Source organism: Alosa pseudoharengus, unplaced genomic scaffold (assembly GCF_046254945.1).
Source record: "Alosa pseudoharengus isolate Yale_2024_CS ecotype anadromous, Long Island Sound unplaced genomic scaffold, YU_APseudo_1.1 YU_APseudo_1.1_scf_12, whole genome shotgun sequence".
NCBI lineage: Eukaryota > Metazoa > Chordata > Actinopteri > Clupeiformes > Clupeidae > Alosa > Alosa pseudoharengus.
This window is the reverse complement of record NW_027468587.1, coordinates 7,186,224-7,258,312: the sequence shown is the minus strand read 5'-3', so window position 1 is coordinate 7,258,312 and position 72,089 is coordinate 7,186,224. Positions and strand designations below refer to the sequence as shown.

Genomic DNA, 72,089 nt, shown 5'->3' with positions numbered 1-72,089 from the left:
AGCAATGGTGGACACATTTACATACAAATACAGCTTATGAATTATGAATAATCATATGATCTTGCATTCGTGTTAGCTTAAAGCAGGGTCTCCAACAGGTAAGAATACCTGCAGCTCGTTTTGAGATAACACAGTCACTTAAACCTGTTAAAATTCCTGTCAAATAAAATGTAAATTTGATTCAAATATAAATTTACAGACATTCTGCCCCTTCTGATACAAAATTATTATTTACCAATTACACAAAAAAAGCTGTTCCCCAGGCTAGTTTGGTTAGTCAGTGATATAGGCTTGGCATGAGGTGGCATGAGATGGCTATCAAGCACACATAATACACCAGATCTGGCTATTAGGCTACTATTGAACAGGCCAGTTGAAGTAAAAAAATATAGGCTTATATATTTTGTTCTGCAAATTTAAATTTGTGTGTGTGTGTTGTGCGAGACTGTCAGTTGATAATACATTTCCACAGCAGTCTCCAAGCAGAGAAGGGAAAGAAGTTGAAAGGAACACATGAAGCATATTCAGCTGTTTTGAGTGGAGATCAGCCAAGCGAATATGCTACTACTAATTTTAAACATTAGTAGCCTTCATCCACGTTCATTTAGTCAAAGTGGCTCTCAGAGGGGAAAAGGTAGGCTACAACACCTAACCTAATGGCCTACGCATAGGCTGCTAATTATCAAGTAACAGATGACTAGGACTAGTAAGGCTAGCATTAAAAACAATGTAGGTCTTGATAGCCCTAAGCTAGGCCTATGTAGGCGTATCCTGTTGTCAAATTTGACCTTTGATAATGATTTTAACTAGGCTTACTTATCATTTGTGTATTAATGTTAAATAGACACTTGACATTAATGTCTAGACTGGAGTATTCGCCTTTTCTTCCATTTTAACTCCCACATAAACTAAGCTTATCACACTCACAATGATAAATATATTGACCCCCCCCCCCCCACACACACACACACACACACTCCCTCGCTTTCATGCTCTGTGGCCTCCAAAACTAAGCTAGACCCGGAGACATATAAATAAGTCAATGACTCCTTTGTATTGTTGTTAATGGAACAAAATTGCTCTTTGCTGTCATCTAGTGGAGTACTTTTTGAGAATGTGTCAGTGATGACAAGTTATAATTTCACTCAGTGAAAATGTAGGTCTAGGACCTTTGAAAAGAACATGATTGTCAAAAAACAGGGCCTATAAGTGTTCTAATGTTTCTGTAAAAATGGGCTTCCTGTGTATAACATAAATTAATGATAATTAGGCCCAAGGTGACAGAGACTGAACTAAGCATGATTAAGCATTAATGTTGGGTGCCGTGTATGGGTGCAGCAAATAGGAAATGAACAAAGTGCAGGATGTGTCCGTTTTATGATGGGACGTAATGCTGATGTTCCACCATTGATATATAAGCAAGCAAAGTCCTTTCTGCCTGGAAACGAGGGGATCGAAGGTGGACTTTGGCCTGACTGAACTACTACAGGAAGTAAAGCCTGAATTGAAGCACCTACATAGAGGTAAGAAGATGACTCTTTAAAACAATCAAATTCAATCTGAATAAACTTAATTCAATGTGATTTTACCTGTAACAGTATTAATAATTCAGAAATGTGTTAATTAGTATGTGATTTTATGGCAGAATAGTAGGCCTACTACTAAGAAAAATAACTGTATGTGTAGTATAACTATGACTAATACTAGCTTTGTGGATCCAGAACATTCTCCAGTCTATGAAATGTTAGTTTACTTGTTTTTCGATCAAGTATACAAATGAACTCATCTTACTTTTTGAACGTAGTCTGTTTTGAATATAATTGTATGTATCTGTTGTTCCACTTGTGGTAACTGATGCTACTAGTCCTCTAGGCTGGTAAATATGGCCACTGATAGCACCAACAACACCAACTACACCTACTCTCAGTACCCCCCAGCCCAGTATGGCAATTATGGAAATGGGAACACCTCTGTGGTCCCCCCAAAGATCACCCCAGGAGGCCATGATAACCAGGCGTATGACATGCCTCCAGAATATGGGCATTGGAACAATGATAGCAGAGGAAACATCTGTGTGGTCACCTTAGAAGGGCCTGAGAACCAGGCGCCACCACCAGACTATGATCAAGTATCAGAGGAAACCAACTGTTTTTCAGATGCGTCAATCAGAAGAGGTTTGTTTTGCATTTCATTAGTTTAAAAAAATACCTTCATGTCCTTCTTTTGCTAAGTGAATACCCTCTTGTCCTCCAGTTAAAGAGGCCTATCTAATGTCCAGTGCGATGCGATACAGTAAAAAAACAATACATGTTGAAAACAATGAATACATGTTGAAAACAATTAAATGTCCCTGAATTAGAAGAAATTATCAAATGATGCAATCTATTGGCAGGAGGTTAGGTAAAGTTTTGCCACTGTAAGTGTAGGCTACTGTATATGGATAATACTTCAGGTATTGTTTATCTTTAAGCAAAGCAAATAGCCATATTTGAGTATTTACTTGAAAGTCATTGCTTACGCTTAACCAAAATATTTAGTGGAGCCGTTGGCCGGTGATTAGGAATGTTTCCCATGTAGCAGCACAAAGTGATTATCAAAGCATTTGGTTCCTACTTTCACACTGATGGAAATGTTGCAGGTTTTGTGAGAAAGGTCTACTTCACTCTGACAATTCAGCTGTTGATCACTGTTGGAATAATCTGTGCTTTCCTGTACTGGTAAGTACAGGCCTAGTGTCTGGTACAACATTTCTGCTCCGTTAGTGCTTCAGTACTTCCTACAAATTCATGAACTACAGCATCATTCAAATTCATTATCTGTCTGTTCTGACTCTGAGGGAAATGTCAACTATTAACGTTATTCCATTTCTATTCAGGCATGATCTGAAGATATGGACACTGAAGACCAGCTGGTTCACTCTGGCCATGATGTAAGATTTCATGTAATATTTCATAAAAAGAAATGTGTGTGTGAGGATGCAGTGGATTAATTGATTGAACATTCTCTTTAATCAGGCCAGCAACTTTTGTTCTCATCATGGTGCTAGCTTGCTGTGGTGAAATTCGTCGAAAAGTACCCTTGAATTTCATATTCTTGGGCCTGTTTGTAAGTATGTGTGTGTGTGTGTGTGTGTGTGTGTGTGTGTGTGGCAATGAAACAAAAGTGTGATGTTGATGCATACAATGTGTGGTATGATGATATAAATATCCTGTCTTCATCTACTTGCATAGACAATTGTAGAGGGTCTCATGCTCGGATCAGTTACTGTGTAAGTATACTGTCTATGTTTCTTTAGATGCACTCATCTCAACATGGAAATGTTATCAACCCTTCTTGTCTTTCATAGGTTGCTAGTGATATTATGAATGGGATGATAACATTTCTATTTTATATGAACTTCATTTAGATTAGATTAGATTCAACATTATTGTCATTGTGCAAGTACAGAGTAAAGTTCATTTGATTATTTGATTGATAGATTGATGCAATGCACATGATTTCTAATTTCTAGGTATTACAGTGCTGAGGCTGTGCTTTGGGCTGCTGGAGCCACAGCATTTGTGTGCTTTACACTGACCCTGTTTGCTATGCAGACCAAAGTAGGTGCACCTTAATGTAGGCCTATTGTTTTCACTGGGTATGTCTGTTATTATGCAAACAAAACTAGAGATGTTTGCTTTCATTTTACATGCATGTTACATTTTTGCATGGCCAGATCATTAACCTTACAGTGAAAAGCTAAGCACTTGTCATAGCTCAAAGATCCTCAAATGTGACAAAATACCAATTTCGGCACCAGTTCAAATAATAAATCTTTTTGAGTGTGTTGTAGACAATTATATGCATATTTACTTGATGAGGTTTTCACTAATACATTTTTAGTAATCTGTACTCATCTAATATTAGTACATCAGAATGTATGGATATTAATTCAAATAAAGACATCACATGCAAAAAACATTGTTGCAATATATAAACTAATGGAACAAAACCATGCAGTTTTTTTTTCTTTGGTCAAAGCCACATAGTGCTCACTGGACATTCTAATCTCATATTAGTGGGATTTATCCCAAGCAAGATAGAAAGCTGTTTTTGATAAAGCCATGTGATACTGATTTTACAGCATTGTGTTCTTCATTGACTGCTTTGTTCTTAAGATCACTCAGAAAGTGATCCAAACAATATTCTTCTTCATAGTGCTATTGTGTGGACGCTAGAGCAGAACCTAAAGCTGATATTCATAGTAACTAGAGCAGAACTTAAAGCTGTTGTTTTTGTTGTTGTTGTTGTTGTTATAGTTGTCGTTCCCGGTGTGAACGGCTACTTACTCTTGTGATCCTCATTGACAGTGGGACTTTACTAGGTGCAGTGGCCTTCTGTGGGCTCTGGCTTGGTCACTGATCTCCTTTGGAATCCTATGTGCCATTTTCCGATCACAGGTACATGCCCCACACTCCCACCCCCCACACACCCCTCTTTCACTGGATGCAAAAATGTGAGCGTTTATTTCTTTGTAGTATTAATTCAGTTCTATTCTGTGTCTGTCAACAGTATCTCAACATTGTGTATGCTTGTCTGGGGACTACAGTCTTTTCTGCGGTAGGTATACTATATCTCCATACTGTAAAAAAGGTTATGCAACACCACTGGTCAACTGAGCTTTTAGAATTTCGGTGATATCAACATCAGACATGTATTCCTCCGTTTCCCTTGTCTGTCTGTATCTGTGTGCGTCTCTAGTACCTGGTGATGGATACCCAGCTGATGTTAGGTGGAAAACACAAATACAGCTTAGACCCAGAAGAGTACGTCTTTGCAGCTTTGAATCTTTATTTGGACATAGTCACACTGTTCCTGTTGCTACTTCAGTTGATTGGACTCTGCCGCTAGAGCAGGCCTCTGTAACGTATGCCTGCTCTTTCATACCTCCAAAGCACTGTTTTATGCACCATTTAAGTCAGTTTTGTGTTGCACTGTCATACAAAATATGCCATGTGTTTTTTGTATACAAACCATTCAATGTTAATGCTGTAACTGTATTAATTATACTTTGAAGTGTTTTTGTTCTTTCAGTACATCATCAATTATCTCTATGTTGATGTATGTATTTGTAGTCAGGCTAAGCTCTCTTTGTATGGCAGAGTTCACTATTCTTTCTCAGGTTATACATTGAAAGGAAGTGGCCATAATCAATACCTGTGTGAACGTGGCCATTTGAACATCATGTGGATGGAAATCAACACATGCATTGTCAGTTGGGTTTTGTTCAATACAGTCAGTTACAATACAATTACATCAATACAGAAATTAAGGAAATGAAACAAAAATCATGTCACATTCAGCTGCTGAAATCAATAATATATTTCAAACAGTATACCTTCACACATATTTTGTACTATTTTGCATTAAGAACAGGCTTTTGCATCCTTGTGTCATCTGTGCTATCTGTATGTGTCCAACAATACCCATGCATTTGTGTTCATGTATAATTAAATATCAGAATGCTGAATTATTCACCTGTGTTATGACATATGTATATGTGGAAGTATGTCTCCCCAAACATAGGATACATATTTCGCATTTATCCACCTTGTGAACTTATAGATTGTGGTTTCCTGATTCTGAGACATATGAAGTATGTGTGAAGTGTGAAGTATATTTAAGGTCCTTTATTTGCATGTGTTTTATGTTGAAGTGCATGTTATAACAAGTTTCTTTATGGGAGGGTAAGGAGGGTATGGGAGGATCAGTTTCATCAGTTTTGTACAGAACAACTACTAACAGAACAGGGTAATAAAATAACGGTGTTATGTAAACGTGACTTTTTGGGGCCAGTAGAAATAAGGAGGACCGGTGCAAATCAGATGTACTGGCTTGGCCAAAGGAACCAGTTGAAACCCTTGTGTTGGACCCCATACAAGAACATGATTACTTCAACTTTATGGAGGAATGGTTTTACACTACTGCCACCTGTTGGACAAGGCATGGAACAGACAGATTTTTTCATAAAAATAAAAAAAGATGCCTGCAGAGTGTTTCAAATGGGGAAAAATAAGTCTTAGGCAGGCAGATAAAATTTGAGTTAAAATGTTTTTTCTATGACAAAATCGTTTTTGGTTGTTTTTTTTTTTTTTTTGCTGGAGAGTACGGGTTTTCGAACGTGATTGGGCGGAAATCACTTAACCCAATCTGGCAACATGTTTGCTGAAACTTTGGTTTGTCCACAGAGGAGCTGGCTAACATGAGCAAACTCTTAGGTAATTAGCCTCAAAGATTACAGTCATCTATTGATACACCACAGACAAAGTAAGAGTGGGCTGTAGTTAGTGACACTGTCAGTTAGTGTTGCACGGTGCACCGATACTACAAAAGTATTGCAATACCCTGAAATTATGCTTAGTGCCTCCTAGTCCTCATACATGATGCTGCAACACAGTGAAAGTGGCAAAGCAAAAAAAATGTAATATGCCAATAAGTTGATTTGCTCACTTGCATCTCTCAAGTTTGTGTTGCTAACCTACCTAGGCTATGAAATTTAGTTATTTCAATTTAGTTAATTTAGTTAAATTTAGTCAATAGGTTGCATAGCCTATTTCAGTAATAGGCTATGCAACCTATTGGCAAACGTTTACATCTGGAGAGAGCTCTGTTAACTATCCTGCTAGTTCACGTCATGTCTGTCATTCGTGTTGTGCTCACCAAAATCATAAATGAACTTTGCGAGACACTTCTATGATTCCAGAAAGATTTTCTTCTACTTGTTAGTTTTTGAACATTTATTTTATCTGATGACATAGTAATGAATGGCATCCATATGATATCCATATGCACTATGGTGTAATAGTGTAAAAATCAATATGAAGAATTCAAATGACTAATTTCTTAGCTAGGCTAATTACGCAGCTCATAAAATACTATAAATTATTAACAAAATATATACACTTATATTGATTATAAAATATATTAAATAAAAATATGTGCAATAAGCCACCATTTTCTCTGTGTGTGTGTTTGTGTGTGGTAGGTCAAGCAGAAAGGATGGCCACTGGTTCAATATATAAAATCAAATCAAATCAAAATCAAATCAAAATGAAAATCTGAAACAAAAAAGGATCCGGCACAGATCCTGCACTCGTCTATTAGTTGAACTCTTTGGCAAAGTGAAACTAACTTCACCGTGGTGTCAGTCAATGACAAACAGTTATACACAGTTAGTTACTTTCACTATTGACTGACAATGGGTTACCATCGAAAATATGGCCTGGAAAAAGCAACACTTACCCCAATAATGTTCGAATGACTGAATAAACCACGTTTATCCTGCAGACGAGTTGCTTACATCTCGTGACAGTGCGTCTTCAGCTGTGCTTCATATTTGCCAAATGATTGTGAGATGTAATTCGTAATATCTTTATTCTATGTTTCCTCTTTGTAATCGTGCAATTTGTAATGTTTTGCATTGATGTGCACTGGTGCACGTTCGTGGATGAAAGAAGCATGGTGCGTTGGGCACCTGCCCATATCACTGTTGATAGTGCGCCCTTAAAATAACATAATAAATAACTCGCCATGGACTTCTGACCAGGTTTCTCTTAGTCAGTGGCGTAATGCGTTTTAGATAGCGTTTTAGACAAAAAAAAGAGACGAGCAAAATAAGAATAAACTTTGCGCTGGGAAAATAACCCGTTTTCCACCATGCGCCAGGTCGGAAAATAGGGCCCAGTGTCTTTCTCCTCTTCCATTGATTCATCAGTCCTTATTCATGACAATTCTTGCTGTGTGAGGTCAGGAGTTTGGAATGCTTATGGGCATATGAGTTAATAAACCAATTTACACCATCAAAAACATTTTGCAAAAACTTCTCAAATTGAATGACTACCTCCTAAAACAGATTAAGTATAAGAATAACAGCCTGAATAGTTGTCTATGTCTCTGCCTATAAGTCTCTGAGTATACACAAACTCACCCGTGTCACATAGAAATGGGGATGTGGATCACCATCCTGACACCACACACTGCTCCCCAGTCTGTGGGCATCGAGTGGGCAGGGCTATGGGCTGGACCTCGGGGGTGAAGCGTGCCGGCCAGGCCAACCTCACCAGCGCCAGGTCATTTACGGGACTCCTCTTGCGACGACGGCGGCAGGGCTCGTGGTTAATCCATCGGCCACAGAGACCCTCTGCTCTGTGTCTGACTGTGTCTGACTGTCCATTCAGGTCATCAGGTCTCACAGTTAATGGTGTATGTCAGAGTGAAAACCAAGCCACAAGGTCGAGAGAATTGTCCGTAGACCTGCAAGACAGGGTTGTGTGAAAACACAGATCTGGGGAAGGGTACACAAAAATGTCTGCAGCTTTGGAAGTGCCCAAGAGCACGGTAGCCTCCATCATTCTCAAATGGAAAAGTTTGGCACAACCAACAGTCTTCCTAGATCTGGCCGCTCAGCCTAACTAAGTAATCCGTGACGAAGGGCCTTGGTCAGACAGGTAACCAAGGACCCAATGGTTCCTTTGAGAAGATGAGAGAAGCGTAAAGAAGGACAAAACAGACTGAATTATTTGGCCACAATTCCCAATGGAAGAAACCAGGCACTGAGCTGGTTGTGAGTTTGAGTAACTGAGTTTGTCCTTCTTTTTGTCCGCACACAGACACACACACTCACATGCATGCACACACACAGACATAAACACACCCACACACAATGACACACACATACACACACACTCTCTCTCTCTCTCACACACACACACACAAGCACACGCATACACACACACACACACACACACACACACACAAAAGCAAACACACACAATCATTTACATACGCAAAAGTTGCAAGAGTAGGGGATGGAGTAGGAGATGGAGATAAATATACAAGTGTGATTTATTTTTGCGGAGAGAACATGCAGGACTGAGCAGCGGTCATATTTTGAACCGCTATGCTGTACATCTAGTTTACAGTTTTTTTCAACTGCTTACACACTAAATCTTTGCTTGTCACACAATTTTCTAAATATGTCTTCCAAACATCATAACCCCACACCAAATCTGCAAAACCATACACTAATTCTCAATGTTTGACTCAGTTTTCAATTTACTAAAACACATTTTGCAAAACACCACACACAATGTTATACTTAACACAAAAATCTAACAGGAAGTAACTTGATTTCATTTTTCAAACACAACCCATCAAAAGGCCACACTAAATCACCAGTGCTTCACTCTCTCTCTTCACATGTGTAAACACCATCCAATCATTGCCTTGCCTGCTCCTAGAGGATTTACGGTTGAAATGTTCAGAACCAATGCAGATACTTTGAAAGGAATGTTCTACAAAAAGTCGACTTTATGTACAGTAAAACTTGTCTTTTTTACTATATTTTTGTGTCTCCCCAAGTTACCATTAGCTCAATATTTTTTTTATAGACCTATGAATACATACACAACCCCCCCCCCACCCCCCACCCCCCCCCCCCACACACACACACACAAACACATTCTTAGGCAAACACAGACTTAGGCAAAATCAGCTTTTTCAGAACTCCGAACAACTATGTACAACTGGTGGTCATTGTATTTTGCTTTGCTTTGTTCTTGTTGGCTGTAAAATACTGTATTCACAACAGCAAATTATTTGGGAAAAATCACTATTTTTGGTTTCAATATTGCTTGCATTTTTACTGTGTATTTCAACTTCTCTCTGTAGATACCGTAACTTTCACTCTTGTATGCAAATACATAAATCCTATGAAAGAGCATTAGGTTTTGAGCAACAGTGTGTACATAATGTATCCAAAATGTCATATTATGACAAATGTGTTTATAATGTGAGGCGAATGTTTGATTTAAAGATGTGTTTATGACATTTTGAATGTTGTGTGTCATTTTGCTGGAGATTTGAGGCATTTTGCATTTTGTGTGAGCAATTGTTGGTTTTGTGTGTGGAGTTTTGAAAAATAGACACAGAGTTTTGAAAACGTGTGCAAACAGTTGTAAAAAACTGTGATGACAAGTAGACCCAAGGTGACAAAGACTAATCTGAGCACGAAGTGATCGTTTTATGATGGGATGTAATACAATGATGCCACCATTTATATAAGCAAACAAAGTCCTTTCTGCCTATAAACTAGGGGATCACTGCATTTAGTTGTCTCTGCACTTGTACTCTGCACAATGACAATAAAGTTGAATCTAACCTCATCTATGGTAATCTAATAAAATGTGGAATTTGGCCTGACTGAACTACTACAGGAAGTAAAGCCTGAAGAGAAGCAACTAAGGTAATTAGATGACTTTTTAAAACAATGAAATTACAGTTTTTCTCGATTGCTTTGACCTGCTTAACGAAACTGGGATCCACTTGGTCTTCATGAACACCTTCTTTGCACAGCAGAAGTCATCTCTTGGGAATGTGTTCACACATTTTCATTGGGTTCACACATTTCTCACACCCTTTTAAAAAACAGTTACAGTTTTTCTCGATTGCTTTGACCTGCTTAAGGAAACTGGGATCCACTTGGTCTTCATGACCACTTTCTTTGCACAGCAGAAGTCATCTCTTGCGAATGTGTTCACACATTTTCATTGGGTTCACACAGTTCTCACACCCTTTTGCAAAACAGTAAACACAGGCGTCATTCAAAAGCCCCAAACTCTATTGGTTTTCCCATGCTAAACAAAAGGAAAACATCTTTTCACAGGTGGTAGAGATTCCTTGCATAAGTCTGAATCTCTGTTACACCTGTGTGAAACTCCTTTGCACAATTCTTCAATCAGCAATCATTCATTATACATAAGGGATGTCTGTTCTGTGTTGCTATTTGCAAGTATGGATCTAATGCACATTTAGACAAAGTACTGTATTGCCTATTTGGTGAAGAAACAGTACAAAATGTGTTTACTGCAGGTCTATTTCGATGAAAAATGACAAGTTGTAGTTCAATGAAACTTATCTTACTAGGTGTTTGCTGTATGTCTACATGTCAATGACAGTTACATCTTGGGAGGAATGAATAAATGATTTTTTTATTCAGTACATTTTTTCTTTTCACAGTTGTTTTCTGATACCAGAAAAATGAGAAATCAATGGAACAGACATAGCAAAAATGCTGATTTTGAGAACTAGATTTTGCATTTTGTTGTCCAGTGTGTAATGATTGATTAAAGAGTGTTTTTGAATTGGCAACAAGTTGTACTGTTTGAAGGCAAGATTTGCTTTTGCTGCATGTTTTAAGTGTTTTGAGAGACTAACGGCCTTTTGCAAGCAAAATGTGTCATTTGTTCATTGCTTTTGTTCAGACATGGGTGTTAACTGTTTTGAAAACGTGATGTCAGAGTTGACACAGGCATCAAAACGATCGAGAAAAACTTAAAATAAAAAAATAAAAATTAATCACGAAACTACAATTAAATTACGGTTCCTGGACACTGAAGGAGAACAGCAGTTCATAGCTCTAGCAAACTCTATAAATTCAGATATTTTCAATCATTCTATTGACCAAATGGTAAAGGCCTTCAATAGTGAACTAGGTGTCCTGCTTGACAGAGTGGCTCCTTTAAAAACTAAAAAAAGGCCCTGTAGCAAATTGACACCTTGGATGAACGAAAATGTCCATGGCCTAAAAAGAACCTGTAGGAAAGCTGAGAAAACATGGAGGGAAACTAAGCTACCGGTTCACCGTGCCATTCTAAAAGAAAAAAATATCAAACTATAATAACTGTTCGTAGTAAGAGAATGATCCACTTCTCTAAGGTAATCGCTGAAAACAATGGAAACTCTAGGATGTTGTTCTCCACCATTGATAGGCTAAACCCTTTGACACACTCAGTCAGGCAAGATGAGAAGAATTTGCAGGCTTCTCCAAAAACAAAGTCACTTATATAAGGGTGGCCATTGGTAACACAGGTAATAAGTTTGATAGAGCACCCAAAAACAGCCCTCCCAAAATTTAGATTTTTTACAGTAACACTATTATGCAATCATTCTGAGCTCAGCAAAATTGTAACTCAAACCAGCTCCTCAACATGTGCTCTGGATCAGTACCGACTAGATTCCTCAAGAACGTATATGATAGTTTGGCTCCCTTTATTCTCAAGATAATAAATACCTCATTACAAACAAGTATATTTCTGACTGCTTTTAAAACCGCTGTTGTGAAACCTTTACTTAATAAAGTAAAATCTAGACCATACTATCCTGAGTAATTACAGGCCTTTATCAAACCTACCCTTCCTGAGCAAAGTACCTGGTAATTAGATTAGATCAGATTAGATTAGATTAGATTCAACTGTATTGTCATTATGCAGAATACAAGTACAAAGACAACTAAATGCCGTTTGCGTCTAACCAGAAGTGCAAAAAAGCTGAAAAGTACAATGTGATATACAAAGTATAAACAGGTGGTGCATAGACAGTACAAGATATATAGTGCAGTTTAGATACAGTTAGTTTACAGTAATATAAATTAAGTATGCATATGTGCAGTGTATTAGCAGTAACCCTATAAGAGCAGAATAAATATGGCTGTATGAACAATGAACAATAGTATGAACAATGTATGAACGAAGTATGAACAACATACATTGACTTAATACCTTCCTCAATGAAAACAGTATTCTAGAAAAATTCCAATCAGGTTTTAGATCAAATCACAGCACGGAAGCGGCTCTAGTAAAAATAGTTAATGATCTCAGACTTGCTATTGACTTACAGTAAACAAAGTCTCAATCCTTATTCTTCTAGATTTGATTGCAGCATTGGACACCATTGATCATAACAATTCACTGCCTTGATGGGGTGCACAAGCTCTACAAATAGACAGGTAAGTTATTGTGTACCCATTCAAGTGTATACTTTTACATTGAGTACCCATGTACAGTTCTGTATTTGCCCCTTTACTGCCCATTTCTAAAACCCATCGAAGAATTATTTGCAGTGGGCCAATGAATAGTATATGACCACCAACCATACATGCCTCTTTTGCAAGCAATGGAAGGCAGAGAGATTGAGGTGGGGTCAGTTCAAGGGTGCATATGGCACAGAAGGTGATATTTTCGATGTTGCCGAGACTGAGAGGACATACAGCATTCAATTGATAAGTGTGATTCTATTTGTCCTTATTTCTGTAAGAATGTTTTTTTTTTTTTACTTTTGTTGCAAAAAATGTCAGTTGATTACTGTAGAAATTCTACTTTTGAGTTTCACAGAAGACTGAGAAAATGACAATAAAAATAAAAACACAAAGACTGCAGTGTTTTATATAGAACACGTCAGTGTGTTGCTATTGATTTGAGAGTAATTCAAATTGTGCCTGTGTGTATGGTTTTGTTGCAATAATTACATTTTTAGAAAGGATTGTTGAGTTTTGATTGCAGTGTTTCATTTTGGCATAGATGTGAGTTGTTTATCTCCACGTGCTATGTCTTATTTGGCTGTGTGTAGAGTTTTGACATAACATAGCAAAAAGTGTGTAAGCAGTAGGCAAAAATTATAATCAGTGGATGAACAACAATTTTGTAAAAATAAATGACGATAAAACAGAGGTACTTTTGGTTGGACCAAAATGATGATAAAACAGAAGTACTTTTGGTTGGACCAAAAAACAAAGCGAGACACCGTTCTTAGTTACATTTGGAGAACCTGGCACGCCAGGTCAAAATGTAAGGTCAAAAGTCAAAAGTAACAAGCCTAAGTGTCATCTTACATACAGAGTTAAGCTTCAAGCCCCATATTAGTAAAGCTACCAAGACAGCTCATGTCCCCCTGAGTAGCATTGCAAGTGTGGTCTTTTGTTTAACTCAACAAGATGCAGGTTAGACTAATGCATTGCACTTTCTACCGTTCTCCCAAAAAAGCATATGAAGAAATTGGAATTCATACAGAACTCTGCTGCTAGACTTTTAACTAAGACCAAGAGAGAGAGCACATCAGCCCTGTGTTAGCTGAACTGCACTGGCTCCCTGTTTCCTATAGAATTTATTTTAAGGTTCAATTAATTAAAGTTTAAGTATAGTATAAGTATAAGTATATATACTCTTTTGATCCTGTGAGGGAAATTTGGTCTCTGCATTTATCCCAATCCGTGAATTAGTGAAACACACACAGCACACAGTGTACACACAGTGAGGTGAAGCACACACTAATCCCGGCGCAGTGAGCTGCCTGCTACAACAGCGGCGCTGTGTAGGCCACGGCTGCCCACTTACAAAGCTCAAAATGGCATACCACCTTCATATATCTCAGGGCTTTTAATATCTTATTATCAACCACAAAGGAACCTTATATCTTCCAATGTTAATCTTTTAATTGTGACGGAAGTGCTCCACAAGCAAAGCGGAATAGCTGCTTTTATCCATTATGCAACACCCTGCCTCTGTATATCAAACAGGCGAATTTTGTAAACATCTTCAGAAAAAGACCTGAAAACATATCTGAGAGCTTTTAGTTAACTCACTTTTATCTCTATTATGACCGCCGCTAGTGTAGATAGGGGTCATTTAGGAGTAGTCAGGAGTTTTTTTTTTTTCTGGATTTTTCTTTTCTTCAGTAATTTTGTCAACACTTCCCGGGACACTGAAAGACGAAACTTTGTAGCCCCACAAAAATGACACGGAACCATTGATTTGGACCGCCGAAAGGAGGGTAGGCCAGACACAGTTTTCTGAGAATATCTTAAGAACCGTAGGGCCTAGGAGGACCACATTTTTCTGTATGTTGGTCTCAAGAGGCCATCTCAACCCATCCCATAACCACTCATTTGATATATAGTGCCACCTAGTTAAAAATGAGGTGTTGTAATCGCGGGTACCTCTGGCTAACATGGTCAATTGCACAAAATTGGAGGTGTAGAATCGTTTTGACACCCTCTGAATGCATGCCAAGTTTCGTGGAAATCCGTTCATGGGGGGCCATACAATAAATTCATTTATGTGTACATTTAGTGACTGTACACCAATCGGTCTGTAGATGGCCGGACACAGTTTTCTGTGAATATCTCCAGAACCGTAGGGCCTGTTGGTCTCCATGGGCCATGTCAACCCATCCCATATCATTTGATGCATAGTGCCACCTAGTTAAAAATAAAAAAGCAAAAACTAGGCGTTGTAATCGCAGGTATCTTTGGCTAACATGTAACACAAAATATGATACCCTCTGAATGCATGGCAGGTTTCATGGAATTCTGTACATGGGGGACCATACAATAAATGAATATATGTGTATATTTAGTGACTGTATACTACGGACGTACAAACACGCACTCATTCACACACACAAACACACACATGAAGATACATGCACACAAATGCAGGCACACACACACACACACACACACACACACACACACACACACACAGATAAACACACACAAGCACACATTACAGTAATAATAATAATAATAATAATAATAATAAATATAACCGCAAGCGGTGATTTACGGGGTCCGAGCAAAACGAACATGATAGCATAGCTTTTTAGTTTTACATATGCTTTGATTGTTTGGGCACAATTGTTCAAAAGAAACGTGATCGGATTTCGGTTATCGGATTTCAGTTACCGGATTTCAGCTATCGGATTGGATCAAATCTTGAAAATGGGTTGTTCAAAGGGAAACAAGGATCCTGAAATTGGATTAGATCACATAATCTATTCTTGGTTTTGATCTGGATAAAACCTTCACTTTGTGTCGTTCAAAACTTTTGAGTTGGATTGGAATAAATTTGATGCATAAAATTAGGATTACCCTGTGCTGTAACATTATAGTGTGCTAACCTCCACAACCCAACAGTATTCTAACAATACTTGATTCTACAGGACTATTTATTTGTTGTGGATAAGATGAAGGGTTTGATAATGGAAGGCAGTGTTTCCCACAGAATTGAATTGTATTTGTGGTGGTGGGTTCTGTGTCGGAGTCAATAAGATAAACAGCATATAATTATACAGTTATACTTGCCTTGCACTACAAGTCCATATTGACAAGTAGCTGTAATGCTGTAATGTTATAGTGTGCTAACCTCCACAACCCAACAGTATTATAATGCTTCAGGTGGGATTTGAACTCTCAACATAAGGATGACCAGTACAAGGCATTATCCCACTAAGCCACTGTCAATCCTACATCTTTGCCAGAAGACATTCACATGGTGAAAATGTGTATTGGTAAACACACAAGAAAAACTCCAAGTATACATTTGACAATAAAATGAAGGGCTTTCCTGAAAGAGAACACCTGAAAACGTTTGGAAATTCTGGGACAATTAGACATTTGTAGAGAAGAACAGTAATGGATGAAATATAAATATGATAGACTTAATGATGAACGAAAAATAGTAAAAAAGAAGTTCCCCTATATGTCTTCGAGTGTGTCGGCATTCTGATTCTTGGCAACTAATGAGTGTGAATGTTGATTGCCTGATGTCATTCAGGTGCTGTTCAATGGTGTGACTCTTCAATAACCAATAGCATGTGCATCTTGAGCCTAAAGCTCTAGCAGGATTCGAACTCTCAACCTAACAAACACCAGCACTAGGCATTATCCCTCTGAGCCACTAACAATCCGACATAATAGGCAGTCACATTCACATGGTGAAAATGTGTGTTGGTAAACACACAAGAAAAACTCCAAGTATACATTTGACAATAAAATGAAGGGCTTTGCTGAAAGAGTACACCTGAAAACTTTTGGATATTCTGGGGCAATTAGACATTTATAGAGAAGAACAGTAATGGATGAAATATAAATATGATAGACTTAATGATGAAGGAAAAATAGTAAACAAAGAAGTTCCCCTATATGTCATAGAGTGTGTCGGCATTCTGATTCTTGGCAACTAATGAGTGTGAATGTTAATTGCCTGATGTCATTCAGGTGCTGTTCAATGGTGTCAATCTTCAATAACCAATAGCATGTGCATCTTGAGCTTCAAGCTCTAGCAGGATTCGAACTCTCAACCTAACAAACACCAGCAGTGTGTAATGAGTGTGAATGTTAATTGCCTGATGTCATTCAGGTGCTGTTCAATGGTGTGACTCAGAAGGCTCAATGGTATGGAGTGATGACACGGAGATGGCAGGTTTCGGTGCAACACAAGTTAACTTTATTTGAGTTTCAATTCATCTGTTCTTTTGTTCTTTACTTGTATGTGTGCTGCATCAAAGAGGAAACAAACAGAAAATGGAGTAATCAGTGAAATGGGGTAAATCAGTACAGATCCCAACTCACAAACAAACCAATTGACATTTGAACAATAAACTGAAATCATATGGCTATTTAAGGTACAACTAAACAATACTTGACATCCCAAGTCAACCAACATCACCTAATCATCTCTCACATGGGACTCCAACACACCAAACCAACAAACAAAGACCTTAACTTTACACATGATGGCAGAGCTACTCTACAAACTGATAAACATCACAAAAGTCATAGTGAGGGTGATTAAAGTGATGACTTACGTTAACTTAAAGACGCACACAGAGCAGGACACACTGGAGTGCTGGGTTGAGATGAACAAAAGAGCGAACTGAGGGCGAGCAAACAATTTATCCTGGTCTGAGCCCCTGCTCCGGAGCTACAGGGTTTCCCAGCAGGTAAACTTTGGAAAGATTTGCAAAGATTTGGAAAAGATTTTTGAAAGACTACAGTCTCAGACCCTCTCACATCTAAAGACAAGTAGTAGAGTTTTAAGTCACAGACTATGATTTTGCAATGACTAGGGATCTTGCAGGGTCACTATTTACAAGACTGCAACACGATTCCTTTAAATTATTACCCATTGTGCAATAGATAAACAGGAACTGAAAATTATAGCCTACTAAACTCAAAGTCGTATTTTCGTGTTTCTGCAGCATTGTTTCATGCGTGACATCCTTAACCGATATAGAGTTGTTCTGTCAAGTGGAAGAGCCGACTAAATATGTATAAGAAATGACAAATATTATAAGAATAACAAATAATTATAGGCTACAGCTTATAATTATACAGTAATACTTGCCTTGCACTACAAGTCCATATTGACAAGTAGCTGTAATGTTATAGTGTGTTAACCTCCACAACCCAACAGCATTCTATTGTAGTATGCTAACATCCACAACCCACTAATGCTTCAAGTGGGATTTGAACTCTCAACCTAAGGATCACCAGTACAAGGCATTATCCCACTGAGCCACTGTCAATCCTACATGTTGGCCAGTCACATTTACATGGTGAAAATGTGTATTGGTAAACACACAAGAAAAACTCCAAGCATGGAGGGGCGATTAGACATTTGTAGAGATGAACACTAATAGATTAAATATAAATATGATAGACTTAATGATGAAGGAAAAATAGTAAACAAAGAAGTTCCCCTGAATGTCATAGAGTGTCTCGGCATTCTGATTCTTGGCAACTGATGAGTGTGAATGTTGATTGCCTGATGTCATTCAGGTGCTGTTCAATGGTGTGAATCTTCAATAACCAATAGTATTCGAGCTAGAGCCTAAAGCACTACCGGGGATTCGAACCCTCAACCTAACAAACACCAGCACTAGGCATTATCCCACTGAGCCACTGACAATCCTACATATTGGGTAGTCACATTCACATGGTGAAAATGTGTGTTGGTAAACACACAAGAAAAACTCCAAGTATATATTTGACAATAAAATGAAGGGCTTTCCTGAAAAAGTACACCTGAAAACTTTTGGATATTCTGGGGCAATTAGACATTTATAGAGAAGAACAGTAATGGATGAAATATAAATATGATAGACTTAATGATGAAGGAAAAATAGTAAACAAAGAAGTTCCCCTATATGTCATAGAGTGTGTCGGCATTCTGATTCTTGGCAACTAATGAGTGTGAATGTTAATTGTCTGATGTCATTCAGGTGCTGTTCAATAGTGTGAATCTTCAATAACCAATAGCATGTGCATCTTGAGCCTAAAGCTCTAGCAGGATTCGAACTCTCAACCTAACAAACACCAGCACTAGGCATTATCCCACTCTGCCACTGACAATCATACACATTCAGCAGTCACATTCAAATGGTGAAAATGTGTGTTGGTAAACACACAAGAAAAACTCCAAGTATACATTTGACAATAAAATGAAGGGCTTTCCTGAAAGAGTACACCTGAAAACTTTTGGATATTCTGGGGCAATTAGACATTTATAGAGAAGAACAGTAATGGATGAAATATAAATATGATAGACTTAATGATGAAGGAAAAATAGTAAACAAAGAAGTTCACCCTATATGTCAGAGTGTGTCGGCATTCTGATTCTTGGCAACTAATGAGTGTGAATGTTAATTGTCTGATGTCATTCAGGTGCTGTTCAATAGTGTGAACCTTCAATAACCAATAGCATGTGCATCTTGAGCCTAAAGCTCTAGCAGGATTCGAACTCTCAACCTAACAAACACCAGAACTAGGCATTATCCCACTCAGCCACTGACAATCATACACATTGAGCAGTCACATTCAAATGGTGAAAATGTGTGTTGGCAAACACACAACATCAAGAAAATTCCTAGCATACATTTGACAATAGAATTAAGGGCTTTATAAAAAAGAGTACATATCTGAAAATGTGCACTGTTAATGGTATCCACCTAATGATGGTTGTATGGTTGTTATCCAAGAAAAAAAAATTACTCATATAGGAATATAGGTGATATAGGAGAAATGGGCTGAGTGGTCGAACTTTATTGGCCTATATCTCTGAAATGGAACAACGTATCCAAATTCTTTTGATAACTTTTGTGAGGCTTTGTCTAAACATTGTCTGTGAGAATTTTGGTGAAGATTTGATAATTTTTGAAGCCTGTGAAACTTTTTATGATGTTTGGCTTTTCTCTGAAATTGTGGCAAAAGTAAACATTTTTAGAGCATAAGACCAGGGTGAAAAAGATGCATCTGAATGTAGAGATTAATATGATGAAAGAATTTTGAGTCTAGGTGAATCTGGTAAGGAGAAATACGCGTTTTTGACAAGAGCGCCACCTTTGGGTGCAGTACCCCAAATTTGGGTTATGGGTAGTGGGGGGTACTGGTAACAATACTTGAAAATGTCAAGTTTCTAGGACTTACGGTTTATAGGAATATAGGTGATCTAGGAAAAAAGGCCTAAGTGGTCTAACTTTATTGGCCTATATCTCTGAAATGGAACAAAATATCAAAATTCTGAGCGATAACTTTTGTGAGGCTTGGTCTAAACATTGTCTGTGAGAATTTTGGTGAAGATTCGATTATTTTTGAAGAGTGTGAAACTTTTTATAATGTTTGGCTTTTCCATGAAATTGTGGAAAAAGTAAACATTTGTAGACCATAAGACCAGGGCCAAAAAGATGCATCTGAGTTTAGAGATTAATATTCTGAAAGAATTTTGAGTCTAGGTGAATCTGGTAAGGAGAAATAAGCATAATTAACTTTTTTTTTCAATAGCGCCACCTTTGAGTTTTGGAGTTACGGTTTAGGCTGCAGTATGACTTTTACAGAATTTTGGCCAAAAAATGAACGGTACAGAAACAATAGGGTTCCTGCAGCTACGCTGCTCGGACCCCTAACTAGATGTACCACAAAGCGGTACAAAATATGACCGCTGCCCCGTCCAGCACATTTTTTCCACAAAAATAAGTCATGTTTGTCAAATTGTGTTCATTTCCCACTTTGTTCCTTTTTTGTGTTTGTAATTGAGTGTGTGAAGAGTGTGTGGTTGTTTTTGTGTATATGTGTGCTTCTGTGTGTGTTTATTGAGTGTGTGTGTGTGTGTGTGTGTGTGTGTGTGTTTGTGTATGTGTATGTGTGTGCCTGCATGTAAGTTAGTTTTGTTTGTGTGTGTTTTGTGTTTGTGTGTGTGTGTGTGTGTGTGTGTGTGTTTGTGTATGTAGGTGTGTTTGTGTATGTTTGTGTGCATGTGTAGTGTGCTATTCAACTACTTTACCAATAACCTAGCCCATCTGTTACAATAATGCATACAGAACTGGTTCCTTCCTTCAAAATACTGTAGGGGACTAGTGAATCACTATCATGTAACAATGTTAACAAACATCAAATGTAAAGTATATACATATATATATATATATACAGTATATATATAAAAGGGGTAGGGTGGGGTGAGAAGGGTTAATGTAACAACAACATATTACAGTTATAGCACTTTTCTTGACACTCAAAGTGCTTCACAGGAGAGGCGGAATCTCACTAAGCACCACCAATGTGTAGCACCCATCTCAGTGATGCACAACAGCCATTATGTGCCAGAATGTTCACCACACACTTGTTTCTGGTGGTGAGTGAAGGAGTGAATGAACCAATTACACACTGGGAGGATGATTACAAGGCCAAATTGAATGAACCAGGTTGGGAATTTAGCCAGAAAATCAGGGAACCACCTACTCTTTGCGATAAGTGCCATGGTATCTTTAACAACCATGGTGAGTCAGGACCTCAATAATTTAACATTCATGCAAAGGAAAACATCTCCTGCAGTACAGTGTCCCTGTCACTGCAATAGGGCATTGGGATTGATATTTGTCAAATATCTTCCAGCAGGAACCTACTCTTCCAAGGAGGTATCTTATCCAAGTACTAACTAAGCCTGCTTAGCCTCAGTAATTCAGCAAAGTCAGGGTATCTGCTGGTCTGGCTGCTGGCTAAAAACAAAAGGGGAAAGGCATATATGATTCCAACTGTCTCACTGAACTGCATTATGCACACTCAATTCTCACTGGTATCTGCTAGACAACAAGTACCAAAATATGATTAGTTCATAGATTTCACATGTAAAATACATTTTATACAACCCCACCCCCATCTTGCCTGTTCATAATTCTGAGAAATTCTTGAATTGTGTGCATGTGTGCAGGTACGTGTTTATGTTTATGTGTGTGTGTGTGCGTGCATGTGCTTGTGTGTGTACCTGTGTGTGCGCCTGTGTGTGTGCATGTGCATGCATGTATACATATGTCTACTGTGTGTGTATGTGTCATACGTATGATTACTGTGAATGTATGTGTGTGCGTGTGTATCGGTTTATGCACATGTGTGCATATGGAATATGGAAACATATGCAAAACATTGGTCATCCTAGGCCCTACGGTTCTCAAGATATTCACAGAAAACTCTGCTGGTGTAGAGTCACTAAATGTACACATAAATTAATTTATTGTATGGCCCCCCATGAACGAAAGTCATGCATTCAGAGGTTGCCACAATGATCCTACACTTTTAGTTTCGTGCAGTTTTGACCATGTCAGCCAGAGATATTGTGATTACAACTCCTAATTTTTGCTTTTTCATTTTTACAGTTTTTTACAACATTTTCAAAACTCTGTGTCTATTTTTCAAAACTCGACACACAAAACCCACAACTGCTCACACAAAATGCAAAATGCCTCAAATCTCCAGCAAAATGACACACAACAATCAAAATGGCATAAACACATCTTTAAATCAAACATTCGCCTCACATTACAAACACTTTTTTCATAATATGACATTTTGGATACAACATGTACACACTGTTGCTCAAAACATAACGCTCTTCCTTCTTTCATAGTTGTTGAAACCAAAAAATAGTGATTTTTCCCAAATAATTTGCTGTTGTGAATACAGTATTTTACAGCCAACAAGAACAAAGCAAAACAAAATACAATGACCACCAGATGTACATGGAGTTCTGAAAAAGCTGATTTTGCCTATGGAAATGACTTTTGCTTTTTCCAAAGAAAAGTGTGTGTGTGTATGTGTATATGTGTGTGTGTGTGTGTGTGTGTGTGTGTGTGTGTGGGGGGGGGGGTTGTGTATGTACTCATAGGTCTATAGAGAAATGTATTGAGCTAATGGTACATATTTAAGTCGACTTTTTGTAGAACATTCCTTTCAAAGTATCCGAAAGGAGGGTAGGCCAGACACAGTTTTCTGAGAATATCTTAAGAACCGTAGGGCCTAGGAGGACCACATTTTTCTGTATGTTGGTCTCAAGAGGCCATCTCAACCCATCCCATAACCACTCATTTGATATATAGTGCCACCTAGTTAAAAATGAGGTGTTGTAATCGCGGGTACCTCTGGCTAACATGGTCAATTGCACAAAATTGGAGGTGTAGAATCGTTTTGACACCCTCTGAATGCATGCCAAGTTTCGTGGAAATCCGTTCATGGGGGGCCATACAATAAATTCATTTATGTGTACATTTAGTGACTGTACACCAATCGGTCTGTAGATGGCCGGACACAGTTTTCTGTGAATATCTCCAGAACCGTAGGGCCTGTTGGTCTCCATGGGCCATGTCAACCCATCCCATATCATTGATACAAACATCAAATGTAAAGTATATACATATATATATATATATATATATATATATATATATACAGTATATATATAAAAGGGGTAGGGTGGGGTGAGAAGGGTTAATGTAACAACAACATATTACAGTTATAGCACTTTTCTTGACACTCAAAGTGCTTCACAGGAGAGGCGGAATCTCACTAAGCACCACCAATGTGTAGCACCCATCTCAGTGATGCACAACAGCCATTATGTGCCAGAATGTTCACCACACACTTGTTTCTGGTGGTGAGTGAAGGAGTGAATGAACCAATTACACACTGGGAGGATGATTACAAGGCCAAATTGAATGAACCAGGTTGGGAATTTAGCCAGAAAATCAGGGAACCACCTACTCTTTGCGATAAGTGCCATGGTATCTTTAACAACCATGGTGAGTCAGGACCTCAATAATTTAACATTCATGCAAAGGAAAACATCTCCTGCAGTACAGTGTCCCTGTCACTGCAATAGGGCATTGGGATTGATATTTGTCAAATATCTTCCAGCAGGAACCTACTCTTCCAAGGAGGTATCTTATCCAAGTACTAACTAAGCCTGCTTAGCCTCAGTAATTCAGCAAAGTCAGGGTATCTGCTGGTCTGGCTGCTGGCTAAAAACAAAAGGGGAAAGGCATATATGATTCCAACTGTCTCACTGAACTGCATTATGCACACTCAATTCTCACTGGTATCTGCTAGACAACAAGTACCAAAATATGATTAGTTCATAGATTTCACATGTAAAATACATTTTATACAACCCCACCCCCATCTTGCCTGTTCATAATTCTGAGAAATTCTTGAATTGTGTGCATGTGTGCAGGTACGTGTTTATGTTTATGTGTGTGTGTGTGCGTGCATGTGCTTGTGTGTGTACCTGTGTGTGCGCCTGTGTGTGTGCATGTGCATGCATGTATACATATGTCTACTGTGTGTGTATGTGTCATACGTATGATTACTGTGAATGTATGTGTGTGCGTGTGTATCTGTTTATGCACATGTGTGCATATGGAATGGGTTAACATGGCAAACATACGCAAAAATTGGTCATCCTAGGCCCTACGGTTCTCAAGATATTCACAGAAAACTCTGTTAGTGTATAGTCACTAAATGTACACATAAATTAATTTATTGTATGGCCCCCCATGAACGAAAGTCATGCATTCAGAGGTTGCCACAATGATCCTACACTTTTAGTTTCGTGCAGTTTTGACCATGTCAGCCAGAGATATTGTGATTACAACTCCTAATTTTTGCTTTTTCATTTTTACAGTTTTTTACAACATTTTCAAAACTCTGTGTCTATTTTTCAAAACTCGACACACAAAACCCACAACTGCTCACACAAAATGCAAAATGCCTCAAATCTCCAGCAAAATGACACACAACAATCAAAATGGCATAAACACATCTTTAAATCAAACATTCGCCTCACATTACAAACACTTTTTTCATAATATGACATTTTGGATACAACATGTACACACTGTTGCTCAAAACATAACGCTCTTCCTTCTTTCATAGTTGTTGAAACCAAAAAATAGTGATTTTTCCCAAATAATTTGCTGTTGTGAATACAGTATTTTACAGCCAACAAGAACAAAGCAAAACAAAATACAATGACCACCAGATGTACATGGAGTTCTGAAAAAGCTGATTTTGCCTATGGAAATGACTTTTGCTTTTTCCAAAGAAAAGTGTGTGTGTGTATGTGTATATGTGTGTGTGTGTGTGTGTGTGTGTGTGTGTGTGTGTGGGGGGGGGGGTTGTGTATGTACTCATAGGTCTATAGAGAAATGTATTGAGCTAATGGTACATATTTAAGTCGACTTTTTGTAGAACATTCCTTTCAAAGTATCTGCATTGGTTCTGAAATCATCTATGGCCAGATTGAAAGGGTCCATACATATAGAGTATATCTATTTATAGGCCTATACTAAGGCAATGACTGGATGGTGTTCCGTAAAGTAATGAGTGTTTACACATGTGAAGAGAGAGAGTGAAGCACTGGTGATTTAGCGTGGCATTTTGATGGGTTGTGTTTGAAAAATGAAATCAAGTTACTTCCTATTCGATTTAGAAGTAGAAAATTGTGTGTGGTGTTTTGCAAAATGTGTTTTAGTCAATTGAGAACTGAGTCAAACACTGTGAATTAGTGTACTTTTTTGCAGATTTGGTGTGGGGTTATGATGTTTGGAAGACATGTTTAGAAAATTGTGTGACAAGCAAAGATTTAGTGTGTAAGCATTTGAAAAAAACTGTAACTAGGTGGTGCTATACATGAAATGAATGGTCATGGGATGGGTTGACATGGCCCATTAAGACCAACATACAAAAAAGGTGGTCCTCCTAGGCCCTACATTTCTCGAGATATTTACAGAAAACTGTGAAAACTGTAAAAACTGTGGGGCTACAAGCCCACCACATTTCGTGCTCCCCGGTCTTTCAGTGTCCCAGGAATCCTTGACGGAAAATTACACATGCAGGGAAAAAAAACGGAAGAAAAAACTCTAACTAGACCTATATGACAGGTATATTATGACTGCCGCGGATAGCTTCCCTGTGTGGCGGTCATAATAATACTAGCTGTGTGGATCCAGAACATTCTCCAGTCTATGAAATGTTTACTTGTTTTTTGATTAAGTATACAAATGAACTCATCTTACATTTTGAATGTATCGGTAGTCTGTTTTGAATATAATTGTATTTATCTGTTGTTCCACCTGCGTTAACTGATGCTACTAGTCCTTTACTTGGCAGGTAAATATGGCCACTGATAGCACACATAGTGGGTGGAATCCCCTAGCCAACAACACCAACTACAACAACTTTAAGTACCCCCGAGCCCAGTGTGGCAATTATGGAAAAGGGAACAATGATAGCAGAGGGAACATCTCCGTGATCACCCCAAGGATCACCCGAGGAAGCCCTGAGAACCAGGCGTATGCCATGCCACCAACAGACTATGGAAAAGCGAACAATGATAGCAGAGGGAACATCCATGTTATCACCCCAAGGATCACCCTAGGAAAGCCTGAGAACCAGGCGTATGCCATGCCACCAACAGACTATGGAAAAGCGAACAATGATAGCAGAGGGAACATCCCTGTTATCACCCCAAGGATCACCCTAGGAAAGCCTGAGAACCAGGCGTATGCCATGCCACCAACAGACTATGGAAAAGCGAACAATGATAGCAGAGGAAACATCCCTGTTATCACCCCAAGGATCACCCTAGGAAAGCCTGAGAACCAGGCGTATGCCATGCCTCCACCAGACTATGGAAAAGGCAACATCTCCATGATCACCCCAAGGATCACCCTAGGAAAGCCTGAGAACCAGGCGTATGCCATGCCACCAACAGACTATGGAAAAGCGAACAATGATAGCAGAGGAAACATCCCTGTTATCACCCCAAGGATCACCCTAGGAAAGCCTGAGAACCAGGCGTATGCCATGCCTCCACCAGACTATGGAAAAGGCAACATCTCCATGATCACCCCAAGGATCACCCTAGGAAAGCCTGAGAACCAGGCGTATGCCATGCCTCCACCAGACTATGGAAAAGGCAACATCTCCATGATCACCACAAGGATCACCCTAGGAAAGCCTGAGGCCGATACTATGCCACCACCAGACTATACTCATGGATTAGAGGAAATCCTAGAGGAAAACTGTTTTTCAGATGCGTCAATCAGAAGAGGTTTGTTTTGCATTTCATTAGTTTTAAAAAACTACCTTCATGTCCTTATTTTTGCTAAGTGAATACCCTCTTGTCCTCCAGTTAAAGACGCCTATCTAATGTCCAGTGCGATGTGATACAGTAAAAAACTCTGTACATGGATAATACTTCACATCTTAAAGGTGCCATGTGTAAGAATTGAGGTAAAAATATCCAAAAATGAGCTACACACATCAAAAGAATGAGAAGAAATAAGGGCGATGATGTCATTAAAAAAACCTGAATTAGCATGCTAAATTACTAGCCACAGCCTGACAGGTGTCATAATACCAGTTTCGGCCATGGGAGGCGGTATGCGGGCAACATAACTGCCAGCCAAACTGCAATACACATGTCTCGGTTGTTACTCTAGGGTAGACCAACTCACTTTCTGGAGGTACACTGCCCCCATCTTTTATGGAATGTGGAGTATGAATTGATTTTTTGGTGGGCATTACACATGGCACCTTTATTAAAGCAAAGCAAATAGCCATATTTGAGTATTTACTTGAAAGTTGTTGTTTACGCTTAACCAAAATGTTTGATAATGGAGCCGTTGGCCGTGATTGGGAATATTTCCCATGTAGCAGCACAAAGTGATTATCAAGCATTTGGTTCCTGCTTTCACACTGATGGAAATGTTGCAGGTTTTGTGAGAAAGGTCTACTTCACTCTGACAATTCAGCTGTTGATCACTGTTGGAATAATCTGTGCTTTCCTGTACTGGTAAGTACAGGCCTAGCGTCTGATACAATATTTCTGCTCCTTTAGTGCTTCAGCATACTACCTGCAAATTCATGAATTACAGCATCATTAAAATACATTATTATGACCACTGCTAGTGTAGCAGACACACACACACGCACATGCACACACTCATTTACATGCACAAACGTTGCAAGAGTAGGGGATGGAGTAGGAGATGAAGACAAATTGACAAGCGTGAGAATGTGCAGGACTGAGCAGCGGTCATATTTTGTACTGCTTTACTCTACATCTAGTTGTTTTATTTGTTAGTTTGTATTGTTAGAATTTGTTCTCTATTATTGTGTTAAATGTTTCAAATGTAAAGCACTTTGTACCGTTTTGTGGTACATCTAGTTTAATGAAAAGTAGGCCCAAGGTGACAAAGACTAAACTGAGCACGAAGCAGCCTATCAAAGTTTAGCCTATTGGAAAGGGTTTTTTGCATTTGTTGATGGCCTCCAAGCATGCCTGCAGGTGTACGGTGGTACGCACTACTCAACAATTTCCCCTGTGTGTGAATTCACACCAAGTTGGCCTACCATAATTTCCAAACTCTGCATAGTACCTCATTAAAGCAACACCAAAGAGTTTTTAGTACCTTAAAATAATGTTTCCAAAATCATTTCATCAACTCGTAACAGGGTGAACGGCACTTTCTGCATTCGCTTCGCGGCCCTATATCGGCTATAACCGCACTATGTAAGTTTGCCGGATCGGGTAGCGGATCTGTAGTTCGATGGAATGAGACATGAGAAACTACAAATTTGACTTGCATCTGATGTCGCAATACATCGTACTTTCATAAAATCATGCAACATATTCTACCTTGTCTGTGGACATTGTTTTGCACTGTGACATATTTGCAAAGCCGGTGCTGGATAAACAAATAGTGCGTGCAACAGAGGAAACGTTTTTTGGTGTTGCTTTAACGGCACGACAGCCGGCTATTTAAACACCTTATTAAAATCAACTTAATGCAGAACCATGCGCACACACTTTTGTTTGCGCAGGACAGAGAATGGCGGCGCACGCACGCAGCATTACCAGCACACAATGTTTTAAGCGACGTCACTAACTAAAGACTTCAAGGGGTGAGATGGGTGTGCGTACCATAACATTAAAGGGACACCAGGCAACTTTTTTATGTTAACTATTCATCTTCGTAAGTTGATAAATGGTTAAATGACTCATTACAGGGCGAATGAAGACTCTCTCGCCCGCCCCTACTGCCTGTAGGAAAAATATCCCGCTTGCAAGTTCAGTGTATCGTACCCACCGACCTTCAGTCTCACAGACATCGCGAGAAGCAGGATCAGTTTACATCCTGCATCCACAGCACAGAGGCAGGCTAACGAAACGCTAGCGATTGTTGCAGACGAGTGTATAATGGCAGAGCCAGCGAAGAAGCAGCGAAAACCCTTGACGGAAGATGCAAAGAAAAGGAAAAGAGCTTCAGATCGAGTGAGGGCTCGCACACGTATCGACACGTACAGACGCTAGGGGGAGTTTCGTAGAGAAAAACCATCAGGCTTGTCTGGTGTCCCTTTAATTTCTGCAGGCGCCCCTGATGGCCTCTATGAGTGGCTTCATTTACTCACTTGATCTATCTCTGACTCTGTGTTAATGTTGGGTGCAGTGTATGGGTGCAGCAGAGCGGAGGTCATATTTTGTACCGCTATGCGGTACATCTAGTTTGTCTGTTCTGACGGAAATGTCAACTATAAACATTTTTCCTATTTTTCCTTTTCTATTCAGGAATGATCTAAAGATATGGACACTGAAGACCTACTGGTTCACTCTGGCCACAGGGTAAGATTTCATGTAATATTTCATAAAAAGAAATGTGTCAGAATGCAGTGGATTACTGTAACTGAACATTCCCTTTAATCAGGTCAGCAACTTTAGTCATCATTATGGTGCTAGGATTCTGTGGTGACATTCGTCGAAAAGTACCCTTGAATTACGTACTCTTGGGCCTGTTTGTAAGTATGTGTGTGTTTATGTGTGTGTATGTGTTTGAGTGTGTGTGTGTGTGTGTGTGTGTGTGTGTGTGTCAATTAAGCGAATTAAGTTGATGCATACAAATATGTGAAATATCCTGTCTTCATCTACTTGCATAGACAATTGTAGAAGGTCTCATGCTTGGTTCAGTTACCGTGTAAGTATACTGTCTATGTTTCTTTAGATCCATTCATCTCAACATGGAAATGTTATCAACCCTTCTTGTCTTTCATAGGTTGCTAGTGATATTATGAATGGGATGATAACATTTCTATTTTATATGAACTTCATTTGATTAATAGATTGATGCAATGCACACGATTTCTAATTTCTAGTTTTTTCAGTGCTGAGCCTGTGCTTTGGGCTGTTGGAGCGACTGCATTTGTGTGCTTTACACTGACCCTGTTTACTCTGCAGACCAAAGTAGGTGCATCTCAATGTAGGCCTATTGTTTTCAATCGGTACATCTGTTATTACTATACAGACCACACTAACAAGAGATGTTTGCTTTCATTTTACATGTATGTTACATTTTTGTATGGTAAGATCATTAACCTTACATTTTTCAGTGAAAAGCTAAGCACTTGTCATAGCTAAGAGATCCTCAAATGTGTCAATTACCGTAATGTGATATTTACTTGATGAGATATTCTTCTCTCATTAGGTGTTCACTAATCAACTTTTACCAGTCAAGAGTTTCCTCTAATTTTAGTACAGCAAAATGTATGGACAAATACAAATAAAGACATCACATGCAAAAAAACACTGTTGCAGTAGGCTAATATATAATACATTCTTACATTCTGAGTATCACAACAAGATAGAGATCTGCTTTTGATAAAGCCATGTGATATGATTTCACAGCATTGCGTTTCTTTTTGACAGCTTTTTATCATTCTTAAAACCGCTCGGACATGATCCCAACAATAATATTATCGTTCCTCAGGGTGTTGTTGTCCCAGGTAAAAAAGTAGTATACTTTAGTGTGTTAGAAATATGATTAAAGTACATGAAGTGTAAAGCAAGTATGCTTACACTTTTTGTACTTTATGTAAAGTATGTTTAATGTGTACTTTTAGAAAGTATACTTCAAAGTAGATGTTATTAAGTTCAACTTAAGTGTACTAAAATTAAATATACTTATTGTGCAATATTCAAAGTGTTTTTGTAATGTACTTTTTAAAAGTGTACTTTGTTATTAGTGTATTTTAAATGGTAAAGAAGTTTATTTAGTTTAAGTGTATTAAATTGCTAATACTTAAGAGTTGTAATATAGTGTACTTATGGAAAGTATATTTTTTGGTAGGCCTAATACATTGTTTGTATAGTTTCATAGTCATCTCACCTTTAATAAAATACTAATGTGTGTAGCTTTTAGGCCTGATATGTCAGCCGCATGGATGGCAATGTGCAATAACCTAGCCTAGACACACTGATCAGTTTTGGTCATCAAATAATATTTTTTCTTTTGTTGATTTTGTGTCTTAGCAAGGTAGTAGCCTATACGTTTGTGATGTAGTAGAGGTTGTGAGAGGATGAATGTGGCATTTTGTTAAATTTATAGGCAACACAGTTAAATGTATAGGCAGTCCAGTTGACCAATAACATGGTTGTTTGAATTTGAAATGGAGTGGGCGGATCTGTGCAGCTTTCGAGCAAAACGTGGTGTGAGCAAACATTAACGTTATTTTATACAGTCTATGCTTGTAACTTTATTTGCAAGACAGATGGACTGTAGAGACCAGAAAATGCATACGTTTACGGTTCGTATAAGGTTACAGGTTTGTCCAAATTAAAGATAAATTCTAGTCATGCCACAGACATTGGTCCTACAGAGCCAGAAGGACTCGTCATATGAGATAACAAGGGCTGAAGCCAGTTGGATCTAAAGTGCCAAGTTATTCGTTATCAGGTGAGTCCCAAAGCATATTGTTAAATTATTCTGATGTAGCATACTCTTTATGACCTTCGGTAGTCTTTGGAGAAGTTAAATTGATGGCTTAGCAATCTTTCAAGAGTTTGTTTTTATCCTTCCTAGTACAAGCTAGCAATGCCAGATCACGTTAGCTAATTTAGCTAACGTTAACGTCATAAACGTCGACCAGATCCCTATCAAGAAGAAAACTACATTAGCCTGCTTTGTGTTTGTGGGATTATTGACAAGCGTTGGCTAGCACTAACGTTAGACTAACTATGATGGAAGAAAGTGTGTTCTTTATTAAGCAACGTTTGCCTAAAGTTCACCAATGTTCTTTAATATTATAGTGTAGGCTAACTCACAGAAAGGAGGATGGTGCTAGGCTAGTCACACTTCACATTCATTAGGCATGCTAATGACATTGTAGCTGTTTTTTTCTTTAATTGTGGAGACATCTACAGGACAAATTACATGCATTTTATGAAGTAGAACGTTTTTTTCCACCATTGATATTAGAGGGGGAATTAAACCTGGTGTTCTGCTAAGTTAGTGCTATGAAGCTTAGGCTACATGATTGATATTATGCCTTGGTTTATGCGATAGATTTAGATTTTTTTTAATTATTTGTGTTTGACAGAGCAATTAAGTTCATTTCATGGTAGTGTTTGTAATTTACCTAGTTTTAATCTTAGTTAATCTAATCTTAGTTAAAAAAAAAAAAAACTATGTTTTTACAGGTGTTCCTGGACAGTTTTGAAACTGAGATGTCTGAACGCCTCAAATAATCAGCAGTAAAAGGTAAATATTCTTCATCCAGGACCTTGTCCCATTACTCTTAAAGCATAACTCAAGCCAAAATGCAACCTAGGGTCTTTTTGTGAATGTACCTGAGTCAAACTTTCGTTTGAAAGCATAATTAAGTCAGAAGCGCCACCATTAAGCTTGACTGTATTGTCGTTTCTGGGTCAAATGCCATTTTGAATGGGAGTCGTAGGGGCAGAACTATTTTGATACATGATGATTTTGATTCATGCATCAAAATAATAGGCTATTGCCCCTACGACTCCCATTTAAAATGCCATTTGACCCGAAAACGATAATACGGTTGTATTGGAAACAAAGGAATCTAAGGTAATCAAATGCAGAAAACAGGGTGGTTGCACTCATATCGGTGCCAAGGTGCACAACGCTTTAAGGAAAGACTACCTGGCCAGGTCTACCCATACCAGGATGGCAAACAGATGGTGTCAATAAAAACAGATGGTGTCAATACCAATTTGACCCATAAAAAGTAAATGGCAAATAGGTACAGATAATCTGTATTAATCTCATCATTGCCTATGGATTTCTGTGTAAAATATTGTTTATGTTGTAAAATGTTGTCCATCTTCTTTCTGTTCACAGACAACAGAGACAAATTCTCTAATACCAAGGTCAATGCATTTGACTGCTGTCCAGCCCCGGGTTGCCACCGAAAACTTTATGCATCTTGGACTGGAAGATGGTGTGCTAGTAAGGAAGCTAGCTACCACAGCCTTTGCCACCACATCTCAGTGTTGGGAGGGAAGTTCACTCACTGCACAACTCTACCAGCTGTACCTTTCCTCCTCAGCCATGATCCGTAACCACCATGGTTTTCTTTCTGGGCCAGAAGACTTTGCAAACAAATAAGCAATAAATGATCATGCATTACAAATTTAGCCATGTTAGACTGTTAAGTTGTTGGCTTGTAGGCTGGGTGTCCAGTAAACAATTTCAAGCTTAGAGGGCAAATTCTCTCACCTAGGAGGGTAAACAACTTTTGTTTTTCATGAAATCTGCATTTTGAATTGATGGTCTACCAATGAGGCTGTAGAGTATCGCGACACAATAGTGGCAAAAAGCACTTGCGCGATAAAACATGCATTCGGGTGTATTATATTATATATTATTTCACACACGTAGATATTAAATGTGTGCGTACAAATTCTCTCTGCACTCAGAGGAAACTGCTCCCCAAGCATGGAAGAAAATGCTGCGAGTGAGGAGGAATCTGACCAGCGCTCCAAACAGCCACTCGAAAAATCTATGCATGTGAAATAATATAATACGCCCAAATGCATGTTTTATCGCGTTACCACATCCAACTTGAAAAGATATGCTCAAGAGATCCATAACTTTCAGAAAAATGTTTTACTTTTGTTATGGATGAATATTATGTTTTGTTTTCATTCATGTCAATAAAATGTTTTTATCATAATCAAAGTGTAAATTGTCATGTAACAGAATAGGTAGGAGAGTACTAATAGTACCATTTTAAATCACACTAATATTATACTTAAATTGTATGCCTTTATAATGCTTAAAGTATCTTAAGACTACTTTTATTAACATAACTGCAAACTTTCAAGGCACTTATTGTAGTCAGGAAGTACATTTGAAGTTAATTTCAAATATTACAGAAGCATGCCAAATTAATAGAAATGAGGATGATAAGAGTGTATTCAAATTATACTACTACACTATTATTAGTTATACTGTAATGCCTTTTAAGTACATTTCCAATACACTTGGGATGTTACAAAATTGTACTGCGACTGTGTTTCGAATGCTCATAAAATCTCTTTTTGTATAATGTACTTAAGAACACTTAAAGTTTGAAAAAAGTTGTTCCATTTTAGCACACTAATTACACTCAAAGTATAGTCAAGTTGGTATTAAGCTGAACTTAATACATAATTCAATACACTTAATTACACTTGGATTTGACGAAAAAAGTACAAACGGTACTTAGTACACTTTCAAAAAGTATACTTTTAATAGTTTTTTTTTTTACCTGGGGTAGTATGTGGCGTAGATGCTGTTATCAGTGGTTTGTTATTATAGTGGTCGTTCCTGGTGTGAATAGCTCTTTACCCTTGTCTTGTGATCCTCATTGACAGTGGAAGTTCGCTGGGTGCAATGGTTTTCTGTGGGTTCTGTTTTGGTCACTGATCTCCTTTGGAATCCTATGTGCCATTTTACGATCACAGGTACATGCACAACCCCCCCCCCCCCTCCCCCCTTCTTTTACTGGATGCAAAAAGGTGTGCGTTTATTTCTTTGTAGTACTAATTCAGTTCTATTCTTTTTCTGTCAACAGTATGTCAACATTGTGTATGCTTGGCTGGGGACTGCACTCTTTTCTGTGGTAGGTACTACTGTAAAAAAGGTTATGCAACACCACTGGTAAACTGAGCATCCAATATCGGTGATATCAACATCAGACATCATCATCTGTTTCCCTTGTCTGTCTGTGTGTGCTTCTAGTACCTGGTGGTGGATACCCAGTTGATTCTAGGTGGAAACCACAAACACAGCGTTGACCCAGAAGAGTACATCTTTGCAGCTTTGACTCTTTATTTGGACATAGTCCTAATATTCCTGTATATACTTCAGTTGTTTGGACAAAGTGAAAGTTAGAGCAGTGGTTTGGGCAAAGTTAGAGCAGGCCTCTGGTTTATGTATGTATGTATACCTGCTCTTTCATATCCCCAAAGCACTGTTTTATGCACCATTTTATTCAGTGTTGAAAATAAATAATGTATTTTTATGTCAAGGGTTTGTAAACCATTCAATAATAATGCTGGAATTATACTTTCAATGTTTTTTTGTTCTTTCAGTAAAATCACCAATTATCTCTGTTTATGTAACAGTAAGCATATACTGTATTTGCAGTGTCAGGCTAAGCTCTCTTTGAGCACCTGGCAGTCAGAATTCAAAATGTATGGCAGAGTTAAGTTCAGTGGTTTTTCTCAGGTTATACATTATAAGGAATTGGCCATAATCAATACCTGTGTGAACGTGGCCATTTGAAAATCATGTGGAAGGAAATCCACACATGTTTTGCTAGTTGGGTTTTGGAAATACAAATGTAATCAATACCAAAATTAAGGACAGGAAACGGTTAAGATAAAACAAAAGTTTAGCTAACTTCAGCTGTCACCTTCAGCTGCTGAAATCAAAAAAATATTTCAGTATTTTGTACTATTTTGTGTTAGCCTGACGAGCCAGACCCACATTAAAATGTAGGGTCTGGGCACTCACCGTTCGCAGTGCTCAGTCCGAGGGGCGGGATAATCAGTTGTCTTTCAAATTCCCTCTGCACGCAATAGGACAGCGGCAGCGCTATGAGTCCCATGCGTTTCCCACCAGCGGAGCTAGTTGGCTAGCTCAAACGTTTGCCAACTTAATAAAAGCTTAACTCATGTCACACTGTTCGCCAACAGCAACATCCATCTTATTTGTTTTCAAGTAGCAGGGAATTCAAACCAAACCGTTGCAACTCTGCCATCAATCATTATGTTAAGCCCACCTAATGACTCTATACACGATTTCATTGGCCTGATTAAGTTTCGATTTCTGGAGCTCACAAGCCAACGGAGAGTTGCTAGACTAGCCCTGGCAGCAAATGTAATTTGCTAGATTTCTAGGCTAATTTTGTGTTAGGGAAGAACAGACTGTTGACTCCTTGTGTCAGGTGCTAAGTGTCCAACAATACCCATGCATTTGTGTTTATGTATAATTAAATGACAGAATGCTGAACTATTCGGTAACACTTGACAGTGTCGACATAGGAGTCACATAACACTGGCATAACTATGACATGACACTGTCATAAACTTTATAAACATGTCATAAACGTTTATGACTTCTGTCATTAAGTGTCATTTGTTTTTTGTCATGACAAGGACATGGATTTTCTGTTTATGTCAAGTTGTCATGACAAAGACATCCTCTGGTAATGTCATCCTGTTTAATGTCAAGTTGTCTTAATATTGAGACTCCATCCAAATTTAATGTCAAGTTGTCAAGACAAATACATCTCCTGGTAATGTCATCCTGGTTAATGTAAAGTTGTCATTACAAAGACATCCCAAACATATTTAATGTCAACTTGTCATGACCAAGACAACTTCTGGTAATGTCACTTTGATTAATGTCAAGTTGTCATAATCAAGACAACCCGAACAATGTGACTTGTCATGATAAAAACCGAATGACACTTAATGACAGAAGTTTATGACATGTTTATAACATTTATGACATGTTTATGACAATCTTATGTCATAGTTATGACAGTGTCATGTCATTTCACTCTTTTGTTGACACTGTCAAGTAAAGTGTTACCAACTCTTCATCTGTGTTATGACCTAAGTATATGTGGAAGTGACTCATACAGGACATATATTTCACATTTCACCAGTTGGTGAACTTATAGATCATGGTATGTGTGAAGAATGTTTAAGGTTCTTTGTTTGCATGTATCTTATATTGAAGTTCATGTTATAACAAGTTACTTTATGGGTGGGTTAGGGCATGAGGACATATACAGATGTGGTGAAAGTCATGATTCAGCCATGAATCATGTGGCCATGACCATTGGTCATAAATAATTATATTTCACTCAGTGTAGTTGATTTTTGTTATCAGTAAATGTCATGTGTGTTGTATTGGGGGTTTTCCCACGTCTTAGTGATATAGTATAAGGATGTTATCAGACCACTTGACACCTTGTCATATCAGTGTGAACACTGTTTAATAACAAGATGCAATAAATTAAGTTCAAGTTTAGACCCCCCCCCCCCCACTGGTGCAATGTAGCCTAATACAGTGGCTCCAAAAATAGGCTTACTGTATTATTTTGTTTTCCAATAAACAGCATCATTTCTTGATTTTATTTATGGAAGCTACATGGCAGGGTTCAACATAAGCACTGGCCCAGGGCAAGTAAAGCAGCAAGTTTTTTGGCCAGTTACTGACATGTTCAGGTCAGTGTCATTTTTTCAGCCCATCGCATATGCCCAGTTCACCTGTAATGCGGTTTTATGTAAAGGTGACTTTTTGGGGTCAGTGGAAATACAGAGAGGTTTCTGCAAATCAGATGCACAGAGCCAGGAGTGGAGGAAACTCTTCTGCTGGACCCTGTACATGGACTACCCTGGAAATCCAGAGTTCTCGCGGGAGCACAATTTGAATTTGCTCAGCGAGTCACTCTGGCAATGAGTAATGATGCTCATTACTTATGTCCCTTGTATCGTGGGGTACCAAATCACATCGGTGTATCTGATATAGGCGGGCCAGAGGCGATCTAAATAGATGACGACAACGCTGCAACCAGTCAGTAAACATTGGTCGTAGTGTTATCTAATTACGTCGAAATGCATGCTTCATGCATGCTTGGTGCCGCCCCTCGAGTTGGGCCATTACATTAATCATGGCCAGACCCTTAATCTTTCTAGATTCCCAGGGTCTGGATTTTGTCAGGCTATACATGGACATGATTGCTTCAACTTTATGGAGGAATGATTTGACACTACTGCCACCTGTTGGACAAGGCATGGAACAGACAGCTTTTTTCATAAAAATATAAAAGATGCCTGCAGAGTGTTTGAAATTAGAACGTCATGAAACAGTCAGCCTCCTGCTTAGCTAGGTACGTAACTATCCTCAAAAGATTATTGTCATTCTTGATACACCACAGACAAAGTAAGAATGGGCTGTAAATAATTCACACTGTCGGTATTCCTCCATTTATTTGAAAGCTTTACAGCAGATATACAGTCAATAGGGACAATAGGGTTGAATGGCTTCAAATGACCATTTGTGGCAGCAATGCCCTGCCATTTTAGAATGTTTGGTTGGACATGCAAATCCTGCTGGCAAGAAATCCAAACTTTTCAAAGTTATTCAAAATGTGTCTGCCTTCATTCCAGTGGGGAAATAAATGATGAGGAATAGGATGCGAGAATAAGAGAAAGAGCAAAGGACGAGAAAAGACATATTTCTACATGCTCCCTGAATGAAAAAAGACACATTTCTACATGCTCCCTGAACGAGATCAGGTCAGATATGTCAGAGATGGAATTGTCAGTATGTCAAAAGCTTATGATGTCATACAGTTGGACCCCAACCTGTGGGATCCCAGAAGGTTGTATGAGTACTAGATGTGGAGGGCCTGGGATCCCCTGTGGGTTCAGGAGAACCAGGCATAGTTGTTGTTGTTGTTGTTGTGGTAAAGTAGGTGCTCATGACTTTATCAATCCAGCTTCTGTAATGGCACACTCTGGAGTAGGTCTCAGGGCTTCCAGAGCATCCCTCCATCCCCCAGCCATTCACACCCTGTAGTACGCCACCACACACCAGAACGCTCCCCTCATCTCTCTGAGAAAGAAAGAAAGAAAGAAAGAAAGAAGGAGCAAGTGAGAGACCCTCTCGTGGCCCTCCACCTGATGGCAGGTGAAGCTGGGCATAGAGCCTTGCGGTCCACAACTCATCCTCATTTTTCACATTTGACACACTCCACACACAACCTTGTGCTTTCATACATTCTTCCATCTTTAGACATGTTTCTTTCTTTATATTTTCACACACACACACACACACACACACACACACCACACACACACACACACACACACACACACACACACTAACACACACACACTAACACACACACACACACACACACACACACACACACACACACACTCTTACCAGGCAGTTGCCCTTTGTAGTGTGCTGGTATCCGGCACAGAACATGTGGGGAATTGGCGAGTACAGCCTATGCTCTCGCTGGCAGGACACATCACTCAGAACAGGCTGCATCAGGCACTGCTGCTTTCTAGACGAGGTACCTGCTGTGGAAAAATAGACATGCAGGTACATAAGTGAGTGTCTAATTCTGGGCTCTGTGAAGAGAATCTCAAGTATGTGTATGGTCTGGCATGAGCCAGGACTCTCTGCTCTGAGTCCTTAAGGGCTGGTCACCCTAGAGTGGAGAGATCTGGACAGAATACAGTATTCATACCCTGGAAATACAGAATTCTCACGAGAGCACAATGGAATTGTCTCTGCGAGACACTCTGGCAAAGAGCAATGATGCACGTTACTTTTTCCCCTTTGCATTCCGGGGAATCAGCTAAACTGATAAAGAGAGCGCTGCAACGTTGGAGGACAGTACACATTGGTCGTAGTGTTATCCGATTGCGTCGAAGTCCGAAATCATTCAGAGTAAACACGGTCTAGTGTTACTAGTGTTATCCAATTGCGTGCAGTGAGATTTTTAAATGCATGCTTGTTGCCACCCCTCGAGTTGGGCCATTACATTGTTCGTGGCCAGAACCTTAATCTTTCTAGATTACCAGGGTCTGGATTTTCCAGGCTACAGTATTCATACATCAAGCAAAAAATGCATTTACGGTTATCTAACAGTCTCTTAACACAGTGTCTTTCTCCTCTTCCATTGATTCACCAGTCCTTATTCATGACAATTCTTGCTGTGTGAGGTCATGTGTTTGGAATGCTTATGGACATATGAGTTACAGTAATAAATCAATTTACCCCATCAAAAACATTTTGCCGTCACTTCTCCAATTGAATCGAATTGAGTCTAACAGCCTGAATAAAGTGGTATCTCTCTGCCTCTATGTCTCTGAGTGTGCACAAACTCACCCGTGTCACATTGAAATGGGGTTGTGGATCCCCATCCTGACGCCACACACTGCTCCCCAGTCTGTGGGCATCGAGTGGGCAGGGCTATGGGCTGGACCTGGGGGGTGAAGCGTGCCGGCCAGGCCAACCTCACCAGCGCCAGGTCATTTACGGGACTCCTCCTGCTTCGGCGGAAGTCTGAATAGGGGCTGTGGTTAATCCATTCGGCCACAGGTATCCTCTGCTCTGTGTCTGACTGTCCACTCAGGTCATCTACCCCGAGTCGAGCGACCAGTTTCTCAGAACTGTGGACACGACAAAGGATGATGGACACAGCAACAAGAACAGAGGATAAGGCTCAGAGAAATAGAGAGAAAGTGATTGTCCACCAGGCTGTGTAAAAGTATGTTTATGTTCACTTGGCAGGACCCTGATATCAAAAGACAGTCAAATAAATTATACATATAAATAATATATAAATATAAAATCATAATAATAGACTAATAGTATTCTAACATCGAATCTGTGGCCCAGTAATGCTTCACAGGGTATGCACTGTGCCACAGGCATCTGATAAATGAATGAATGCAAGTAAATCTGAGGATGGAGGCTAGTTTGACTCTACCCTCGGAAGCTGTTTCACTTACTCGGCAGAGCGGGAGTAGGTGGTCAGCACCCACCACTCATTGAGGAGAGCTCCACTCTGCCAGTGTCCGAAGGAGACCAGCCACGGTCTGGCAAAGGGACTGCAGTCCCCACCCAGACTCACACCTGTGGAAATCAGAGGACATTCATTAGTGTTGTCAAAAAGTCAAGATGTGATACACAATATTATATTTACTCAGCATCAGCTATAGAAAAAAAATGACTTGATTCATCAAGGATCAATAAAATTTGATTTATTCTAGATATACTCAACTTTTAATCACTCTTTGACTGATGAATAAGTCATCTTACCCACAAAACTCAAAGCAGACACCAACAGCAAGAGGAGTCTCATGTTTCTCTGTGTACCCAGCCTGGCTTTGGCTTTTATACGCAGTCGAGAGTAATCGCATGCCAGAAGAGAGCCATTACTCAATGTGTTTTATATGCAGTCGAGAGTAATCGCATGCCAGAAGAGAGCTATTACTCAATGTGTTTTATACGCAGTCGAGAGTAATCGCATGCCAGAAGAGAGCTATTACTCAATGTGTTTCCCGACATTTGTTCTTTTGTGTTGAAATTGTGTTCTGTGTTCTTATCATTTCTTGGATTTAGCAGTTGGAAAATACTTTGTCAGACTTCACACCCTTCATGTCAATTAGCATGGCATATAATGTTGTCATGTAATGTAACAAATGGAGTAACAAAAGCCTACATGTCAAAAGTGGAAGTGGAAATAGTTTCAAGTCAATTGTTTCACTGCCCTCAGTGTTGATGGGAAAAGTAAAATCACTTATCAGACATACATATGTGTGATAAACAGCTAACTTTGTCTCAAGCGAATTGCAGAGGTTTTATTGCATTCAGTATAAGCGTAGTCATTATGTGGCTCAAGAATCTGTTTTATTGTTACATAACTAACCAAATAGTTCCAGCAAATGTATGAATCGAAGAGAACAGTGACATTGTTCCCCGTATGCAAGATAGCCAAATATAAAAGATAAGATAATGTGTTATTGAGCTTTCATGTTTCAGTTACATCTAACAGTGCCAACTGCTTTTCCGAACCAATGAAATACCATTGATAAAACAGATTTCAACCACTTTTTGAAAAAATGAACTTCTAGCAGAAAATTTGAGGAAAAGTTGGTTTAGTAAAAGTTGGCTATTTCTCATAGCTTTGGGGTGCAAATTACATTTAGTTTACCAAACATAATTTTACATTTTACCCTGCTGTTTCACATAATATCTAGTCCAGGCATCTGTAGGACACTACAGGTGAAAAGGGTAACATTTTAAACGAATAGATATCACTAAACTTCTGTAGTCGATTGCTCCCTTTAAGACCATATCTTTATCTTTACTGTTCATTATGGTCAGTTTGTAAACATGTTTTCTTTCTTCTGCTGTGTTTCTGACCTTCTTTTAGGATTCTTTTTCAAAGCCATCCATTCTGTGAAAAGTTTATCAACCTTCTTTATATATTGTAGCGATCACACCCGCAGACAGGAATCACCTTTGGCCAGGACGGCCATTTATTGGAACAGGGATCAAAGCATAATACAGACAACTACATAGGTCAACACAGGGGTAGTCTCAGCCACACATGTAACGTTTACCACACACATCAACACAGGGATAACACATGAGGTACAACCAAAGAGACTAACACGCTAACAAATACACAACATGGTAAACGCCAATACAACTATTATAACCGACATTACACATTATAGCATTCACTCGCACTGCATTCTGGGAGACACTCATTCAACATCAGACATGTACATCCACTGACGCTACATAACCCCCTTCCAAGCCATTGACGTCCCCGGCAATGACAGCTCAGCTCACCGCTTGCGGCTGCGTCGGTGTCAGTCCCAGTGGTTAGTCCAAGTGAACCGAAAAGCTTCTGGCTGCAAATGAAGAGTCCAAGGCGGCCGGAGCTTCTCTGTAGACATAGGATCCCCAGGCTGTCGGTGGCCCGCTCCTGGCCTGTCGCGACAGCTCCACGGCCACCGCCACCACCTGCCCTCAACTCCGACCCCCAGGCGATCAGTCCTCGAGTCCCGCAGAAAGGCCCGGCACTCTCCAACGATAACCCCTCCCGACTGGAAGGGCTCTCGGCTGCCTCTGCCACGTTACAAGCACCAGAACTGGCCAGTCGCGGGTTGTGGTGTCGCTTGGGCCCTCGGTCTCCCCGCAGTGCAGCTCCGCCACCTTAAACAACAAACAAAGTCCCACTGCAGCCGTACCCCCGGATACGCTGGAACCCCTGGACGTTCGGTAGTAGCCTTCTGGCTACTGTGACAGCTCGTGGCTGTTGCCACCTGTCCACAGTGTGCCGATCTCCAGGCGGTCAGCAGTCCACGTCGAGGTCCCTCCTCGCGCTGCCCTCTCGTAGAACTCTTGTCGGCTGTCTCTCGAGCACAACGATGCTCCACTGTGGCGGAGAATGGAGACCCCGACCCTTCCAGCAGGCACGGGACACACACAGGAACTCACACACAGGACACACACGGGACACACACGGGACACACACAGGACACACACACACAAGACGTGAAAAACATTGCACAGACTTGTGTCAACTGGAACGTGTGCACTTTAAATCTCAAACAGTCCACAAAATGGTAGCTCCCACGGCTCTACAGGTCGACGCTGCCCTCTTGGCCACCAGCTGGAGCACCGCAAGCCCCCAAACTAGCAGCCACGACTCCACCACACTCTCGACCGGCAGCTGACACTCTGGAAGTTCCTCCACTGTTCTAGTAGCGGCTAACCTAACTGTCTCCTTCTGCTTTCTTTGCAAATATAAGTATAAGTATATTTACTCTTTTGATCCCGTGAGGGAAATTTGGTCTCTGCATTTATCCCAATCCGTGAATTAGTGAAACACACTCAGCACACAGTGAATACACAGTGAGGTGAAGCACACACTAATCCCGGCACAGTGAGCTGCCTGCAACAACAGCGGCGCTCGGGGAGTAGTGAGGGGTTAGGTGCCTTGCTCAAGGGCTCTTCAGCCGTGCCTACTTGTTTGGGGTTCAAACCGGCAACCATCCGGTCACAAGTCCGAAGCGCTAACCAGTAGGCCACGGCTGCCCCTAATGACAATGGAGAAAGTAGCTAAGGACCTGCTGTTTAGAAGGCAGCTTTGCTCCTGTAATACTATCCTGAGTGGTTATCAAATACAACGTTCTTCGATTTGATGCCATCTCACACAGGAATGACCACTGAATACTCGGTGAACAGTTGTCTGAATCAGTTTGCAATACTGTTCAATGTGCTCAACTTCAGCAGTATACTTCAACTTCTTCTTTCTTGAGAAAGCTTAACAGTTTTGTAGATCAGGTTTATAGGCTAAGTATACTTGCATTTACAAGGAATTTGGTCTTTGCATTTATCCCATCCGTGAATTAGTGAACACAGAGAGCACACAGTGAGGTGAAGCATACACTAACCCGGAGCAGTGAGCTGCCTTGCTACAGCGGCGCTCGGGGAGCAGTGAGGGGTTAGGTGCCTTGCTCAAGGGCTCTTCCGCCGTGGATGTGGGCATGGGAAAGCGGTGCTCAACCACTTCCCCCGCCCACATTTTTCCTACTGGTCGGGGATCGTACCGGCAACCCTTCAGTTCCAAGCCTGATTTCCTAACCAGTAGGCCACGGCTGCCCCTATTTGCCGTATGATTTTATATGTGGCCGGGAGTTAATGTACACAAGGGGAGATTAGAGGTACACAGTGTGTTTCCTGACATTTCTTCTTACGTGTTGACATTGAATTCCTTGTTTCTCGTAATTTCTCAGATGTGTTATTAATTGGAAAAGACTTAGGGTGCGTTTGTAAATTGCCACACCCTTCTATGTCAATTTGGATGTCATACAATGTGCACTCCAATAACAAATTGGGTTTCAAATGTTGATTTCTTTTATTGATAGGGTTAGGACGCACTTGGCGTTAATAGTAATTTGCAAGCAATGCAAGTAAATTTGCAATGTTACATAAATGTTATAAGCACACACACACACACATACACACACACACACACACACACACACACACACACACACACACACACACACACACACACACACTCTGAGTGTGGAGGAAAGTGTGAGGGCTATTACACATTTCCCAAGAGCTCTCATTGGCAACTTATTTTATGTTACCACTAGAAGGGCAGTCAGATTGCATGTTGTAAATGTTGTAAACCAACAGCATGAAAAACATAACCTCTTTGTAGAGTTGATAATACAGTCATTGACACAGTCAGTTAAATAACAAGTGCCAACATTACGTAAACCTTGCTCAAGGGCACTTCAGCCGTTCCTACTGGTCGAGGTTCGAAGCGGCAACCCTCCGGTTACAAGTCCGAAGCGCTAACCAGTAGGCCACAGCTGCCCATAAACAAATACAAGAGCTTGAGAGGAGCTTGAGCCACAAAGGAGCTTATTGTACAAACTACAATGACAGTCGGAGAATGTGGACCTCTACTTGAATACGAATATTCTATCTCGCAATGTTAATAAAAGTGAAACTAAATTTGTGGATCCCTTGATTAGTATCCGCTCCAAGCTGTAAAGGGGTACTCCTCAGCCTATACCCTTCCATCAGGTTTCATGAAAACCAGACAGGTAGTTTTCCATTATCCTGCTGACAGACAGACCAACAAGACTGAAAACACAACCTCATTTGCAGAGTAAATAAAGCAGTAATAAAAGCAGTGTGTTAAAACATTTAGGTGACTGTGAGGACATTACAGTGGACAAAGGTAGCAGTGGTTACTTATTACAGAATAGATTACAGCATATGATCTGGACAAGGATCTGTATAAATACCTGAATCTCTCGGTCACTTCAGATGGTCAGTCGGGAGCTAGTGAAAGCATGGCAGCATCCCCACTCTGTGTCTCTGTGCTGTTGCTGCTGCAGATTCAGCTGCTCATCGTGGGAGAAGCTCAATCCCTGGAGCCTCCAGCCCTCAGCTGCCCAGCCCTCGCTGGCATACCTGGCACCCCTGGGCACAACGGCCTCCCTGGCAGAGACGGAAGAGATGGGAAAGATGGCAGAGAGGGAGCTCCTGGACCTAATGGGGACAAAGGAGATCTTGGTGTGTGTGTGTGTGTGTGTGTGTGTGTGTGTGTGTGTGTGCGCATGTGTTTTTTGTGTGTTTTTCTCCAGGTACCTTCCTATGTATTCATGTATAAACCCCAAACACATGCTTGTCTTCTTTACAGGAGTGGGAGTGCAGGGCCCTCCAGGAGAAAGGGGTCCAGCTGGTCCAGTGGGTCCACCTGGCCCAAAGGGGGACAGAGGGGATCCAGGAGCATCAGGTAATGCAGGGGAATGGTGGACACTTGGAGAGAATAACTGCAGAGATCAACTTACAATACAGTATGTCTGTCAAAGTGGTACAAATGAAAGTGGCAGAAATGATCAGTAAAATAACTGATTTGTACATTTGTACAATTTCTCTTGTGAATTCAGGGACATTGGCAAATGACAGCTTGCTCATATCAGAGATCCTGGCTCTCAGAGGAAGACTTTCTCTACTAGAAAAAGGTGAGGTTGCAAACTATTGTTTAAAACATTGTATACAATGTCGTGACTGTTGTGTACACTTTCTTTGAAGGGAGGTTTGGTAGTGCAATGTGTGGTAGTGCAATGTGCTGATGGCATATTTATCTCATCTCTTAAAGCCTCAAGATTCCGCACTTTCCGAAAGGTTGGGCTGAAGTACTATGTGACTGATGGGCTTCTGGCCACTTTTGATGAGGGCCTGAAGTTCTGCTCAGATGCTGGAGCCACACTTGTGCTGCCAAGAACAGAAGAGGAAAACCAAGCGCTAGCCAATGTGCATGCAGTTTATCCGTCCACTCACCCATTCATTGGAGCAACAGACAGGAAGCACGAGGGACAATTTTCAGACTTAAATGACAAACTGTTAACTTTCACTAAGTGGGACAGTGGTCAGCCAGGTAACGGTAATGGCAATGAAGATTGTGTTGTTACTTATTTGTCAAGCATGTGGCATGATGTCAACTGTGACTCTGATTATCTAATTGTATGTGAAATTACAAACTGAAGAGAAACATTACAACATTACAAAATGTTTTCTCCTTACGAAAATGAAATTCTTTCCAATAATGGCAAAAACATTAAAATAATGTGAGTATCCTAATTTTCAAGTTCAATATGGGAACATCCATCAACATTTTAAAATATTTTCATCCTTTATAGTGGAGAAATGTGGACAACTCCAGCTTCAGAAAGTAAAGGCCCTTTAATGAATTTCCTCTGCCTTTAGTGATATCACTAATCAGCTTATCTACCTGGCTGAATAGTTTTGCTAATTAGGAACAGCTCTTTAAGTGAATGGTTGGAAAAAAATATGGTGTAGGACTTAAAGTTTCATTTAATTCAGCATAATGAAAATTCAAACTAATGAAGCCATTATTTGAGGGTAAAAGAATTGAACTGTGTTGCTATAATCCATTTGTAAAGATACCATCTCTGAGGGGCTACTACAGGGCACACCAACAAGGAAACACGTCAACGACTTACAAGAAGAGCAACAGAAATAATGTGAATATATAAGCTGTTATCTTATATTATCACCACAGACTGGAATAAACAGAGAGGGAGAGCCAGCATGTTTATCGGAATGAATCAATGGCGGGAAAACAAGAACAATAAAAGCAGCCACTAGTTTGGTCTAAAAGGTAAAAAAAAAAAAATAATACCCATCTGATCTCAAACTGTAAATTTACCCAGCACTCTCTCTGCTCAGATACAGTGACAGAGTAAATAAATCGTTTGCACGGCAAAGCATGACAGCCTCGGACCTCGCAACTCGCAGAGAATACAGCACTGAACCAGTATGGAAAATGTCACCTTATTTGAACCTCACCTTCTGGCGACACTTGGATTATTTCTTAATGGTCAAATGACTTTAATGCTGTAATCCCTCCCCACTTTCAGACAGAATTTTCTATCATTGCCCTAAGACAGTATTGATAATACATGCAAGTTTAAGCTAAACATGTGTTTGTATTCTACATGATATTAAGTAAGTCTGTAACAAAATATGACGGCGCTCGATCCTGCACATTCTCTCCACAAAGATAAATCATGCTTTTAAATTTGTCTCCATCTCCTACTCCATCCCCTACTCTTGCAACTTTTGTGTATGTAAATGAGTGTGTGTATGTGTGTGTTTGCTTTTGTGTACAGTATGTGTCAAATGTTGATTTTTTTTTATTGATAGGGTGGTTAGGGCGCACTGGGCGTTAATAGTAATTTGCAAGTAAATTTGCAATGTTACATAAATGTTATACGCACACACACACACACACATACACACACCCAGACACACACACACACACACACACACACACATACACACACACACACACACACACACACACACACACACACACACACACACACACACACACATTCTATGTGTGGAGGAACCTGTGAAGGCTATTACACATTTCCCAAAAGCTCTCATTGGCAACTTATTTTATGTTACCACTAGAAGGGCAGTCAGATTGCATGTTGTAAGTAAGGGATAAGAACGCCGGTCATTGTCGGGAAATAGGTCCCGACAGGGCAATTAATTAGTATCTGCTCCAAGCTGTAATGGGGTATTCCTCAGCCTATACCCTTCCATCAGGTTTCATGAAAACCAGACAGGTAGTTTTCCATTATCCTGCTGACAGACAGACCAACAGGACTGAAAACAAAAAACCTCATTTGTAGAGTTAATAAAGCAGTAATAAAATCAGTCTGTTAAAACATTTAGGTGACTGTGAGGATATTACAGTGGACAAAGGTTATAGCAGTGGTTACTTATTACAGATTAAATTACAGCATATGATCTGGACAAGGATCTGTATAAATACCTGAATCTCTCGGTCACTTCAGACGGTCAGTCAGGAGCTAGTGAAAGCATGGCAGCATCCCCACTCTGTGTCTCTGTGCTGTTGCTGCTGCAGATTCAGCTGCTCATCGTGGGAGAAGCTCAACCCCTGGAGCCTCCAGCCCTCAGCTGCCCAGCCCTCGCTGGCATACCTGGCACCCCTGGGCACAACGGCCTCCCTGGCAGAGACGGAAGAGATGGGAAAGATGGCAGAGAGGGAGCTCCTGGACCCAAGGGGGACAAAGGAGATCTTGGTGTGTGTGTGTGTGTGCGTGTGTGTGTGTGTGTGTGTGTGTGTGTGCGTGTGTGTGTGCATGTGTTTTTTGTGTGTTTTTCCCCAGGTACCTTCCTATGTATTCATGTATAAACCCCAAACACATGCTTGTCTTCTTTACAGGAGTGGGAGTGCAGGGCCCTCCAGGAGAAAGGGGTCCAGCTGGTCCAAAGGGGGACAGAGGGGATCCAGGAGCATTGGGTAATGCAGGGGAATGGTAAAATGGCAAAATGGTACAAAGGAATGTGGCTGAAAGGATTATTAAATTAACTGATTTGTACAATTTCTCTTGTGATTTCAGGGACCTTGGCCAATGACAGCTTGCTCATATCAGAGATCCTGGCTCTCAGAGGAAGACTTTCTCTACTAGAAAAAGGTGAGGTGGCAAACTCTTGTTTAAAAAATTGTATACAATGGCATGACTGTTGTGTAGAGTTTCTTTGAAAGGATGTTTGGTAGTGCAATGTATGCTGATGGCACATTTACCTCATCTCTTAAAGCCTCAGGTTACCGCACCTTCCGAAAGGTTGGGCTGAAGTACTATGTGACTGATGGGCTTGTGGCCACTTTTGATGAGGGCCTGAAGTTCTGCTCAGATGCTGGAGCCACACTTGTGCTGCCAAGAACAGAAGAGGAAAACCAAGCGCTAGCCAATGTGCATGCAGTTTATCCGTCCACTCACCCATTCATTGGAGCAACAGACAGGAATCACGAGGGACAATTTTCAGACTTAAATGACAAACCGTTAACTTTCACTAAGTGGCACAGTGGTGAGCCGAATAACTTTAATGGTAATGAGGATTGTGTTTTTACCTCTGCATCTGGCACATGGCTTGATGTCAACTGTGACACTGATCATCTAATCATATGTGAAATGACCAACTGAAGAGAAATATTACAACAATTATTTCCAATCATGGCAAAAGCATCAAAATAATGTAAGTCGCCTGATTTTCAAGTTTAACATGGGAACATCATCCTTTTTATCAGAAAACAAGTGAGCAACCTCAGCTCCAGAGTTAAAGTCCTTCCCTTAGCCTGTGCACAAAGGTGATATCACTAATTAGATGATCTACCTGGTTGAAGAGTTGGTAGTTGTGCTGATTAGTAAATTATCTGATATGTTGAAGGACCCTCTGAAGCTGGAATTTCCACCTCTGATATCAGTAACTTACTGTATTATGTTCTTTATCTTTTACTTGTGTTTATTATTTCACAGGTTTAGATGATATTATTATGTATATTATGTATATTATTATTGTTATTCCACTTTGCGTTGAAATATTGCTGCTTGTTAACCTTGTTTCACATAGCTCACAAAATATTGGTACTGCTTTATGAATAATAAACAAGCCATTACATTGCAGTGATATGCTATGAATATCAACGGCATTGTTAATTATCTGAATGACAAACAGAAAAGTGTGACAGTGACAGGCCAGTGACAACCATGCTTTTCCAAAACTTGCGTAAAATCAACACAATACAAATATTTTCTCATAATCAAAAGAAAATAATTAATTTATGTCATGGTAAAAACATTGAAATAATGCGATGTCACCTAATTTAAAAAAAATAATATGGGATCATTCATGAGGATTTTTAAAAAATGTTAATCTTACATATCAGAACCTTTAATGTATTTTCCGCTGTGTATGTTGGACTTTAGGAGGCCCGTCACCCTAGCTCATTGCGACTCATTTGTTGAGTAGCGCCATCTAGTGAATGTGTGTGGCAATATCCTGTGACAAAAAGGTTCAAACTTCATGCTGCAACAACTGACACATTTCAGTTGCCTACTGCTTGCAGATGCCATATTTAAACTCAGGATAGTATCCATTTTCTGTTGTAAATGCTGATTCTATACAGTGTAAAGTAAATACTCACAACGGTAAGTTATGTGTAATTAAATGGTTAGATTGTATAATTATACCATAATAAACAGTAAATAATTTAATGATACATTAAATGTAATTAATAAAAATTAATTAAAGGGTGTTTCTTACTCTCTTTTCATTACTAAAACCACCATACGTTGACCCTGTTGTTAGTAGAATGTGCACCATCCATTACCATTGAATGGACTCAATGCTATAGTTGTCAAGTGTTAAGAGTTGTTTATGTCAAATTAATCAGTATTGCAAAACATAATAAATTAATTATATATTTTTATTTTTGGAGCACTGGAATTGTATGTGTTTTTATTCATATATGTAGCTATTCAAACTATGAACATTATTGCATTGCTTTAATAAGCAACCATTGTGTCACCAATTGGGTAACAAATAGACCACCTGCAGGAGCAGGGAGTGGCGTTGGGGCTCTTGAAAGGTACTTCATTTGCTTTGCACAGAACTGGCAAAACTCTGCAGCGCTGATATTACACACTGCTGTATGGTAGACTATGCTAGTTCATTTGCTATTTAGGCAATGTGTGCACCTGGAGTAATAACTCCGTTGGCCACAAACTAGAGAAGACGGTTGTGTTGCGCCAGGCTCGGCAATGCTCCGGGTGTAAGATATGGCCCATAATGGTTCAGTCAAAGCTGATTGTCTGATGTGGTCTATATCTCATAATGGAATATTTGATAATCACACCAGCACGAAGACAAAGAGAATGAAGGGACTTTGTAATAATCCACAATGAACATGTTCTGAAAGGCTAAAAGGGTTTCTGAAGTAAATTTATTTATTTATTCCCATCACATTTGAAATTCAAGATTTACATTTTCCATTTGTATCGATTTTTATCCAAATCCTATTTATCATAAGCATAACTAGTGTTCTCTTAGTATGAAAGCCATGACTTTGGCGTTGTTAAAAGCTTGCTCTTCTAGTTTACACACTGATTTAAGATACAAAATGATCAGGCCACATCCATGTGGTCACCATTGGAGTGGTGGGTGGAGTTGTGGTGTGTGGCCCCACAGTTGGAGACATGGTGCTCATGACTGTGTTGATCCAGCTCCTGTACCGGCAGATGCTGGAAAAGGTGTCGGGCTTCCCTGAGGAGCATCCCTCAGATATGAATACAAAGCCATTCACACCCTGCAGCACGCCTCCACACACCAAAATACTACTGCTGTCTCTCTGAGAAAGAAAGAAAGAAAGAAAGAAAGATAAAAATAATGGGATAGAGAGAAAACAGTATAAATAGGTTGCATGGGACCAGAATTTGGCTTGTCCGACTGAGTTAACTTGCGGCAACAAAGTATGCTAATGTAATAACTTAGACTATAGAGCCATTTTGCAAAGTGATGTATGGACACACACTGCACACACACTCACTCACCAAACAGTTGCCTTGTGCGTTGTGCTGGGGCTTAGTACAAAACATATTACTCGTCCAGTACATCGGGTTGAGCTGCCTACAGACAGAATCACTAAGAACTTGCTGAACCAGACACTGTTGCTTTCTGCTTCCGGTCCCTGCGGTGGTTACAAAATAGACATAAATAGGAGGAAATTAATGTCTGTTTGAATGTCCATGTTCAGTTGCAGTGTCTGTTTCAATATCCATGTGCAATTACAGTGTCTGTTTGAATGTCCATGTGCAAGAGAGAGAGAGACATGCTTCCTGTTTTCAAACTCACCTCCCCTGGATCCCCAGCCGGACACCACACACTGCTCCCCAGTCTGTGGGCATCGAGTGGGCAGGGCTATGGGCTGGACCTGGGGGGTGAACCGTGCCGGCTCTGCCAACCTCACCAGCGCCAGGTCATTTACGGGACTCCTCTTGCGACGACGGCGGTAGGGCTCGTGGTTAATCCACATGGCCACAGGTATCCTCTGCTCTGTGGCTGACTGTCCAGTCAGGTCATCTACCCCGAGTCGAGCGACCAGTTTCTGGGACCTGTGTGGGCATGATGATCAGAGACGCCAATACAGATGATCAGCATCAGAGCATCCATTAGTCCAGTCCAGGAAGTGACCAGCATATCGAGAATGAAGACAAAAGGTCTGCTTTTGCTTTGATTGTCTTGTCTGAGCCTGTGGCTCGTTGCACTTACCCGCCATAGTAGGAGAATTTGGTCAGCACCCACCACTCATTGAGGAGCACCCCAGTCTGCCCAGAAGAGAGGGAGACCAGCCACGGCCTGGCGAAGGGACTGCAGTCTGTGCCCACACTCACCCCTGAGGACAGTTAGTTGTTATTAGCATAGTCAACTTTTCTTATAGATTTTTTGAAATCAATCGAAGTCAGCCACATAGTTACAGCCACTTTTGATACTAGACTGAGAAAACAATCACATTGTAATGATGAGCAAAGCACAAAGTCCAAAGTCTAAGTCAAAGTAATATTAACCAGGCAAAATCTATTTGCTAATTTAATAGCATTGACTGACATCGTACTTTCCCCGCCATTAGGGCTACATGTTTGTATATATGTTCAAATTATTAAACGAGAACGGTATGTTCAGCTTATAAATAAACGAGTCTCAAATGCCCATTCCTCTATTCCGTCCCCTTCACTAAGCAACCTTTGAGTGGCTCGGAGAGGGACTCTAGTGTTTCATCTTACCCACACAGCCCAAAGCAGCTGCCAGAAACAGGAGCCTCATGTTGGATCTTCAAGTGTGTGCGGTCTGAGTTTGGATTCTTTCCGATGGTGGCTTTTATATGTAGCTGAGAGAAACTGCACATCAATGGGAGCATTGTGCAATGTGTGCCCGATATCCTTCCTGGAACAGTTCCTGTTTGTTGAAATCATAGTCCGTATTGCTTGGAATTTCTCATACAGTATGTGTTAACAGAGATCTCCACACCCTGCTGTGTCAACTTGTCTGCTGGAAAACACTCACTGCACGTTACAGAGTGCTAAATGTTCTCTTGTGAAGGCTACTTGCTCCATAACAAACTGGTGACGATGAAACATCTAGAAAATCACAGCGATTATCAATAACCCGTTCATGATTGTTTATTCAAGTGGCCTTTTGTTGTGCTTCTCAGTTAGGGCCAGGCCTAAAATCTCATCTGGCCAGTGCACGGACTGTGCTCTCCTTCATGCTGCTTGTGGAATCATCTTGTGATTGGGATGGTTGGTGATCCACACTGGAATCAGAGATATGACAGTGACAGGGTTATCTTCCAATCTTTAACTCCCATCATGTTCTGTATACTGGAATTCCCGAGCCCATTTACACAATGTACTTTCCTGTTTACACAACCATTTGAATCGAGGTCCTTAAAAGCAAACCACTTTACTGTTCAGCCCATACAGTCTATGGTTCAACCGGATAAAGGAGAAATAAAGTAATTGAAACAAAGATTAAGAAGATAAGGGCCAGCAAACAAGGTGTTCAGTGTATCTTAGATGTGTCATAATAGTTATTCATTAAAAAATCAGTCAACAGACCCTTGCTGAATCAAGGAAGGGTTGTTATGTGTTTTCATTTATTAATTTATTTAGTGGGATACTGCATCAACCTCAAGTCAAAGCTGTTTCTCCTACATGATATGTCTTACATGCACTCACTCACAGATTGTGTAGCAAACTCCAGCCGGACAGTTGTCAAGTCAGTTTTATTTGTATAGCGCATTTAACATGCACAGAGTGCAACCCAAAGCGCTCCACATATAAGACATTGTCATTGACACATATATTAATAATAGATAATAGATGCCGGATGGAGCGGCATAGTTGCCAGCGTACCCGTGACACCAAGACATACATTTAAGAAATAACAAAGACAAAAGATGCCGGACGGAGCGGCGTAGTCGCCAGCGTACCCGTGACACCAAGACATACAAGGCAGACAACAAACAAATTAATAAATAAAATAAATAAAAATGAAAAATAAAATTAGTCCAATTTCCAACAGGCTGAAAATGTCCAAGGGCAATGATGATTCGTGTGAAACTGCACATGGCTGTGTCTCCACAACCGATGCAACGCCAACAAAGTTCTTTACAACTGACCAACCCGGTGAACTCACTGGCAGTCTGAAGATAACGCTAACGTTAGGCCTTGCTAGTCTGGAGATCACTGGAAGCATAACAGTCCGAAGTCGTGGGCGATCTTGTAGATCAGCAACTCGGTGGACTTTTAACAGCGACAGTTTGTTGGTCCGTGATGCAGAGTTCTTCAACGTTAACGTTAACGTTGGCATGGCAGCTCACAGGTCAGAAACAGCTCGGCGGCCTCGGCAGATCTTTCGCAGAGTAGCTCCAGCTGCTGTCCCGAGAAATCCCCTCGACCAGACGGTAAAGTGCAGCACCGGCTCACAGATGGATGGGAAGTATGTCAGAGGCCCAGGGCAAAAGCTAGCCAATACAAGCTCCCAATGGACAAACGTTAACAACATCAGCCGACTTGGAAGCAGTAAAAAGGACTAAGAGAATAACACGAAAACTATCAAAAACTAGATGTACCGCTCTGCCCAGTCCAGCACATTTTTTCCACAAAAATAAGTCACGTTTGTAGCGTGCTATTCAACCACTTTACCAATAACATAGCCCGTCTGTTACAATAATGCATACAGAACTGGTTCTTTCCTTCAAAATACTGTAGGGGACTAGTGAATCACCATAATATAAAAATGTTAACAAACATCAAATGTAAAGTATTTAGCCAGCAAATCAGGGAACCACCTACTCTTTGCAATAAATGCCATGGGTTTTTTAACAACCATGGTGAGTCAGGACCACAATTTAACATTCATGCAAAGGACAATATCTCCTGCAGTACAGTGTCCCTGTCACTGCAATAGGGCATTGGGATTGATATTTGTTTGGTGGCTTTTGCCACCAAAACCACTTCCAGCAGGAACCTACTCTACCAAGGAGGTTTCTTATCCAAGTACTAACTAAGCCTGCTTAGCTTCAGTAATTCAGCAACGTAGTTAATGCACTACGAGGTTTAAACGGCCCTCCGTTTCGTTTTCGGGGCCGTTTTACAACCTCGACCGTGCATTGACTTCTGTGAACAGACCACCGTGTCGTCCATTATCCGGTAGAACTTTGGGAAATCCCATTCAAGTCAATGGATCGTTCTACTTGCATTTTTTAGAGTCGTATAATAAAACATTGTATACAATGTCATGTAGTGCAATGTTTGCTGATGGCACATTTACCTCATCTGATAAAGCCTCAGGTTACCGCACCTTCCGAAAGGTTGGGCTGAAGTACTATGTGACTGATGGGCTTCTGGCCACTTTTGATGAGGGCCTGAAGTTCTGCTCAGATGCTGGAGCCACACTTGTGCTGCCAAGATCAGAAGAGGAAAACCAAGCGCTAGCCAATGTGCATGCAGTTTATCCTTCCACTGCCCCATTCATTGGAGCAACAGACAGGAAGCACGAGGGGCGATTTTCAGACTTAAATGACAAACTGTTAACTTTCACTAAGTGGGGCAGTGGTGAGCCAGGTAACGCTAATGGCAATGAGGATTGTGTTGTTACCTCTGTATCTGGCACATGGCATGATGTCAACTGTGACTCTGATCGTCTAATCATATGTGAAATGACCAACTGAAGAAAAATACTGCAATATAAAATGTTTCCTCCTCATCAAAATGGAAGTATTTCATTCCAATCATGGCAAAAGCAAAATAACGTAAGCACTACTGCTTGTTCATAAACTAAATGGAGCAGGACCTAAATACCTCTCAGACATGCTTCAGCAGTACACACCCTCCAGACCTCTCAGGTCAAGAGATACACCTGTTAGTAAAACCTGCTGTTAGAACTAAACATGGTGAAGCAGCTTTTAGCTGCTATATGCGGCTCAGCTCTGGAACCAACTTTCAGATGACATTAAAAAGGCCCCAACTGTAGCCAGTTTTATATCTAGACTTAAGACCAAACTGTTCTCAGATGCTTTCTGCTAACTTACAAATTCTGAATCTGCCTTGAAAATGATTCTACCTTGTGTCTTTTATTTTGTCTTTTTAATCATTCTCTATTTTTAAATGATTTTACATTGTGTGTTTTATGTTTTTTTTTTCATTATTATTATTATTACTATGATCTTTACCTTTTAAACTATTCTTTCACTATTGCCCTTTTATGCTTTTATTTGTTATTACTGTTTGCTTTTGTTTATGTAAAGCACATTGAATGACCTGTGTATGAAATGCGCTGTATAAATAAACTTGACTTGACTTGTAAGTCGCCTGATTTTCAAGTTTAACATGGGAACATCATCCTTTATATCAGAAAACAAGTGGGCAACCTCAGCTCCAATCATGAACATTCTATACGCAATGTGATTGGACTTATAGAAGTTTCATCTTTTCAGCTCGCAAGCCAACGGAGAGTTGCTAGACTAGCCTGGCTGCTAATTACATTTGCTGCCGCTAGGGTGTGTCTAGATTTCTAGGCTATGGCTGAATCTTTTCATAACTAAAAGCACCACACTTTGACACTGTTGTTAGTACAATGTGCACCATTACCATTGAATGGACACAATGTTATGGTTGTGAAGTGTTAGCTGTTTTTGTCAATTTAATCAGTATTACAAATTACAAATTATATTTTTATATTTTTGGAGCACTGGAATTGTATGTGTTTTTATTCATATATGTAGCTATTCAAACTATGAACATTATTGCATTGCATTGATAATCAACCATTGTGTCACCAATTGGGTAACAAATAGACCACCTGCAGGAGTAGGGAGTGGCGTTGGGGCTCTTGAAAGGTGCTTCATTTGCTTTGCACAGAACTGGCAAAACTGCAGCGCTGATATTACACACTGCTGTGTGGTAGGCTATGCTAGTTCATTTGCTATTTAGGCAATGTGTTCACCTGGCGGAGTAATAACTCTGTTGGCCACAAACACACTCACTCCATGTTACAGATGGAGTGCTAAAGTGGAAAAGCAAAGCTTAAGATGTTCTCTTGTGAAGTCCACTTGCTCCATAACAAACTGGTGACGATGAAACATCAGGAAAATGTCACAGCGATTATCAATAACTCGTTCATGATTGTTTATTCAACAAGTGCATGGTGTGTTTGAGCCAGCTTACCACTGCCCTAAAAAACAAATATTTAAGCAGGGCTTTTTTGGAACAAACTCTCTCCAATTTACCCCCCCCCCCCTCCTCTTCAAGGCTGCAGGCTGTGCTTCTCATAATCATCAACGTAATGCACATAGACAGGTTGTTTCATAGATTGTATAACTATATATTTATGTGGATCCATAAAATATTCAATGAACACAGCAAATGTTAATTGAAAACACTGGAATGGGTTGACAGAACCAATTTCTGACACTTGTTTTTATATAATCATGAGTGGAGATGAGTGGATGGCATATAACAATAATCTATATAAATTGTTGCAGATTTGATATGAACTAGGGCTGTCAATCGATTAAATTAATTACATACTCTGTGATTAATTCATCTAAATTAATCGCATATATAATTTTTGCTGTGAAAGTATTTTAAATATTTAAATTCAAATGAATCATTGAATAATCAGCATTAGTGACATTAAAGTTCAAAAACTCTTTTATTATTATTTTCACTGTTCAAATAATTGCCATAATAATCTAATCTATTTTTCACATACAAGGCATTTCAGGCCACAGATATAACCTTGGGGACATAATGAAAATAAATTAACACTCCTCTCAATGTCAACACTTATTTCTTTGCATTGATGTGCGACTATAGAGTTGATGAACTCCGGTGATATGCAAATTCCTTGCTGCAGGCATTGCAGAGGACTTTATTTTCAACACTTTATTTTTTATCAACACCATCAGGTCGTTTTTTAAAAGTAAATGTTCCAATCAATGATCCAGGCAGCATGTTTTCTTCTCTCTCCTTCATTTTACAGTCTAATTTTTACTGACTAGAACGGCTCGGGGTCAAAGGTCATACGGAATCGATTAATCTGCACTAATTTTTTTAATCAGTTATTTTTTCTCAAATTAATTAATCGAAATTAATCAGTTATTTTGACAGCCCTAATATGAACATTTCAAAGCAACACCATGGAGGATTTGATATATGCCCTCTGGTGTCAATATTCAATGCCTTTTGCTCACACAAGGACTTGAGTTCACAAGCTTATATCGCAACACTTGAGTTTGCTATTTTTTTTCTGTTTTACAGTTTTTTTCTAGACTTTAAATTTGTCTATGTTTTCTGACCTGTGAAATATTTCAGTGCTATGATAACTTGACAAGATACGTCAAACAAGGACATTTCCAATTTTGCACATTTTAAATAAGAAATGATTGATAATGTCATAATAATTGGCTTAATGTAATTATATATACTCGTATAACTATTCCACCTGTCTTTTCTACTATTGTCTTCCATAAATTCATGCTGCACATGGATTACTTTTTGTTGTAGATAAGCTGTTACCAGTCCACATGCCACAACAGTGCAGCTGCCCTCCGACCTCTATTACATCTGGCAGTGGCAAGGAGGTCATTGTCATTGGAATGAATGGTCAGAGCTTTAATTACTAGCATAGCCACCTTCTCTTTTATTTTCGGACTTTCCAGATACATTTGCTGGTGCTTGTAATCATGCAGATCACCCATCTCTTTTTGATTCTAGGACGGTACCAGTTGCATTTGCCTGTGCAGACCTGTAACCGCTGTGGCAAATGCTGGACTGTTGGCCTGCATGATTTGGTTAGGTCCACAGTGGCCCACCAAACCATTTATAAGATTGACCTTCTACAGTCCTTCCGGGCCATCAAACACCTTGCCCCTGGTCTTTCAAGACAAGCATTCGTTGGAATGCTTGATGAAAGAACAAAGTCCTTTGGGAGAGTAAGTGTCAAATATGTTCTGATTATTGTGCACATAGCACCTTATTTTGGACATGTAAATAAAAGTCATACACCACCAATACTTTTTATAAAGTTACATGTCTTTCACTTTGCTAGGCTGGCCAAATTTGTGGAGACACTTTTCAACGCGTTTTTTTTTCGAGTGGTGCTTTGCACGGTCAGAGATGGAGAAAATAACAGGGGCCGCCCCATTCCAGTGCACGGCATGTGCACCTGAAATGCATGCCATGTCTGTGGATGGGAATCGGAAACTTTACAGATTCCGAAATAATTCTGGGTACTAAACTATGCTTTCAGACATCTTCCAATTAAACAAAAATGATAATACTGTACAATAACTTACTGTAATTATACCTTTCATGCAGTGCCGCAACGGGCCAATTTTTGGCCAAAGATGAGGAGGTGGCAGAGTTTGTTGCCAAGATCCATCAAGCTACAACACATGTAAATATGCATTAACCCATCTGCTACTTGTTATCCTATAAAAAAATGTACTTGTCATACATACAATTTCATTTTCTAGACACCTGGCAAAGGAATGTGTGGGTCCTCAAAGTGGGAGGCTGCAAGGGAGAGGGCCCAAAAATCTGCCTCTAAAGTGGATGAGGAGGGAGTAGAGGTGGCTGTGTGCAGGCATGGGGTTCTGCTGAAGGCATTAAACATGTTCCGGGGGAGGGGAATATTTGCATACCCACTGTTCCTACAGTTGCAGGGACTGTTGAGCATGAAGCCTCTGCTCTCAGTAATGCATGCTAAGGCCCATTTATGGACATGCGAGGTAATGATAAAACCTAGGATAAGATAGCACTTTTTACTGCACTTAATTTACTTAATTTCTCCATTGTGTCTCTAATTCTACAGCCAAAGGGGAGGCTTTGCAAAAAAAGTAAATGTCCCTCTCATTTCTTGGAATTTTTTGGCATTTCAGCTAAAATGGGGTGGCCGTAACCTAACAGGGGCAGGCAACACCATTGGAGAGGAAGTCGAACAAGTAACCATTATTCAATACACATGTTATTTACATGCACATTTTGAATTTACAATAGTTTGTTCAACCGTACAATTAACTTATACTACTATTATTATGATTATTATGTTAAGGTCAACAGCTTCCTCTCCAGGGCTGGCATCACCACTAAATATATGCTGAAAGGTGGTAAATATAGACAGTACATTATGTGCTTACCCTATGCTTTACACATGCATTATGGTTGTTATCATTACTTGAGTTGTGCTTCCTTGTAACAGCAAGAGAAGACATGCTTACTGTGCTGGCAATGGCATGGAACGATCGGAAGATCCCAAATATGGCAAACATGCTGTCACATAGATATGCAAAGGTAGATATAGTCACATGTTGCCTTCAGTAATGTTGTGTTGAATGTACTGTAGTTTGACCTGTAGTTTGAAAAAATAATGTGTTTCTGCTTAAGACTGTAAAAGGGAGGCAGAGGAACACAGGATACTGGAGGAACAAAAAAACAACCTCCAGCTTGATGACACCCTACTGCAACACTGGGTTGCAGAAGTGCAGCACTTGCCTTAAGGTAATGCTTTGTGTACATACTGTACATGCATTTCTTACCTATCACCTTACATCAGTTCTTTTCTAATGAAAGTGTTCCTTTTCCAATCTTACAAAGTGTGGAAGGTGATAACCTCCAAAGAAAAAATAGAGGGACTCTACCTCAGTATCAAACAGAGGAAACTTGATCTCTACCGCCTCCAAGGTCTGATGAAAATGTTTCACTTAATTTAATTATTTCAGTATTTGTAGAGATATAGTTGTTAATACTGCTGGCAGAATGTTAAAAAAAATGTAGACAAATGTTTTTTTTATCAGACAGCAACAAGAGATGCCACCATGTATGGAACAAAATTAGAGAGGATACATCTGCTTTCTCCATGGCAGTGGATGAACTCAGGGCACAGGGGAGTGTAGGCCTCCCAGCCCCTGATGAGCTCCTGCAACCGGCCACTTTGTGTGGCCATGGGAGACCCATGGAACAAGTAAGAATATTAACTGTGTGCTTTTTTTTTCATCAATTGTGATTGCAATGTGGTGATCCTGTTATGATAGTTTATGTACCAATGTCTCCCTATCCATGTCAGGACCATCTGATCTTCAAACCAAAATAATGGTCTTTGATCAGTACATGCTGGTGTCAAGATTGGAGGAGGAAAAGAAAATATTGATACAGGAGGTGTGCAGACACACAATCTCTCCAGAACATGCTAACAAGTGTTGAAGGCATGTTGCAAGACCAGAGTAAGTTCTAACATTTACAGTTTCTTACTTCATGTGTTATATTACAGGGCACAATACAGGTCACTGTTTGCCAAAACCAGCTGACACAAAGACAGCTTCTTCCCCCAAGCAGCCCCCACCCTTACATTGAACATAGTCAATCAACACTGTTCTGCTCATCTACTGTACTTCAACCTTACAGTTACAGTATTGTTATTAACACATTATCATTGCTCTGAACTGCCTTGAACTATATTTATATTTAATCTTAAACCTCAGTCTATACTGATATTGCACTATTCACACCCTCTTTTCAACTGTATATTGCATCTTGCCTGTGCCTGTTGAGGTGTCCACGACTTGGCAACCTTGACAGAGACATTGCATTACCCTATACCACCCAGAGTGTCTATTTATTTATTCTTGCAAGTGTACATACTGTATTTATTCTTATACATAGCCATATTCTACTGCCCTTCATTCTATTCTTACTGTTCTGTTTTTATTCTTTTACTCTTTTTATGTTTTATTTTTTTATTATAAAAATAATAAAACATATAAAGAGTAAAATAATAATAAAAAAAATATATATATATATTTTTATTAAGAATATATTTTCTTATATATTAAGTGTGTTGTACTTTGAGAGCAAAGACAAACCGAAGTCAAATTCCTTGTTTGATTATGCAAACTTGGCCAATAAAGCTGATTCTGATTTTAATATTTCTGATTGGTTGCAGAGATGTCATAGTGATGTTTTACAAAACTCAACACTACATATTATTCTTTCTGCTTTTATAGCCACTGAAGAGCACCCTGGGAGAAGAAATTTACTGAAGCGAAGAGAGCAGGAGTTGAAGACCAAAATGCAACAGGCCAAAATTATGTTCTCCATGGCGGTAAAGGGGCAGCTACATGACGGGAACATTGAGGATGGATAGGAGGAAGAGGAGGAGGAAGAAGACAACAGGCAGACAGACACCTCAGATGAGGAAGACTGAAAAAAAGGAAAAAAAAACACGATGGAATACCATAAAGCCAATGAATGCATTGTAGCCATAGCAATGGTGTTGTGTGTGTGTGTATGTGGGGGGGGGACCAATTCTTCATAGAAAAGTTGTTAAAAATATTGGAACAGGAGATGTGCAGACATACACAATTGGACACAATGACACAATCTTCCAAGAAATACCTCCTTTCTTAGCGCTCTGACCTCACACATTGTATGCAAAAATGTTATGTTATTGCATTTCTGTAAGTTGCTTTTGAGAAATGGCAAATCAATACCTATTTTTTACAGTCTATGATCAATACATGCAAAATGTAATTGTTTATGTGCACAACACTTTACAGAAAGGTGGGGTATGTCCCATTTAATATTAAACTACTGTAAATCTGAAGTTTGATGGTAACCTTACAAATTCTTGGTTTGATTTGACATAATGCTGCTAGCCATCCTTCACATGTTTTTAGTTAATGTACAGTTTGTGGAGAGTCTGGCCCACACTCTTTGAGCAGATGTAATTGCTGTGACAATTTTGTTTTTAAGGTTGTAGACATTCTCTTGTTGCAGTATTTTAAAAATATCATTATGAGTCAGGTGAAGAACCAATAAGAAACACTGTCTTTGCATTTCCCTAAAATTAAATGTTTTGCTTGGTCATTGGTTCATAATTTCTGTCCAAATATGCAAATCAGGTACACTTTGCATGATTTTGATGCATTCATGTGTGCTGTAATGAAATAAAATGAAATAATTATTCTTGTATTGTTCCATTTTGCAAGCCATGACATTTCACCCATATCAATATATGTGCCACATGTTGGTACTAGATAATGATAACTGGTGTAACCAGAGGCGATTGCTCTAAGACTACAGGGGAAGCTCAGCCTCCCCTAAAATATCACTGGCAATTTCGTCAATTACTCCCGAATTTACATTAATATTCCAACTAAAATGTGCTAGAACATGATCGACCTCATGGCTAGTTCTTTAATAACACAATCGTTAATAAGTTTTAGCCGTTCGTCTATCTTGATTTTTTTCTCATATTGCTGTGATGGCACGGTCCGTTTAAAAACCCATTGAGGCTCGGCTTACTTGTTCCTTTTGCCCCTGACAGATTCAATGTTCACTACACCTCGTTTGTGCGGCTCCTCGTTTTTTCTAAGAGATTGGTAGCACAGTGATACACACCGACACTACCATCTAGGCCTACTACGTTGGAGACTATACAAAAAACAACATGCACGTAATAATTTCAAAATAAAATACTGGATCATTTCTTTACACAGCTTTATTGAAGTGCATTTACAAGCTGTTTGGATCTGATGTTAGCCACCTAGCTAGCTGACATCAACATTACCTTCACAAAACATAAACTGTTCATGGAATAATCTTTATCTACAATCCAATTCTGATGGTTTAGTAGAAGTAGGCTACAGGATAATTTTGTTACATTGCTTTATTGAAGTGCATTTACAAGCTGTTGTGTCTTATCTAGTATTATCCATCTAGTTATCTGGTATTAGCCATCTAGCTAGCTGACTTGACTTTACCTTCATATTTATATATAAATTGTTCATGGAAAAGTGTACCTGATTTGCATATTTGGACAGAAATTATGAACCAATGACCAAGCAAAACATTTAATTTTGTTCATGGAACAATTTATATCCCCGATCCAGTTTGGATTGCTTACGTAGTTTTCATGTGATGTTACACAATATCTGCCACCTGTGACCGATTAATATTTGGCAGATGCCGCAAATTCCTTGTAAACTTGTAGATAGCTCCGAAAACATTAGTTTCTCCATAAGACATTGTTAACCGGAAGTGAGTTTACGGCTTATCGATATTCAAAATGACGGTGTGAAATAGGCGAATGGACTTTCAATGGGGATTCAGAATGGGCTGATCTCAGGCAACAAAGCTAGACATTTATTGGACAAACGCTCCAAAATCGTAATTTCCAGGGAAGCCGGGCGTCTTAGGGAGTGAATGGGCAGTGGGATGTACCAGGATGCCGAGCCTCTGTATGATGATTGGATGAACTGTTAACGTGGCTGGAACTCGTGATTGACAGCGCTTTAAGACTATACTTCTTCAACAAAGGATTTTAGGTCATTCCCATGCGGATATTTGCCGAGTGAAGTTAATACCATAGGGTTAATACTAAGCTACTGCTCATTATCATTTGCAATATAGCGCACTATTTCCATCTGTCAAAATAAAATCGTGAATATATAGCGTTCTTGAGTTTGCTACTTGTTTTCATTTCAGTTTTACATTTTTTTTTTGTTTATTTGCAATTGTAGGGGGTAAACTAGCCAGCCAGCTAGCTAGCTGTGCATGATGGCAGACAGTGCTGTTGACTTGATTTTGGCAAGGCCATTTGATGTTCTTCCTTATGAAGAGAAGCTCAGAATTAAACAGCAAGGCAGACCAATGCCTAAGATTGATTTAGTTAAAAGCAAAGGGAAACATAACTGTTATTTTTCCCTTTGCTTTTAACTAAATCAATCTTTGTCTGCCTTGCTGTTTAATTCTGAGCTTCTCTTCATAAGGAAGAACATCAAATGTTTAACAGGTCTTTTCAACTGTCCTGGTATGAAAAGAGGATATACTGTTGGCCATGTCTCTTAATGAAACCGTCTCAGGGATGTGTTGTTTGGTCAAAAATGGGCTTTGAGGACCTAGCTAACTTTGATAGAGCATACAAAAGACATGAGAAAAGCAATGAACATGTGAATTCATGTGCAAGGTTAAGTTGTCTTGGCAGGGTCAGAGTCGCCTGGGTGTTCCCATGCTGCCTTGCGCGCGATTTGATTCACGCTGCTAAGGCAGCCTGGAAACTACCGCCCTAATTTTTGCCTCAGATAGGGAACCAATCACAGAACAAGGGGGAAAGCAAGACGATGATGAGCTATGCACAGACGCATTTGATAGACATCCGTGGCACCCAATAAACGGATCTGGGCATTTTTTTCAAATACGAGAAAATTAACGTTTGGTTCCCAGACCACATCTCATTGAGAAGTGGTGGCGCTAGCCAGGCTAGGGTCAGAGTAGAACATGCGATTAATGATGGTGTTCGCATTTAGGTGTCAAAACACAATGAAATAGTGAAACAAAACAGGGCCTTTCTGAACCGCCTGATTGATGTCACTTCAATGCTTGGTCGTCAAGAGCTGGCATTCAGAGGGCAAGATGAGAGTAGTGAATCTGCTAACAAGGGGCATTACAGAGAATCCACTGAAACATGAACCAAATATGATTCTGTCTTGGCCACACACTTCCAGTTATCTTCTGTGTTTTCTGGCATGTCCCATTCCATTCAGAATGATTTAATTTCAGCTACTTCAGCCACTGTCCTTGATGAAATCAAAGGTCAAGTTCACACTGCTCCCTTTTTTGCATGGCAAGCAGATGAGTCAACTGACATTTCTTGCCATGCACAATTGTCTGTGATACTGAGATATGTTGATACTGCAGGCCAAATTCAGGAGCGATTTATTGGATTTTATGATGTTTCACGGGGTCGAGATTCCCAGTCTGTCTTTGATGTTTTAAATGAACACATGCAGGACTATAAAGACAAACTTGTGGGTCAAACTTATGATGGGGCTGCGGTCATGGCTTTCTCTCTGAACGGACTTCAGGCTAAAGTTAAAGAAGTAGCCCCAAATGCAGTGTTTGTGCACTCCTATGCACACAGACTGAACTTGGTGTTATCTCAGGGGGCAAAATGCATAACTGATTCCAGAGTGTTTTTTGCATCTCTCTTCGGGTTTACCACCTTTTTCTCTAAATCCACCAAGATAGCTTTCCTTGAGTCTGCAGAATTATTATATGTTTTTTCAAATAATCCTCCCAATCACGTACACTGAGTGTGTGTACATATTGTATTATATCGTTACCCATTTTAGCAAAGATTTTAGATTACTGTCTGATTTTAGCCGCCTCACTAGTACTATTCGAATAGCCGCCTCACTATCCAAACGATTGTTTCTGCCTCCAGTGGCGTCACGCCCACCCGGATGTTTATGTTTTCACCGCCGTTGCGAAGGGGTCTATACCCCCCTGTGCATTTCATGAACAGACAGTACAACATGTGTGCTTACCAAAATTAATCTTGAGGAATCAGTAGATGTGGAATGACAGAATCCTCCAGAAGTGTAGCACATCCGCAGGAGATGGTAGGCCTACTAAAAGTAAATGAATGAAGTTTGAGTTCACTAATAAGACAAGTAGATCCGTCAATCTCGTTGAGGCTTGGTTTCAACCCGCACCTCTTCCTCTTGACTTGTCTTGCCCACAATCCCTTTTGACACTGATTGAGGGATGTTTTGGAAAAAGACATTGTACATAATAACAGTTAGACCGAAGACCAAGAAACAGAACAGAACATACTGTAGCAGAACAGATGTAACAATGAACAATGACATAGCATGTAGAGCCATGTAAACAGAAAAGTTGTTAACCTCAAATTGTATTAAAGACCAAGAAATGTCTTGAATTTCCCCTGGGGATCAATAAAGTATCTATCTATCTATCTATCTATCTATCAGGTCAACACCCTCTATGGCCTATAGCCTACACTAGTGCCTTGTGAGAAAGCAGAACTGAATAGCCCCTTTTGCGAGCACAAACTCACAAAAGGGGCTAGGTCATCTAACTAATGTTAGATTTGACTGCCAGCAACAATGCTAAGTCAACTACCTACAATCAAGTCAGGTTTAACTAGCTATATTAGCCATTTAACCTCCAGAATTTAACTCTTCAATGAAGAAAACAATATTTCCATTGATTGCCTCTATTACCTAGCTAACCAAGTTACTTAGATACAATGCTTACTAGCGAGTGGATTGTATATAGCTAGCATAATGATAGTTGAGCTCATGTTCAAAAGAGGAATTCAACAAGCAACGACAAAAAAAAACCATGAGCAGGGATGAATAAATAGGCAAACCTCAGAAGTGGTGCATGAATGTAAATAAACCACAAAAGAGATATTTTGCGTCTACTTACAGTACACACCAAGCAGAGAGAAGTTTCTTTTATCAATATGGGCAGCAAACATTAGGGGTTTTCACGGACGTCACGTTCTGCCCGGTAACCTTGGTAACCCAGCACGCGCGTCCATATTGGCAGTACAATGGATTAGCCTATTATGCACTTTGGATATCTCCAGAGAATGTCTAATAAGGGAAGAACTTTCACTCTCGGAACGCTTCCGGTGTGGTACTGCATCTAGGGGTGCTCGCGGGCGAGTCCAGAATGAATGGAAGTCTATGGAGCTGTACCCCTCAAAATCCACTTTTCTCGGGATATAATTTTTTTCAAGTAATTTGAATATTGTATTCGAAAGGGGAGTCAAAGACAATATACTTGGTTGAGTATTATATTTTTTAAGTCACTTAATTGTTCTAAAAAGCCTTTCAAACGTGTCAATGACGTCATTCATTAGCATGATCATAGCATAGCATCAATGCTAGCGTGTTAAGGGCAACAACGACCCAACCTGTAAGAAAACGAAAGGACATGACTCCCGGATTATTTCACTTTTGATTGATAATCCATTTCCATTTTGCGAAAAATAAAATAAAATCTGAGGGTTTCGGTTGTTAAATAGGTGAAAACAATAAATTTAGCCATGTAGCTCCATAGGACCCCATGTATTTTGGACTCGCCCTCGATCGCCATCTAGGTGAAATCTGGTGAACTGCAGCCAAATTCGGTTTGTATGGAATTAATAGAGAGTGGGGAGGCTCTCCGTAGACGGGCTCTGATATCTCATAGACTGTATATATAGAACTGGACAGTGTGGCTGCATTCTGCAGTGTTCTATGGAATTGAAGCCGCCGAGGCGACGCCATCTTGGAAAATTTGGAGCCGCAGAAGTTGAAGCATGCGCAGTGAAGAGGAGTCGCGGTCAGACACGCCCACTCAGCGAGTTAAACACGCCCCTTGTCAAGTGAAATCCGCCCCCTTCTCCTTTCCACAACGCAGGTCGATAATGAGGTCGACTCGGCGCCGAAGGCTAGCTGGCTGGATGAATTTTGCGGCTGTGAGTTAGCTAAACAGTACAAACAACAAAAGTGTTGCGTATCAACTGAAAAGTTTTTTGTCTATTGTTGTTCTTAAATACAATTAAGAACTTATTATGTTGATTATAGACTGTTACAATTTAGTATGGTGAATACTAATGAGCTAACAACAGAAATACGGACAGCGAATTACATGCTAACGTTAGCAGCTACATTAATGTTACCGTCAACGGTAGGCTAAGTTAGTCGTTGAAGTGAAGATTAGCACACAGCTCCCGTAACAGTTGATGCATGATTTACTCGGTTTTATTAGTTTTTGCTGTTTTCAAATATCTCAATCTTAATGTATGCCATCTCAACATGGAGTAACCATTGACTGTACATGGGAATTACTAACACTAGACAGTCAGTACAGTTATGATGTGATAAAGCAACGTAAGTTAACGTTAACGTAATGTGAAGCATGGACCTTATCAACCTGTCATGTTAATGTGCCAGCGCTGCATTTTTTCTAACGTTAACGACAAAGACACCTCCGTTAGAGCTACTTCTGTGATGGTAGGTCGGTAGCATAGACTGTAACAAATAGATTGGTAGGTCGGTAGTTGTAGACTGCATAAGTGAATGATCGATAAATGAAACGCCTGCATTTAACACTACGCCAAGAACCAGTCACTTCCCAGCGATATCGGTGAACATTTGAGAAAGAAACACCTTAGTTTGTCATCTAACGTCCATGATCAGTCATACTGATAATGTTATTTTTCAAGCTGACACAAGTTAATAACATTCACACCGCATATTTAAATGTGTAGTTAACATTAGGTAGGCTGTAAAATTTATTGCACACATATATTTAATTAATTGGTATTACTAGTGGTGTTAAGTGCCTGATTATATGCTTTGTAATGTTGTAAAATTAACTTTATTGTAACTTTCCTTTTTTGCAGGTATGGGTGATGGCTGAATGTACTGAAGGTGGCGGCAAGGTGGTCTCCATCGGTCTGCCTACGTGAAGTGGTTTGGCTGGGGTGGTCTGAGGTGGCGTGTCCTCCCCCTTTCTCCAAGTCCCCTGACATCCATCTCCCTGACATCATCACCCACTGTCACTGGATCAACCTGAAGCCCCTTATACATGGGACATGGCACAGTACCATTACGTTCTGAAAACACATGACTTTCAATAACTTCCGTGGCACCAAGAAAGGTCTGCCGCTGCTCTGAACCTTCTGTTAATGTGACATGATTCATACTTGAGGCTGTACACATCACTTTGTTTCTGTTTTCTTTATTGATGTCACCCAATTTCAACTTTCTGTATGCAGTGTGTCTAGTTAGCTGTAGTAGTGGGTATACTGTGAGCAACCCCAACTGTTATTAAATACGTATCCTTGCCTATTTTAAATGGGTACACTGAGATGATGATGCTTTTTAAATGGGTTTACTGTGTACTAGTACTGTGTATCACCACTGCATATAACTGCTTTGGTATTTAAAAGTCAGAGGCCATTGCTTAGTATTTAACAGTAGCCTACACAAAGATGTAGACGTTAGAAGAATATTAATATCAGAATAATTATTGGTTGATATTAAATCAATATTGAATGTTTTTTTCTTTTGTTTGATATATCATTCAGAATGCTGCAACACCACTGGTCCTCAATCAGCCAAAGAGGACACATTGTAAGTCCTCTCCTAGTTACTCTCCATTGGCTCCCTAGAGTAGCCAGAATTAACTTTAAATCTCTCACTTTGGCCTATAGGACACTGACTGGATCTGCTCCTTGTTATTTTAATTCAATGATCAAGACCAGTCTTAAACGCTAGGTCAAATTCAACTCTTTTCCCCAGTGGTTTAATGTTGGTGGAATGAGTTGCCCAGTGCTCTTCGTTCTTGTGATAGTCTTTTAACGTGAGGAGGGATTCAAAGTTACAAATGGCCAATTTGCTTAGAATGCTCAGAACAGCGGTATCTGAAAATGCTGAGTTAAAGTATCGTTGTTACCTGAGATTGCACTGCTGGAGAAGCATTTTGCATTGGTATGATTTGATCAGGTCTTGCCAGTGATGTGTAAATCCTCCCGTAGACGTACCCCAAATAATACGTCTAAATTGAAAACTGTGACAACTCATTGATAGGCTCTCTCAATATGTCTGTAATCGTATGGCTCTACCACAGGCTTGCCAGTCTTTCACCAGAGAGGGTGCTCCATTTTAAATCAAAAATGTAATATTGCAGCCTTCATGTCAGCTGTAAAAATATGAGAACATGGACCTACTACATCAGGATACTCTGTAAACATTTTACACATAATCAGGAAGCTACTTTGCTGTTCAGTGTGTGTGCTAAAGTGGTACTACATTTAAAGAAACTTATTTTTATTCTTTGTTTCAAGTGCACAAGAAAATACCACATTATGATGATGATGGTTATGGTTACGCTTTTGTCCAAAGCGACATACAAATACAAAACAATATAATACTTAAAACAGGGATCAAAGTCAAAAGTCACAGTCTGCTTTATTGTCAATTTCTTCACATGTCAAGACATACAAAAAGATCGAAATTACGTTTCCCACTATCCCACGGTGGAGACAAGACATATTTTACCAATTAAGTCCACAGACAAACATAACATTCAAGTAAGCAATATAAAAAGTAAATAAGAAGGCACATACAATGAAGAAATAAGAGCAGCAAAATTTGGGTTGAAATTGTGCATACAGTAGACAGTCAAAAGTCAGGCCAATAAATGGCTGAGGTAGTTCTGTTTGACCTAAGTATGCAAGGGGCATAGTGGTGCAAGTTATGTAAGAGCAGCATAAGTGTGTTCAGAACAACAGGACAACAACAACAAGTTGCAAAGTGTGCAAGTGGAGTGCATTCAAAAGAATAATGAAATAAACAATGAAAATTAGGGGGGAAAGCAATAATAAGAAATAATGCCCATTCAATCAATAATATAATAACATGGTAAGACTACATCAAGGAGAATATCAATAATACACAATGTCAAATTAATCAACAG

The 72,089-nt window shown here is 39.7% G+C and overlaps 4 protein-coding genes across 4 annotated transcripts; 3 read left to right on the top strand and 1 right to left on the bottom strand.

Moving 5' to 3' along the window:
* Positions 1 to 1,882: 1,882 nt before the first annotated feature.
* Positions 1,883 to 4,890, top strand: LOC143118597 (protein lifeguard 1). The gene is made up of 9 exons (XM_076279624.1): positions 1,883 to 2,174; positions 2,639 to 2,717; positions 2,876 to 2,929; positions 3,015 to 3,105; positions 3,231 to 3,268; positions 3,512 to 3,599; positions 4,350 to 4,439; positions 4,552 to 4,599; positions 4,741 to 4,890. Exons 1-9 carry the CDS (start codon positions 1,883 to 1,885, stop codon positions 4,888 to 4,890), a joined length of 930 nt encoding a protein of 309 aa, XP_076135739.1.
* Positions 4,891 to 45,695: 40,805 nt separating this feature from the next.
* Positions 45,696 to 47,392, top strand: LOC143118596 (uncharacterized). The gene is made up of 5 exons (XM_076279623.1): positions 45,696 to 45,918; positions 46,046 to 46,141; positions 46,296 to 46,370; positions 46,508 to 46,786; positions 47,313 to 47,392. Exons 1-5 carry the CDS (start codon positions 45,696 to 45,698, stop codon positions 47,390 to 47,392), a joined length of 753 nt encoding a protein of 250 aa, XP_076135738.1.
* Positions 47,393 to 48,763: 1,371 nt separating this feature from the next.
* On the top strand, positions 48,764 to 49,892 carry LOC143118595 (mannose-binding protein C-like). The gene is made up of 4 exons (XM_076279622.1): positions 48,764 to 48,986; positions 49,130 to 49,207; positions 49,308 to 49,382; positions 49,507 to 49,892. The coding sequence occupies exons 1-4, from the start codon at positions 48,764 to 48,766 to the stop codon at positions 49,890 to 49,892; spliced, it is 762 nt and encodes a 253-aa protein (XP_076135737.1).
* Positions 49,893 to 51,669: 1,777 nt separating this feature from the next.
* Positions 51,670 to 53,618, bottom strand: LOC143118290 (trypsinogen-like protein 3). The gene is made up of 5 exons (XM_076279369.1): positions 53,529 to 53,618; positions 53,017 to 53,140; positions 52,600 to 52,859; positions 52,299 to 52,435; positions 51,670 to 52,096 (listed from the first exon to the last, which is right to left on the bottom strand). The coding sequence occupies exons 1-5, from the start codon at positions 53,566 to 53,568 to the stop codon at positions 51,857 to 51,859; spliced, it is 801 nt and encodes a 266-aa protein (XP_076135484.1). The 5' UTR covers positions 53,569 to 53,618; the 3' UTR covers positions 51,670 to 51,856.
* Between the last annotated feature and the right edge of the window lie 18,471 nt (positions 53,619 to 72,089).

Coding starts and splice junctions, on each gene's coding strand:
- LOC143118596 (XM_076279623.1), top strand. CDS start 45,696: ATGGCAGCATCCCCACTCTGTGTCTCTGTGCTGTTGCTGCTGCAGATT. Junction 45,919..46,045: donor TGGGGACAAAGGAGATCTTG/GTGTGTGTGTGT, acceptor TCTTCTTTACAG/GAGTGGGAGTGCAGGGCCCT. Junction 46,787..47,312: donor GTGGGACAGTGGTCAGCCAG/GTAACGGTAATG, acceptor CCATTTGTAAAG/ATACCATCTCTGAGGGGCTA.
- LOC143118597 (XM_076279624.1), top strand. CDS start 1,883: ATGGCCACTGATAGCACCAACAACACCAACTACACCTACTCTCAGTAC. Junction 2,175..2,638: donor AGATGCGTCAATCAGAAGAG/GTTTGTTTTGCA, acceptor GAAATGTTGCAG/GTTTTGTGAGAAAGGTCTAC. Junction 4,440..4,551: donor GTGCCATTTTCCGATCACAG/GTACATGCCCCA, acceptor GTCTGTCAACAG/TATCTCAACATTGTGTATGC.
- LOC143118595 (XM_076279622.1), top strand. CDS start 48,764: ATGGCAGCATCCCCACTCTGTGTCTCTGTGCTGTTGCTGCTGCAGATT. Junction 49,208..49,307: donor AGGGGATCCAGGAGCATTGG/GTAATGCAGGGG, acceptor TTGTGATTTCAG/GGACCTTGGCCAATGACAGC. Junction 49,383..49,506: donor ACTTTCTCTACTAGAAAAAG/GTGAGGTGGCAA, acceptor CATCTCTTAAAG/CCTCAGGTTACCGCACCTTC.
- LOC143118290 (XM_076279369.1), bottom strand. CDS start 53,568: ATGAGGCTCCTGTTTCTGGCAGCTGCTTTGGGCTGTGTGG. Junction 52,860..53,016: donor AAATTCTCCTACTATGGCGG/GTAAGTGCAACG, acceptor ATGCCCACACAG/GTCCCAGAAACTGGTCGCTC. Junction 52,097..52,298: donor ACGCACAAGGCAACTGTTTG/GTGAGTGAGTGT, acceptor TTTCTTTCTCAG/AGAGACAGCAGTAGTATTTT.